This window comes from Bidens hawaiensis, unplaced genomic scaffold, assembly GCF_021521415.1.
Source record: "Bidens hawaiensis isolate Kalapana, Puna unplaced genomic scaffold, B.hawaiensis_p1.1 tig00011729_1, whole genome shotgun sequence".
Taxonomy (NCBI): domain Eukaryota; kingdom Viridiplantae; phylum Streptophyta; class Magnoliopsida; order Asterales; family Asteraceae; genus Bidens; species Bidens hawaiensis.
This window is the reverse complement of record NW_027491927.1, coordinates 60,862-132,950: the sequence shown is the minus strand read 5'-3', so window position 1 is coordinate 132,950 and position 72,089 is coordinate 60,862. Positions and strand designations below refer to the sequence as shown.

The window sequence follows — 72,089 nt, the reverse complement described above, 5'->3', positions numbered from 1 at the left end:
CATTCGTTTGGTTTCTTTACGTTCGTTACATGCTGAAACTAAAACAAAAAAAAACGTCTTGCACCAATAACGTGTAGCCAAGTGATTCAATGGTGTACTTGTGGCAGCAAAAACCCTTAATTATGTTAACATATTCAAACAAAAAAAACACATATCAAATAAATAAAAAACAAAAAAAAAACCAAAAAAATGTTTTCAAAGAAAGAAGTTCTCACAACAAAAAAGTAAATAAATACCAACAAATTTTTTGGCTTTGGATGGGGCTTGAACTTGCATGATTTTTTTTTAATTTCCATTCCTAAGCATTAAGAATCCTTACAACAACCAACACACCAAGACATCACAATTCGATAAGCATCAAAATAATTTACATAAAAACAAAACAAAACAAATAAAATAATCCAAAAAAACTTTTGTGGCACCAAAGTTCTTAATTATACTATATAGATAATAAATTAGTTCCCAACACAGAAGCTTCTCTTTGGGAAGAAAATGAGCAACGCACTATAATTATCTTAAACTCATCGCTCACAAGAGAAGCTGCAACCGAAGCTCTTGGTCTCAAGAGTGCACATCAAATCTGGTCCGCACTCGAATATGCTTATAGTAAAGATTCTGTTGAACACGTTCACTCGTTGCGATACTCACTTCATCAACTCACCAAAGGCACATCCATGGTAACCGAGTTTGGAAGAAGGTTCAAGACTATATGCGACCAACTTGCTGCTATAGGTCAACTAGTACTTGTGTTTGAGAAGATGGATTGTTTTCTTTGTGGTATAGGACCCTCTTTCGAGACCTTTTCAACCTCCATTCGAGCAGTCAAACCCGCGCCGCCTTTCTGTGATCTCCTTTCACAAGCGGATAGCCATGAATCATTATTTCATTCTCTTCATGGTACAAATTCACACCAAGCGACTTTTCATGGTCAGAACCATTGTGATTCTTCCGGTCGTGGCAGATCTTCAACTCATCATGGTGAAACAATCGTGGTCATGCAGGTCTCAAGATGATAGACCACCCAGATGCCAGTTGTGTAGCACAAATGGGCATTATGCAACCAAATGTCCCTCTTATCTGACTCAAGCTTGTGCAACCGTTAATCTTGATGAGTCCTTAGAGAAGGCTTTCCATGCTCAATGTCATGTGACCACCAATTCTCCTGATTGGAATTGATTCAGAAGTTACTGCTCATATGGCTGAATCCCTTGATCATGTTGCACCCTATAAAGTTAACTCACATGTTTTATTTGGCAATGGAAAAGCATTATCTATTCATCATAAGGGTACATCCATGGTGTCCAACAACATACATTATGGAGTGTTCTTTTCATTCCTAATCTCACCAAATAATTATTATCTGTAAGCTAACCATGGATCATCCGGTTGATATTTTTTTTCTCAACCGTTCATTCATATTCAGAACCGGAAAACAAAAAGAGTACTCGATAAAGGTGTAACACTCGGAAAATATTTTCACTAATGTAATAATCATGTTTACCATCCTAATATCGTTATATTAATAAAATCTCTCTTTATTAAAGTTCAATATCTTGCAAAGTCAACAAAAAGTCCATATTTCGGCACGAAACGAGTAAAACCGTGAAAAAACCTCGGGCAACGAGTCAGAAAGTAAATAAATCACTAGATGGATAAAATAACCCCAAAAATTCAAAAAAAAATACAAAATCATGTGAGACAATATAAAAACAGAATTTAGGAAGGCTCGAATCGCGAAAACTGGAAAATAAGTAAGTACGAGCCAGTACAGGACCCGGAAAAGACCCCACACAAACTATTTCCAAGAAAATGGTTTTTATGGTCCATACTGTCAGCAATTTGATTTCGTTCAAAGTATGACAAAAATGATTGAAAACGGGATCCGTTTGGATATTTAAATCACCCAACACATTAAACGATTAACCAGAATCAACTAGTTATTAATCAAAACTCCTCACATACCCCCCGGACCGGCTCCCTTGACACCTCATCAAAACCACCTCCCATCTCCTCCAATGTGCAACTTCCAACTCCTTATGCTAATGATTGGCCTTCTAGAAGAAAGATGAGTTAGTGAACACTCAAGCTTCCACCCAATCAACCTACTAGCTTACTCACCGCCCTACTCCACTCCTCCCTCTCCCTTCATAAGCTCTCGGCCGACCCCCTCTCTCCCACCCACATTCAAATCAAATTTCAAACATAAACACATACACACACACATATATATATATTAATCAAAATCAAGAAACATGAAGTTTAGATCAAGAAGTTAGAAGATTAAGCTATTAGGAAGCTAGGAGGCACACCATTCTCATACACTCTTAACATCATCTTTCAATTCCCTAAAGAACAAGTAAGTTTTAAATTAGGATTGATTATTAGATATAGATGCATAAGATTTGTTGTTATTGAGATTGTTTAAAGCTTGAAAGTTTGAAATTATGGATGAGTATGTATGTGTGTGGGTGCCGTATGTATGTATGTATGTATGTATGTATGTATGTATGTATGTATGTATGTGTAAAAGGGAGGATCAAACTCATTTAAACATGCATACATTCATCCTAATGACCCTACAATGGTTGTTAAGTTTGATATTAGGTGACCGTTAATCTCTTGAAAGCTTGAGATAAACTTGAATAAAATTGATGTTAGGGTTTGTTGTTAGAATGAAGTTTGGATTGATTATTGATCATTAACTTGTTAGAAAGGACTTAGATTATTGAAAAATTGTTGTTAGAGATGAACAAAACAAGAATATGTTCATAATTGAAATTTGGGGATTTTTTGTTTTGGGATTAATTAAGGGGTTTTGGATGAATTGTTGAATCAAAAAGTGTTATGGAATAACTTAATTGAAAGTAAGATAGGATATATGCTAGAATCAATCGTTGAAACTTGAAGATTAACAAAGATTGTTAAAGTTGCTAAACAGGAAAACTTTAATTTAGGAAAAGTTGAAATTTTGATTTTTATGTGGATACTTGAGATGAATATGATCAATATGTGATTAATAGCAACTTTAAACTAAAATAGGATGCATGATTAAAGGATAGATTAGTTAACACATTAATTGAATTAGCAAACAACTTACTAGATAAGAAACTTTGTTGAATGGTGAATTAAAAAAACAAAATTGAAATAGATAACTTAGGATGCATAAACCCCTATCAAATTGAATGAATTGAAAACCAAAGTGGAAAGATTAAATTGGTTAGGATTACCAAATATTAAAAGTTGCTATAATAGAAAACTTTGTTAAAACAACACTTAAAAAATTCATAAAAATCCATGAACTTGAGATTTGAGTGATTGATTAGAGATTGATAAAGATAGGAATTATGTAAAGTGATTGATTATAAAGAATATAATCATCTAAAAGTTCATACTTGACTTGTTTGAAAAAGGACAATACTTGAATAATGAAATTAGATTCTTCTAAAATGGAATAAGAACCCTTTATTGAAAAGTAAAATTTTGGCTTATTATTAACTTATAAATTATTTTTAAGATCTGGACTCATAGGATATATAATAATATTTGCAAATATAAAAATAACAAGCTTAATTAGTAACATTGTTAATAAACTTAGAATATGAACTAGGAACTTAAAACTCGATTAAACGTGTCTTGTGAAATTATATGATCAAAACTGGAATTTATGGTGAATTATGTGTTATTATATGCGTAATTAGTTCATAAGATGATTAGTGTAGACTTGTTCAACTTATTTGACTTGTCGGTAATGTTCACGGTCAAAAAATCGGTTTTTTAAACGAAACCGACACGGCTATTAGGGACTGTTTTAGAACATCCACTAAAGTTGTAAAATACTTATATATAACATAAGTTAATATATGGGAAAAGGACAAGATGATAAAACTTAGTCCTAAACAGTTCGTGTCACTAAAACCAACACGAAAACGTTTAAAAGTTGCTATTTTAAGAAAATATTAACAAGAATGAAAATAATATATTTTTACAATTTAACTTATAAAACTTGACTAATATATATGGAACAAGTATTTACAAGATTTAAAAGTTACATTTTACACGAAAAACGAAAACGAGTCGTTTTTAAACACAAAACCGACAAGAATTATGAAAAATAAAAGATTAATATTTTCTTAAAGCTTTCCAGCAACTGAAACTTAAAATATTTTATTATATTTATATATTTTAATTGTTTATTAATTGATTTAGTTATTTAAATAATAAGTTAACGGAAAACCGAACTATGCATATAGTTAACTTAATAGGAACTTAATTGCTTATATGCTTATATGGACACTAGCTTAGGATTAATAAACTAAAGGATTGTTATAAACTAAAACTAAGTTTTTATTAAACAAAACGTGTACTAATACATGACACGAGATTTTGGAACGAAAGGCTACAAACCGTGAGTTTCTCTATCGACCCCTCGTTCTTTAATCGATTTTTATTGTGTTTTGGGGGAAAGGCATATTCTTTGTATTGATATTTATATTTTATATTGAAGTTTTATAAAAAGAGTTTTATTTTAAAAACCGTGTCAAATACGGGATGAGTCTAGTTGGCTAAATAACTGTGAACCCTAGAAATGGGCACATAAATATTGATAGATCTATCGGGGTGACGCCCCCCACTTCCAATCGCGTTGGGCTAAAAGTGTGTGTATTTTGAGTATGGAATGTATCAGGGTATCAACTATGATAGTCATACGCATGTTGTATTCTTTGTTCGTCTATAACGGCACGGTTTGTTTAAAAAAATAAAATGTTTCGCTTTTATGGTAAGTTTGATTGTTGAATTATTATTATTACCATGTTAAAAGAACGGTAGGAAAGGCCGCCACCGTTGCTTATGGTAATAGAGATTGAATGATAAAAGAATGGTCGTTGAACCATGGTATGGAATTATATATATGGTATAGTATTGTCCTTATGTTACTTGATATATTGCCTTTTCATGATGAATTATATGAACATTTCGTTTGCACTATTTTCATTCTATTATGATATATGTACTTATATATATATATATATATGATACTTTCTATAAAGAGAACTCACCAACATTCGTGTTGATCGTTAGTTTAATATGCTTTTCAGGTAAGTGAAGGTTTCGAGGACGCATGGAAAGAGGGCGGTTCGTGTTTGAATAAGTTGAGATAAGAATTTAATAAACCGTGCAATGGCACGTGTATGAAACTCTGATAATGTAAATATATATATTTTCTTTAATAAAAGTTAAGTCTTTTATTATTTGTTCTATTGTTATTGGCTATCGGCATCTGTCATAACACGAACGACTTTAGTTAAGTCTTCCACTGTTTTAAGTTAAGATTTTTTGGGTGTGACAGAAGAGATGGTATCAGAGCCAGGGCCGGACCGGTGGTTCCAGGTCTCGCGAGGACGCTGGACCCCTAAGGGGGGTGGATTGTAACATCCCACATCGGTTGGAAAGGAGAACTAAGCCTTCTTTATAAGGAGGTGGATACCTTCCCCATCATAACGTGTTTTGGAAGCTTAATGGCAATGGATGAGAGGAAAACTCCACAATTAAGCGTGCTTAGGTGGGAGTAGTATGAGGATGGGTGACCACCTGGGCAACCAAAAGCAAATCCGTGAGGCGATGGTGGTACGTCCCGGCCAAAGCGGACAATATTATGGTGCGGTGGTATCTGAGATGTTACAAAAGACATTTGTGAGAATTGACATTATGTACTAAAAGATGATCCTCAACATTTTATTGCTAATTTCGGTGTCTCAACACGGGCCTCTTATGAGTTATGGCATGCTCGTTAAGGCCACGTGTCATTTGATGTTATTTACATTTTGAATAAGTTGGGTGTATTGTATGTTACTTTAGTTTTACACAAACCTAATGTTTGCACTCCTTGTCAGTCATCGTTTATCCTTTGAACCTAATTTGAAACGTGCATCTCGCACTTTAGACTTAATTCATTGTGATTCATGGAGTCCGACTCCCATTTGTTCTAAATATGGTTATAGATATTATGTAGCTTTTGTCGATAATTATTCCAGGTTCACATGGCTCTACCCGCTAAAAACTAAAACTGGATTTTATACGGTTTTATCCATTTTTATGAATTTTGTTCAAACACAATGCCCGCGCAAAATAAAGGTTTCTCAAAGTGACGGGAACATGAAATCTGTGAATCAAACAGTTCAAAATATATTTGAAGATATTGGTACTTTTCATCGTTTTTTGTGCCCGCACACGCATCAACACAATGGGCCTTCCGAAAGGAAACATAGTTACTGTTTTGGACAAAAATATGCTAAGGATAATTTATCCAAATCTGTTATGTGAGGTTTAGTGCTAAAATAATAACAATGATTATATGAACGAAATGGAGATGAACACCGTGATTTGTTGCGAGGAAAAACCCCTTGATCTTGTTCAGATCAAAGGAAAAAAAACCCGGGTGATGACAAGTCGTCGATCACCACTTTATTAATGTAAAAATCGGGTTACAAATGGTTGGAGTTGTTGATCAACGATTACAATCGAGCTAGGTGTGTGTGAGATTACAAAGAATTTGTGAGCTAGAATCTGCATTAGTAAAGCTAGTGAACCGTATGTGTCCTAGGGTTGATCACAACTCAATGTTTATAAAGAAAACAAAAATAATTAACTAACCACTAGATCCTAAAAACTTCCTAGTCTTCCACTCTCTTCCATCGTGTTGTTTGACCACGTGTTTATTGAAGTTCCATAGCGAAATAAGTGGAAGAAAAAGTCTAGGAGCCGTTGCAGCTAATATCATCAGTCTTCATGCAAAAACTATCCGTTAATAGCAACAAATACCGAGGATCCATGATCCTGACATAGCTCTGGAACTCTTCAGAAGGATAATTGATCCAGATACGTCTTCAAGAATAACTTATCCTCAGTACTCAATTATTTGTGAGTCAACAAGAAGTCCTATAAATCTGCTATTATCCCCACTAAACGTGTTACAGCCATTTGACCACGTTCTGAAGGTGCCTTGTAGCGGAATATTAGGTAGACCACGTCCTATAGCCGTTATACCTATCAAATATTAACCTACACATGAGAAACAATCGTTAGTAACACTAATTGCTGAGGATCCTTGATCCTGATAGAAACTGGAACACATTCTAAGGATACCTGATCCAGAAATATGCCAAGATAACGTATCCTCAGTGTCAAATTTCCGTGCCCTAACAATTGCCCCCAAAATGGCGGTTGTGATAAGATCACAGCTGTCATTTTGCCTTTGAATTCAAACTTCCTGCAAAACCACATGAGTTTTACAAGCTAGATATAATTATCATATATCTATAGATTTTCTTTGAGAACTTCCCTTCAAGCTATATATCCAAAGCCTGTTATTCTTCCTGCAAATCATGAACAGCTAGTAATACTTGTTTAACCCGGGTAAATGGTCCATATTTAAATGGTGAAGTCCGGGTTAACTTTTGGATAAATCCTGGTGACTTATGTTAATAATAATCTAAATCTTTTGACTATTTGCTTGGTTATTTATTATTTTGAAAGCTTGTTTGATATAGCTTTAGTCTTGTTGAAAGTTTTAAGAAATAATCTTGAGTAAAAAATTTAAGGATAGAATATCCTTATAGAAACAATTCAAAGATATTATATCTTTAAACAAAAGAATTTATAAAGATCCTATTTAAACCAATATAACTTCATAAGTAGAAATCATACCATAAGGTCTAATTAGACCTAGGTTACCATAAGTAATCCTCTCGTGATCCTTGTTGAAGTAAGTTATGGATTTTGGATCCATAACTGTTGATCCTCGTAATTGAACTTAGAACATCTATTGCAAACAACTTATAATATTGATCGGGATTAGACCCAACAAGCTGGGGACAAGCCCATAAAATATATTGGGGACAAGCCCGTGCAATTGGGGACTAGCCCGTGTAACTGGGGACAAGCCCGTGAACTGGGGACAAGCCAAAAACTGGTGTTAAACTGGGGACAAGCCCAAAACTGGGGACAAGCCCTAACTGGGGACTGGCCCAACGATACGGATGTAAACTGGGGACTCGCCCAAACCGGGATTTAGCCCAAACGTGAGATAACGTGAAAACGTTATAAACCAGTGGTATGGTATATCTACCATAAATCGTAGGATCCTCCATATAGCCGAAAGCAATGAAATTGTCAGCCACAAAGCGTGTACTGGTCCTGCTGCCCCGGACTATACGTTGGATAGCGTGCTCTCCAGGCGAGAGTGTAGAAACTCTTAAAGATGAAGGAGAGGTGGCCAACCTCTTTAGACATTTAAACATCTTACTAACATCCTGCATTGTTACTTAAAATTGGAAGATACAAAATGTTAAGAATATGTTATCCTTAAATAAGTAATAAGAAATTTAAAAGGATAAGTAATCAGATAGATATTACCAATTTTGGGAATCCTTGATCCTTTAAGGATACTTGATCCTTAGAGCATACTTGATCCTGATCAGAAAAAGTATTTCATGAGGTGGATAGCATTCCATGCTCTTGGTAACCTGTTGCCTTCCATTGTGAGCAGATGATATACCCCTTTTCCTGCTTCCGACTCGATCAAATATGGGCCTTCCCACTTGGGTGCTAGCTTTCCATCGGCCGGATTGCTTGTATTTTGGAAGGCTTTTCTCAAGACTAAATCCCCTTCTTGAAATCTTCTGATCCTGATGTTCTATGCTCCAGCTACCCTTTGTTGATAAGCTGCCATTCTGATTTTTGCTAGGTCTTTGAGTTCTTCAACAGTATCCAAGTCTTCAAGCAGGATCTCTACATTGGCCTCAGAATCACAGATTGTTTTTCTGGCTGTGGGAACCACCATTTATGTAGGAAGAACTGCTTCTGACCCAAACACCAGTGAGAAGGGTGTTTGGCCCGTTGTATTCTTGGGTGTTGTCCTGACGGCCCAAAGGACATATGGCAGTTCTTTAGCCTATTTACCCTTCTTGGTTCCTAAATTCCTCTTTAAATTGTTGATGATGATTTTGTTGCTAGTCTCCGCTTGACCATTAGCTTGAGGATGCACTGGAGTTGAAGTAATCATCTTTATGCCCCAGATGTCACAAAAGTTAGTTGTTCTTTTCACAATAAATTTGGAACCATTATCACAAATAATTTCAGAAGGAATACCAAATCTAGTTATAATATTCCTTTTAATAAAATATATAACTTCCCTTTCTCGGACTTGTACGAATGCTTCTGCCTCAATCCATTTAGAGAAGTAGTCTGTCATGGCAAGCATACAGACCTTTCCATCTGGTGCCTTTGGTAGCTTACCAACAATGTCCATTCCCCACTTAATGAAAGGCCATGAAGAGGATATAGGATACATCAGTTCTGCTGGCTGATGAAGGATATTTGCATGCCTTTGACAAGCATCACACTTTTTCGAATATTCTACCACATCCTTCTTCATTGTCGGCCAGAAGTACCCAGTCCTAAGTATCCTGGATATAATGCTCTACCCCCCTGTGTGGTTGCCACAGTCACCTTCGTGAAAGTCTTTAAGTACTTCTTGGCTTTCAGGATCTTCTATGCACCTTAAGTATGGTCCTGCAAGAGATTTTCTGTATAACATATCATCTAATAAAATATATTGTGATACCTTGAGTTTGAAGGATTTCGGATTCTCCGTAGCTAGGATCTCTCCAGTCTGAATGTACTTCTTGATTGGGAGGATCTAGGATCCTTGGCTGTTTGAGGATAATGGATCCCAAAGTACAATCTGTTTGTCACTTGTTATTTCCCCAACTTCTTGCTCTCCTATTGCTGGCGAGAGTATGTGGATAATTGGGACCTTCGTATCTTCTGGAATTTTCAAGGATGAGGCTAAATTCTCTAAGGCGTCTACCCCAACATTTTCCTCTCTTGGTACTTGTACTATATTAATCATTTCGAAGGATTTTGCCAATTCCTTCACAATTTCTAAATACTTGATCATATTCTCACCTTTTACGGTATAAGAACCGTTAAAGTGGTTAGTTATAAGTAAAGAATCCATATAAACTTGAAGATACCTGATCCTCATGCTTTTGGCTAAATGTAAACCTGCGATGAGTGCTTCGTACTCTGCCTCATTGTTGGTAGCTTGGAACGCACATGCAATGGACTGGGGTATTATGTCCCCTTGTGGCGATTTCAGTAGTATGCCTAATCCCTTTCCTCTTACGTTGGATGATCCATCTGTGAAGAGGATCCAAGGTTCCTTGGTTGCATCTAGTTGCTGAACTTCCAAGTCGGCTTGTTTCTGCATGTCTCTGCTGAAATCAACCACAAAGTCTGCGAGTGCATGCGATTTGATAGCTGTTCTAGGCTCATTCTGAATGTCGTATGCACTCAGCTTTACAGCCCACTTAGCCATCCAACCTGACAATTCTGGCTTTCTAATAACATTCTTAACAAGATAATTAGTTTTCAAAATAATAGTATGAGTCTCAAAATAATGTCTTAATTTAGTAGAAGCCATAATTAAAGCAAAAATTAATTTTTCAAGGTGAGAGTACCTGGCTTCTGCATCTAACAGACTCTTACTTACATAATATACGGGGTGTTGTTCACCGTCATGATCCTTGACTAGAACAACACTCACTGCATTTACCTGAAATTGCTAGATATAAATATAAGGATTCTCCATCCACAGGCTTCATCAGGGATGGAGCTGAGGATAAGTAATTCTTCAAGGATTTGAGCGCAGCCTCATGCTTTTCTGTCCATTCAAACTTCTTATTCTTTCTAAGAATATCATAGAAGTCTTTGCATTTCTCGGAGGATCTTGAGATGAACGGTTGAGAGCAGCTATTCTTCCTGTTAGTCTTTGGACGTCCTTGGCGTTTGCAGGCGACTTTAGGTTGATGATGGCTTCAATCTGTTCTGGGCTTGCTTCAATTCCTCTTTTAGTCACCATATATCCCAGAAACTTTCCAGCCTTAACACCAAAGTGGCATTTTGACGGATTCAGTTTCATGTTATATTGGTCAAGGATATTGAAAGCTTCTTCAAGATCCCTGAGGTGATCCTCAGCCTTCTTTGATTTCACCACCATGTCGTCTATGTAGACTTCCATGGTTTTGCCTAGCTGATCCTTGAACATCATGTTGACCAGTCTTTGGTATGTTGCCCCTCTTTTGAAATACCTGTCATGTCTGAATGTTTGAAGGCAAAGGTAGATTTTCTTCGTCCTAGGAAGGATACCAAATCCTCCTCGATCTTACTGGGGATACTGGATCCTAGGAACACCTTTATATCTGGATCCTCGGGGTCCAACGATACTTCCTTTAATTCTTTCTCCGGGGCTTCCAGCAGGTCCCTAGGGTGTTGCTGTGGTTGCTATGCTATAGTCTGCTTGGCTGCTGGCTTCATTGATGAGGAATAATAGTTCCTGGCCTCTGCCTGATCACCAACTTTCTTCACAACTCCCCATGGGGTAGGTAGTTTGATGCATTGGTGCTAAGTTAAGGCCACCGCCTTCATCCCATGCAGCCAAGGCCTACCTAAATTGACATTGCAACAAGAAAGGTTATCAATAACACAAAATTTTTTATATAAATTTAACCCTTCTATATAAATTGGGAGGTTGATGTCCCCCAATGTCTTCTTGGTTTCTCCGCTGAATACGACTAGCACTGATGTTCTAGGGACGATCTCGGAATCTGGAATGTTCATCTTCTTAAGGACATCATGCTGGATAATGTTGACCGAGCTTCCACCGTCGACTAAGATCCTTTTGTCTGTCGTTAAAGTGGTGGATACTATTAGTCGGTCTCCGTTATCCAACTTGATCTCTTTGGCGAGCCTTTTTGCTGCGGAGAAGGAAGTTCCACATATGTCGGATCCTCCAGAGATGAAATTGACCATTCGTACATTCAATTCATCCTGGTGAGGATCCTGGATGCTCGAATCGAAGAATATCCTTTCATCAGTTATTCGAGTAGTGGGTATGAGTGGCCTTCTTTCATCGTCCAGCTTGAACTCTTCTTTAGGACAAGAAGTTTGAAATATGTCGTAATCTCTGGAGACGAAGTTGATCACATGAGCATCTGGTGGTGGTGGTGGTGTTGCCTTTTGTGGAAGATCTTCAGGATCCTGGATCTTGGATTTCTTCCTTCCCAAGAGCTCTTTGAAGTGGCCCTTTCTCAGGAGGTATCCGATCTCCCTCCTTAAGCCAATGCACTCATCTGTTATGTGGCCAAAATCTTCGTGGAAAGCACACCACTTAGACTTGTCTTTGAAGGTGGTGGTCTTCTCGTTCTTTCGAGGCCACCTTGCTTTTTCCCCTAGATCCTTCATGGCACATATTAAGTCATGGGTATCTACGGAGAAACAATATTCTGAAATGTTGGGGTAATCCTCATCATCATCCTCCTCTTCAACAGCTCTGACGTTTTGGTTGTTGAATTTGGAGTAGGGCTTCGAGTTGTTGTTCTTGAACGAGAATCCTTGCTTCTTGTCAGAGGATTCTTGCTTTGTTTGATTCCCCAGACGATCTTGGATCCTCTTGTCATCTTCCAAACGTATAATCTGAGTGCCCTGTTTCTTACTTCATCTAGGGACCCGCAAGGAGTCATCACAAGATCATCATAAAAGGGGGAACCCCTCTGAAGTCCCATCTTGAATGCTTCAACAGAAGTAGCCATGTCAAGATTAGGGATTTCTAGAGCTTCCCTGCCGAACCTTGTAACAAAATCCCTAAGGGACTCATCACTAGGTTGGATAACTCGGTATAAATCACTAGTTAACTTCTCAAATTTCCTACTACAGGAAAATTGGCTGTTGAACAAGTTAATTAAATGTGAAAAAGAAGTAACTGAGAAAGGAGGAAGACTTAGTAGCCATTTTAACGCTGATCCTGTGAGTGTAGATCCGAAGCCTTTGCACAAGCAAGCTTACTTGAGTCTCTCCGGGATAGGGTTGATTTCCATCCTTTCTCTGTATTGTGCCACATGTTCTTCAGGATCAGTGGTTCCATCGTAAGTCTTCATGTTGGTGGTTTGTAATCACTTCGAGATTTCAGCATCATAGATAGGTGGAGCAAATCTGGTAACTTGTGACTTCCCTCAGGTATCTCAGGGATTGGATGTATCACCCCGGGAACACTGGATATCATATCCTTGAGCTTCAGTAGCCCCTTGGCCATAGCTTGGTTGATACCTGCATCCTGCACAGGACCACAATTAGCATTAAAGGATATAGGATCATACGAGTTACCTCTTTGCTGGGTGAAGGTCGGCATCCTGGATGAGTAGCTAGGATAAGAGGAGTCTGCAATAGGAGTTGGTCCTCCAGAAGCTATGGTCTGCATGGGGATTATATCTCCTTCATGGACTTTGGAGGATCGCTGATGTTGAACTCCTGAGGATCCTTGGTTCTGAAAGAATGATCCTTGAGGTTGGGAATTATAGGATCCTTGGTGATACAACCCAGAGGATCCTGGTTGAAGGATGGATCATCCTTGTGGGAAGATTAAGGATCCTTGAGCTAGTTGACCCATGAACCCCGGTTGAAGGATAGATGATCCTTGCTGGAAGTATGAGGATCCTTGAGTTTGCTGACCCATGGACCCTTGTTGAAGGATAGATGATCCTGGCTGAAAAAGTGAGGATCCTTGAGTCTGTTGACCCATGGAACCTTGTTAAAGGATAGATGATCCTTAAGTGAACTGAGCCATGGATCCTGGACTGGTGAAATCCAGCATCCTAGGTATCAGGGGAGTGTGATCCTCCGCTTGCCGCTTAGTCTTCTTGAGATCTTCTATCTCACGAAGGATCCTCTGGTTGGTCTTGTCCTACTGCTCCATGTATGCTTTAACCTGCGAAAACATAGATGAAACATCATTGTTAGTACTAACCACCATGGTGGCAGCAGTGGTTCTCGAGCTCTGGAAGACTGGCAGCTGTGTCTTGCTTCCAGTAGCAGTAGGCTGAGGTGCTCCCGTGATTGGCGGAGGCATCGGCGGCAACGTCCTTGATGAGAGATGAACCGTAGACGGCATAGTCGATGAAGCAGAGGTTGATTGAGAGGCCATTGATAGTGATATGGGTATGAAAAGGTTGAAAATGATAGGAATAATATAGATTATAGCACCAATTGCCCCACGGTGGGCGCCAGATTGTTTTGGAAAATCTGCTAAGGATAATGTATCCAAATCTGTTATGTGAGGTTCAGTGCTAAAATAATAACAACGATTATATGAACGAAATGGAGATGAGCACCGTGATTTGTTGCGAGGAAAAACCCCTTGATCTTGTTCAGATCAAAGGAAAAAAAACCCCTGGTGATGACAAGTCGTCGATCACCACTTTATTAATGTTAAAATCGGGTTACAAATGGTTGGAGTTGTTGATCAACGATTACAATCGAGCTAGGTGTGTGTGAGATTACAAATAATTTGTGAGCTAGAATCTGCATTAGTGATTCAACAAGAAGTCCTATAAATCTCACTAAACGTGTTACATCCACTTAACAACATTCTGAAGGTGCCTTGTAGCGGAATATTAGGTAGACCATGTCTTATAGCCGTTATACCTATCAAATATTAACCTACACATGAGAAACAATTGTTAGTAATACCAATTGCTGAGGATCCTTGATCCTGACAGAAACTGGAACACATTCTAAGGATAACTGATCCAGAAATATGCCAAGATAACGTAGCCACAGTGTCAAATTTCCGTGCCCTAACAGGTACATTGTTGAAAACGGTCTTGCAATGTTATTCAACATGCATGTTCTAGCATTCTATCGGATCGACGCATTTACCTCGACAGTTTTATCATTAATCGTTTGCCCTCTCCTTTATTAGATAAGAAGTCACCATTTGAACTAATATTCTCTCAACGACCACAATACACAAATCTGAGTACCTATGGTTGACAAGTTTTCCCGTATTTACGGGATTATTCATTACATAAATTTGAACCCCGAAGTATTTCATGTATCTTCATTGAGTATAGCACACATTATAAGGGCTATCAGTGTCTTGATCCAACCACTTCTCGTATATATATATTACCCGGCATACTCGGTTTAATGAGGCTATATTTCCTTTTAATTCTTTGCAAACCTGAACAGATCTTACGATTCTGGAACATGCAAATTTTTTAAAAGATCCAACTGGGCCACAATCCTTTTCTAAAAGTCCACATGAACCTAGTGTTCCATCATTGTCACCTGTAGCCAAATCACCATCTATTCCCTCATGTTCCACATGTCCACATCTAACCAAATCACGCACTCAGCTCTCCACCGAACCATCTACTACAAACAACTCAACAGTTCATACGAACCTCCACCCTCAACCCACCAGCCCACATCCTAACAACCCACTTTCCAACAGCTCACTCCCTCACAACCCATTTCCCACTAGCCTACTCCCTCACAACCCACAGCTACCAGTATCCTATAAGCATCTCACACCCACATCGCAACCCACAAACACAATACAATTCCCTAACAACCCATTGCACACCACTACCTCCTCTACCCATCCAATGATAACCCAATCCAAATATGGAATTTTGAAACCCAAATACCCTGCCGATCTTGCTTCTCTAACATCTCATCATTTCCATGTTGCCCTCACCTCAATTACCAAACCACATGGATATAAATCAGCAGCCAAAAATACAAAATGGATGGCTTCCATGCATGTAGAAATAAAAGCTTTAAAACATAACGAGACATGGACTTTGGTAACTCGTCCATCCGCCACCAATGTTGTCGGCTCAAAATGGGTTTATCACATTAAATTTCACTTGGATGGGTCCATTGAATGTTACAAGGCCCGTTTAGTGGCATACGGGTACACTCAAATTCCCGGGCTTGACTATTCTCACACGTTTATTCCGATTATAAGCCTCAACCGTTTGCATTGTTTTATGTCTTGCAGTTTTACATAATTGGAAATCGCATCAGTTGGATGTCAAAAATGCTTTCTTGAATGGCAACTTGACTGAGACGGTCACCGGAGTTTAGCCATATGCAGTTTCCTAATCATGTATGCCGTTTAACCAAGGCTCTATATGGTTTAAAGCAGGCTCCACGTGCATGGTTTTATCGTGTAAGCACATTTCTTGTTTCATATGGGTTTTCATGTAGCCATGCAAATACCTCACTCTTTGTCTTCTCTCGGGATTCGTGCATAATGTATTTACTCAATTACGTTGATCATTTAATCCTTACAGGTAACAATGAGTCGACCGTTACTTCTTTCATATCTTCGCTCAATCATGAGTTTGCGATAAACGACCTTGGTGATCTCAATAATTTTCTTGGCCTTGAAGTTGCCTATACCGACAATGGTTATTCTTTCACCTGTCAAAGTATGCTACGGACATTCTTCGCCGAGCTGATCTCTTTGACTCTCAACCTATTGCTACCCCACTGGCACCTCATAAGTCTTTCATTACACATGGTGAACCGTACTCTGATTTTACCCACGATCGCACTCTAGTTGGTGCTCTTCAGTATTTAACAATCACAAGACCATATTTGTCCAATGCTATCAGTCAAATTTGCCAATTTCTTCATGCTCCTAATATAGATCACTTTCAATATATGAAAAAAAAATTCTAAGATATGATAAAGGTACATTGTCATTCGGTCTTATATTCAATTGGCATCACTAATCCTCGTTGGTCGGATTATCTAACGCAGAATGGGCATGGTGTATTGAAAAAAGCCGATCCACCTATGGCTACTCTATTTTTCTTGGGGTAATCTTGTGTCATGCAGAGATAAGAAACAGCCTACTATCTATTGGTCAAGTTGTGAATCTGTATACCGCGCAATGGCAAACATAGCTGCAGAAATAGTTTTGATTACCCATCTTCTTCAAGAGTTACGAGCTTTACCACTTAAATGTCCAATTCTTTTATATGACAACAAAGTGCTCTCTTCATGACTCAAAATCCTATTTCTCACAAGCGAGCAAAACAGATCGATCTTGATTATCACTTCCTAAGAGAACTTGTTACATTCGACAAGTTATACACAAAGTTTGTTCCAACCAATATTCAGGCGGCATATATTTTACCAAAAGTCTTTCGCGTGCTCTTTTTGAGACTTTTCGTGCTATGCTTCGTTTCGGTCCGCCACCATTCTAATTGAAGGGTGTATCAGATAATAATCTGTTGTAACTAGTCAATCATTGTAATCAATTGCAATATATTTTTCTTTTTATCAACTCCTTAATTATAGGAGCAATTCTTGAATGTATCTCTTTATATAATGTATTACAGAATCCTCAATATTTTGAGGTTGATTGACCATATCTCGACATTACTGATTCAGAATTAACAGATCTTGGCCATCAATGATTGAGCCATAACTTATTAATAACAAATTAAAATGGTACAAGACCATAGCCTATGAATAGATTCACTGAGTTGTGGTTCTAATGATGTTTTATTTGAATTCTAATATTTTTGTTTGACTTCATAGTGGTAAAATTTAAATTTGTGCGCATATATGTACCATTGTAGAAGAATGGTTGTTTTAGCCAATCCCATGTCCGAATTTGACCAAACTTTTTAAATGAATGATGTTCCGAATTTGACCAAACTTTATAATTATTCAAAATTGTTTTATATTTTTTAAATAATTTTTCTATTCTCTGAAAGCAAGGTTTCCAATTATGTTTTCATCTTTCATTTCCCTTTTCAAGTACAAGTTATGATACCATTATAATCCTTAGTTATTATTCGTTAAACAAAAACTAGCTTTATTACTTTTATTTAGGCCTTACACTTTAGGACATTCACACACTTAACCAAGATATTAATCTTTCAACCCATCAAATTTAAGGTGAGTTTACATACCCCCTTTTTATGTTTTACATATTTTGAGGTAGCATATATACCTTATTCACATTACTTATGTTTTTGACCACATCTATTCAAACAATTCAATTTATGTTTATGAGTGATTATTGCATGTTTCTTTGACTATGATCTATGTGCTTAAGTGTTTAATTTATTTTTTGGAGGTTTGCCTCATCTTCATCTAGTATGATCATATATTTACCCAAGTAAGTTGATTTTGTATCAATAGGAACGGGTCTACATCTATTTAATGGTTTATATAATCATAAGATTTGTAATGCTCATCATTTACACATGAATTGTGATTTTATCTATCTATATATTTAAACCTAAAATTATGTATGCTCACCAACATTCGTGTTGATAAACTATATTTTTATACATGCTACATGTTCAAGTATTAGATGTTATCAAGATCAAAGATAGTCAATTTGGCCTTAGGATATTTACTCAAAATGTAAATGTATGATGTATTTGATTAGGTTATTGTAATTATGTACTTGTTTTAATCTTGATGAATTAAATAATTATAGTCACTTTAATTAGTGTCTTTTGAGCTAATGTCATATCAATACGTTACGCCATGGCATGTTTCGCCACATTGGTCGGGGTGTGACAAATTGTGTGTTTTATCACTTCCCTTGTTTCCTCTCAAATATCACTTATATTGTCAATTATTAGAGTCGATCTTGACGAGTAATACATAAAGGTCCGGTGATGTGCTAAAAGTAGTTATATAATTATTAACTAAATTATGCTAAATTATACACTAAGTAATATTCTAGTCTCCCTAAAATTCGACTAAACTACTGATCGACAAGTGAACCGATCGAATCTAGTAAAGTTAAGTAAGTTCGGATATCGAACCCACGAGACTCTTTTTTTTACATAAATTAACTAATTAGGCTCGACAAACCGACACGACTATTTAGTTGTATAATTGTTTAAAGGTGGTTTTGAATTACTAATATTAAACTTATAAAATAATCTAATTTAGAAAATACAAGTAACAAAACACTAGACAATTAATTTGACTGACTCAGATGATGATGAAAATCCACATAGGCTTGAATCCCCTAAGTTGAAGTTATCAATTAATTGGAAAATACTTGTTATGGAACTGAGATCATAAAATAGACACTTAAAAGAAAACCCGAACATGACCCCTTACCCTTCTTAAGAAGACACCTATGGGTTTCTAATAAGTTTTGAGACACACCAGTTTCATATATTAGACTCTCTTACGGTTATCTAAATAATTATAAACGAGTACCTTTATAATGAAATCCTACCTTACAGCGCGGAAATCAAAGGTAATTTGATAAATTCAATTGACTCGATAGACAATGTTAACCAATCAAACCTAGATGACTCCTTACGAAGAACTAAATCTAGCAATCTTAATCAACAAAGATCTAACAAATAACCTATCACTTTTCACCTCTTTAGGTGACCAGCACACTCTTATTCGTTTGACTAATAATATTGTTCCTATGATCTTATTGCAAATCAGTCATAAACTAATCAAGAACACACAGTAAATGACCTAACAAAATCCTATTATATGAAACAATCACCAAGGATGATGTGGAACAATAAAACTAATCAATCAAAACCAAGCACACATATGTATCAATTAAATAAAACCAAACATTTTACTGATTCATAAAACCATAACGAAAAGCATAATCCAAGTAAAATCAAACATTAACAAAGGTTAATCGTTAGCCTAGGCAGTCTATAATGTTTAGTCTAGCATCGGAAAATCAAACAAAATAATAATAAAGGAAAACATGGTAAAAAATAATAGAAACAAAAGAATAAAGGTGATAAAACTCGTACTCTTCGATCTCGATCAAGTAGCACTTCACAAGATGGTTCTTTGCCTTCAGAACCACCAAATAGTGAAATCCTAAGCTCCAAGAAACTCGAAATTCGGCTGGTAATTGTAGGGTTTGTTTAGGTAAAGGTTAAGGGTGTTTATATAGTGAAACTGAGCCTTTTACCTGACGAATACGGGGAAATTCTGGAAAATACCCTCTAGGTGTCACGTGACCAGGAAGGCTAGGCTGGCCGTGCGGCGCGACATGCTCCAAAGGGCTGGCCTTCGGCCGGCTATCTATCAGGTTCCTTCCGGTCTAGTTCTGACTTCTCGTTTAAGTTTATTTTGACTCGTTTTTCTCCCTTTACAACCACGTTCAACTTCCGAAATCTATAAAACACAAATATTTTAGTAGTATACAAATCTTAACTAAAAACGAACAAAAACTAATAAAATATCATAATAAAATACAAGGGAATACATATTTAAAGCATTGCTCAAATACTTATCATTCATTCGATTGCGCAAATCCGTCTTGATAAGTTTCATTTTAGAAAAAAACAGCTTTAAATGATTGCGGTTGCAACCAGTAAATACAACGCTAGCTTCAGAATTCGATAAACCAAAGGAAAAGTGGCGTGCTTTCCGATTTCCACCATTCCATGAGTAAGGTCATACATTCCACTCAATTTAGCAAAGTTACCATCTTTCTTTAAAGTGTGATAAAAGTCATATGATCACCCGAAATACACCCTCTTTCATCATATTAAAATCATCTGGATACATCTTAGAAAATGTCATTATCTTAAATATGTCAAACTTAGAAAACAAATCACTAGTGGAGACCTCACTGAATCTATTACCAAGTTCTTGAACTTTCATATCCAAAAGCGTGTTTTGGACAAAAATCTGCTAAGGATAATGTATCTAATCTGTTATGTGAGGTTTAGTGCTAAAATGATAACAATGATTATATGAACGAAATGGAGATGAACACCGTGATGTGATTACGAGGGAAAAAACCCTTGATTATGATAATCTTACTTCGGTCAAAAATTAGCAAGGTAATCTTTGGTCGAATTGCTTCGGTCAAAGATTAACAATGTAATCCTTGATCAGATGGTACGTGATTATTATAATCTCTGGCACAAAAAAACCCCGGACGGTGAAAACTATCACCGTCAACTTTATTAATGACAGAAATGAATGTTACAAGGGTTGGAGAATATGATCAGAAGTACAATAGTTGCTATGTGTGTGTGTATGTTGCTAGAGAGAATTATGAGAGCTGCTAAAGTGTGTGAGGTGATAAGTGTGTAACCCTAGCTGATCACAATCTCGTTATATACAAAAAAATAACAATAACTAATGTCCTATTTTTAAGGCACTACTCCCACTAGCTTTGTCTTCACTATTGACCACGTGCTTGAGGTGCCTTGTAGCGAAATATTTGGTAGACCACGTCTTGGAGCTGTTGCACTTGATAAATATCAACATTCATATAAGAAACAACCGTTAACAGCACCAAATACCGAGGATCCATGATCCTGACATAACTCTGGAACTCTTCAGAAGGATAATTGATCCAGACACTTCTTCAAGAATAACATATCCTCAGCACTCAGTTATTCGTGACTCAACAAGAAGTCCTATAAATCTGCCATTATCCCCACTAAACGTGTTACAGCCATTTGACCATGTGCCATATCTTCTTGACTGCAAGTTAATGGATAGACTAAGTCTTCTAACTGTTACACCTACTAAATACAAGACTACACATGAGAACAACCGTTAATTAATAATAGATACTGAGGATCCTTGATCCTGATATGATCTGGAATACATGCTAAGGATAACTGATCCAGACATATGCCAGGATAACGTATCCCCAGTGTCAAATTTCTGTACCCTAACAATTGCCCCCCAAAATGGCGGTTGTGATAAGATCACATCTGTCATTTTGCCTTTGAATTCAAACTTCCTGCAAAAACATATGAGATTTGACAAGCTAGATATAATTATCAAATATCTATAGAGTTTCCTTGGGAACTTCCCTTCCGGCTATATATCTAACTCCTCTTAGTCTCCCTGCAAATCATGAACAGCTAATAACACTTGTTTAACCCGGGTGGATGGTCCATCTTTTGAAATGGTGAAGTCCGGGTTAAGGATTTTGGGTAAGTCCAGGTGACTTATGTTAATAATAATCTAAATCTTTTGACTATTTGCTTTGTTATTTATTATTTTGAAAATTTGTTTGATATAGCTTTAGTCTTGTTGAAAGTTTTAAGAAATAATCTTAAATAAAAATTTTAGGATAGAATATCCTTGTAAAAGTAATTTGAAGATTTCAAATCCTTAAACAAAAAGAAAATTTATAAGGATCCTAGACAAATAAATGTAAAAAATGAAAAATAGAAACCATACCAATGGGTCTGATTAGACCTAGGTTACCATAAGTAATGATCCTTTTACGATCCTTGTAGAAGTAAGCTAAGGATTTTGAATCCATAAGTCTTGATTCCTGTTATTGGACTTAGAAAATCTGTTGCAAATAAATTATGATATTATCTGGGATTAAACCCAATAAACTGGGGAAAAGCCCATAAAATAAACTGGGGACCAACCCGTGTAATCTGGGGACAAGCCCGTGAACTGGGGACAAGCCCGTGTAATCTGGGGAAAAGCCCGTGAACTGGTGTTAAACTGGGGACAAGCCCAAAAACTGGGGACAAGCCCAAACTGTGGACTGGCCCAATATACGGATGTTAACTGGGGACTCGCCCAAACCGGGATTTAGCCCAAACGTGAGATAACGTGAAAACGTTATAAACCTTGGCTAACATGAAAATGTTAGAAACCTTTGTCTTGAGATAACGTGAAAACGTTATAAACCGGTGGTATGGTACGTCTACCATAAATCGTAGGATCCTCCATATAGCCGAAGACAACGAAATTGTCAGCCACTAAGCGTGTACTAGTCCCGCTACCCCGAACTATACGTTGGATAGCGTGCGCTACAGGCGAGAGTGTAGAAACTCTAATTCGTAAGAAAGTTGAAAACCTTTAAACCTTAGGGGATATGACCATCGGGGGTCATACCCAATCGTGGGCTAGGCCAAGGGAAAAAGTTTAGTACCTTAAATATGAAGGAGAGGTGGCCAACCTCTTTAGAAATTTGAACATCTTACTAACATCCTGCATTGTTACTTAAAACTTGGAAGATACAAAATGTTAAGAATATGTTATCCTTAAATAAGTAATAAGAAATTTAAAAGGATAAGTGATCAGATAGTTATTACCAATTTTGTGATCCTTGATCCTCTAAGGATAATAGATCCTGATCAGAAAAAGTACTTCTTGAGGTGGATAGCATTCCATGCTCTTGGTAACAAATGTTATGTAACATTCTAAATATTCTAATAATAAATAGAGAATGTTGCGTTAAATTTTCGTGCGTTTAATATTACTAATTAACGTCTAATGAGGAAAAGATCATGGACTTGGACTAATTAAGATGGATTAAAGGGAATGGGCCTTAGGTCCATGGGCTTTAAGGGATATAAATATCCCCTTAAACCATCCTAAAACCCTAACTATCATTTCCATCTTTCATAAATCTCTACACACTCAAAACACACACATCCTACACCACCTCTTATACGGCCGAGAGAGAGAGAGAGAGACGTCCGAGGCTAAAATCAAGCCAACCATTATTAGACCTTCAATATACGAGCTAGCTACGAGATAACTGAGCAAACCGAACACATAAAGGTATGATTTCGATCTTAAAGTTCACGTCTTTATAAATGATTAGTCACGAAACTTGAACCTAGAGTAGATCGGGTATAAACAATTATTAAAGTTGGAAACTTGATGATAAAATGAGTATAACGAACCCGAGGTTAGAACCGCTTGTTTAAAGGAAAACCATAGATCTATTCTCTAAACGATCACCATAAAGGTTTGTGCTTTATGTTACAAACGGGTCAAGATTTGACCGCTAATTGTCAAGGGAACGTTTAAGGCTAAGGCCAAATCATAAAATGTGTATCGAAGTTGTGAAATGTGCGACGAAACAAACCTGCAAACAGCAGACCACGAACTTCGCCTGTGTTATAAGTTCGCTGCTGTAAGAACTTCGCTGAGTATATAAGTTCGCTAATGCTAAGTCAGTCTGTTGTTAACTTCGTTACCTGCAAGTTCGCCTGATGTCAAGTTCGCCCTTGTTAAGTTCGCATGATGCTAAGTTCGCTTACTGATAAGTCCGCTTATTGTTATGTTCGCTTAACATAAGTTCGCTTAATGTTAAGTTCGCTTAAGTTAAGTTCGCTTGCATTTAAGGTAACGAATCGGACTTATCAGCTTAACCCCAGCCAGGGGCTGTGCCCCTTGGACCCAGCTAGGGGCTGCCGCCCCTAGAACCCCGCTGCCAGGGGCGCTGCCCCCGGACCCCTATTCGTTGTGGGTTATATAAAGATAGAAATACAATGTGAGTAGTAATAGTAATTGATACGTGTAATTGTTATATAGTTAGTCATGCATAGCTCAAGAAAGGGATTACCATAAACGGTGAACGTAACCGCATTCAGGTGAGTTTCTAGCCCCACTTTCTCGTTATGTTTCCGGGGCTGTGTGCATACTCGATGTGATAGTTAATACACTTACCTTAAATGGTAAGTGTATGCCATATATGATTTATGTGATAAATATTATGTTATGATTGTGAATGAAAGCTTGTCGATACGTGAACGATCGTCGGATATTGCACGTATTGACAAGGGAGGTATGTATATGAAAGATGAATGTGTATGATATATATATATATATGAACGATATATGAGTATGTAATAATGATTAAAGAAAGTATATGTATGAGTATGTAAAGATAGTATGAACGAAGATGAAGAAAGAGGGATCAGACCCTAATAATATCTGAGATAGAGAAGGCGGAATTAGACCCGTAATAATATCTGAGATAGAGAAGTAAAAAGGGATCAGACCCTAATAATATCTGAGATAGACAAGAAAGGGATCAGACCCTAATAATATCTGAGATAGACAAAGGAAAGAGGGATCAGACCCTAATAATATCTGAGATAGGAAAGGAAGGGATGAGACCCTAATAATATCTGAGATAGAATGGACAGTAAATATATAAAGTATGAACTTAATAAAGTATGTATGTATGTATGAAAGTATGATATAAAAGTAAATTAGTAAAGTAATTATTATGTATCTTCGGATGCATGATTGAAGGTAAGTGAATGTATTGTATGATGTATGATTAACTAGAACTCACTCAGCGTAGCTGACTTTTAGTATGCACGCAGGTGAGTAGGATGCGACAGCTGGCGTGAGCGGGACACATGGCAGAAGAATAAGAGCCTGGCATCTGAAGATCTTTTATGTTTTATAAGTTATGTTTTGATTTCGTAAGACATGAAGAATGTTTTAAGACATGTTTATGATTTGAGATGTGATGTTTATGAAAGTTTTATATTCCGCGTAAAGTTTTAATTAACTATGATATTTAGAACTGCGTTTATGAGTAAATCCAACGTCCAATGTGAGGCGCCGGTAACAGGGCCTTACAAGTTAGTTGTTCTTTTCCCAATAAATTGGAAACCATTATCACAAATAATTTCATAAGGAATACCAAATCTAGTTATAATATTCCTTTTAATAAAAGATATAACTTCCCTTTCTCGGACTTGCACGATTGCTTCTGCCTCAATCCATTTAGAGAAGTAGTCCGTCATGGCAAGCATAATGACCTTTCCACCTGGTGCCTTTAGTAGCTTCCCAACAATGTCCATTCCCCATTTCATGAAAGGCCATGAAGAGGATATAGGATACATTGGTTCTGCTGGTTGATGAAGGATATTTTCATGCTTTTGGCAGGCATCACACTTCTTCTAATACTCTACTGCATCCTTCTTCATTGTCGGCCAGAAGTACCCAGTTCTATGTATCCTGGAGAATAATGCTCTTCCGTCTGTGTGGTTGCCGCAATCTCCTTCGTGAAAATCTTTAAGTACTTCTTGGATTTCAGGATCCTCAATGCACCTCAAGTATGGACCTGCAAGAGATTTTCTGTATAGCATATCATCTAATAAAATATATTGTGATACCTTGAGTTTGAAGGATTTCGGATTCTCCGTAGCTGGGATCTCTCCAGTGTGAATGTACTTTTTGATTGGGAGGATCCAGGATCCTTGGCTGGCTGAGGATAATGGATCCCAAAGTACAATCTTCTTATCACTTGTTATTTTCCCAACTTCTTGCTCTCCTATTGCTGGCGAGAGTATGTGGATAATTTGGATCTTCGTATCTTCTGGAATTTTCAAGGATGAGGCTAAATTTGCTAAGGCGTTTTCCCCAGCATTTTCCTCTCTTGGTACATGTACTATACTAAACATTTCGAAGGATTTTTCTAATTCCTTCACAATTTCTAAATAATTGATCATATTTTCGCCTTTGATGGTATAAGAACCGTTAAAGTGGTTAGTAATAGGTAAAGAATCCATATAAACTTGAAGATACCTGATCCTCATACTTTTGGCTAAAAGTAAACCTGCTATGAGTGCTTCGTATTCTGCCTCATTGTTGGTAGCTTGAAATGCACATGCAATGGACTGGGGTATTATGTACCCCTGTGGCGATTTCAGTAGTATGCCCAATTCCGTTCCTCTTACGTTGGATGCTCCAACTGTGAAGAGGGTCCAAGGATCCTTGGTTTATTCTAGTTGTTAAACCTCCAAGTCGGCTTCTTTCTGCATGTCACTGCTGAAATCAGCCACAAAGTCTACGAGTGCCTGCAATTTGATAGCTGTTCTAGGCTCATACTGAATGTCATATGCACTCAGCTTCACAGCCCACTTAACCATCCTACCTGACAATTCTGGCTTTCTAAGAACATTTCTTAACAGGATAGTTAGTTCTCAAAATAATAGTATGAGTCTCAAAATAATGTCTTAATTTAGTAGAAGCCATAATAAGTGCAAGAATTAACTTTTCTAAATGAGAATACATGGCTTCCGCGTCTAAAAGACTCTTACTTACATAATAAACGGGATGTTGTTCACCTTCATAGTCCTTCACAAGGACAGCACTTACAACATTTTTTGAAACCGCTAGGTAGAGATATAAGGATTCTCCATCCACATGCTTCATTAGAGCAGGAGCTGTCATGTCTGAATGTTTGAAGGCAAATGTGGATTTTCTTCGCTTTAGGAAGGATATCATATCCTCCTTGATCTCACTAGTGATACCGGATCCTAGGAACACCTTTACATCTGGATCCTCGGGATCCAAGAATACTTCTTTAATGTCTTTCTCCCGAGCTTCCAGTACGTTCCTAGGATGTTGCTGTGGTTGCTATGCTATAGTTTGCTTGGTTGTTGGCTTCATTGATGAGGAATAATAGTTCCTAGCCTTTGCCTGATCACCAACTATCTTCACAACTCCACATGGGGTAGGTTGTTTGATGCATTGGTGGTAAGTTGAGGCCACCGCCTTCATCCCGTGGAGCCAGGGCCTGCCTAAAATGACAATGCAACAAGAAAGGTTATCAATAACACAGAATTTTTGATATGAATTTAACCCTTCTATATAAATTGGGAGGTTAATGTCCCCCAATGTCTTCTTGGTTTCTCCACTGAAACCAACTAGCACTGATGTCCTTGGGATGATCTCGGATTTTGGTATGTTCATCTTCTGAAGAACATCATGTCGGAGGATTCTTGCTTTGTTTGATTCCCTAGACGATCCTGGATCCTCTTATCATCTTCCAAACGTATGAATTTGAGTGCCCTGTTTCTTGCTTCATCTAGAGACCTGCAAGGAGTCATCATAAAAGGGGGAGCCCCTCTGAAGTCCCATCTTGAATGCTTCAACAGCAGTAGCCATGTCAAGATTAGGGATTTCTTGAGCTTCCCTGCTGAACCTTGTAACAAAATCCCTAAGGGACTCATCACTAGGTTGGATAACTCGGTATAAATCACTAGTTAACTTCTCAAATGTCCTACTACAGGAAATTTGGCTGTTGAACAAGTTAACTAAATGTGAAAAAAAAGTAACTGAAAAAGGAGGAAGACTTAGCAGCCATTTTAGCGCGGATCCTGTCAGTGTGGATCCAAAATCCTTTCATAAACAAGCTTCCTTAAGTCTTTCAGGAATAGGATTGATCTCCATCCTTTCTCTGTATTGAGCTACATGCTCCTCATGATCAGTGGTCCCATCATAAGTCTTCATGTTGGGGGTCTAGAATCACTTTCGGATTTCAGCATCACAAATAGGTGGAGCAAATCTGGATAACTTGTGACTCCCTTCTGGTATTTCAGGGATTGGACGGATCACCCCCGGTACACTGGATATCATATCCTTCATCCTTTGTAGTTCCTTAACCATAGCTTGGTTGATACCTGCATCCTGCATGGAACCACGGTTAGCATCTAAGGATATAGGATCATAGAAATTACCTCTTTGCTAGTTAAAGGTTGGCATTCCCGATGAGTAGTTGGGATAAGAGGAGTCTGCAATAGGAGTTGGTCCTCCAGAAGCTATGATTTGCATGGGGATTATCTCCTTCATGGACTTCGAAGGATCGCTGATGTTGAACTCCTGAGGATCCTGGATTATGAAAGAAAGATCCTTAAGGTTGGGAATTATAGGATCCTTGGTGATACAACCCAGAGGATCCTGGTTGAAGGATGGATGATCCTTGTGGGAAGGTTAAGGATCCTTGAGCTAGTTGACCCATGGACCCCGGTTGAAGGATAGATGATCCTTGCTGGAAGTATGAGGATCCTTGAGTTTGTTGACCCGTGGATCCCTGTTGAATGATAGATGATCCTGGCTGAAACAGTGAGGATCCTTGAGTCTGTTGACCCATGGATCCCTGTTGAAGGATAGATGATCCTTGTGTGAATTGAGTCATGGATCCTGGACTGGTGAAATCCAACATCCTGGGCATCAGGGGAGTGTGACCCTCCACTGGTCTCTTAGTCTTCTTGAGATCTACTATCTCACGAAGGATCCTCTGGTTGGTCTTGTTCTGCTGCTCCATGTATGCTTTAACCTGCGAAAACATATATGAAACATGATTGTTAGTACTAACCACCGGGGTGGCAGCAGTGGTTCTCGAGATCTGGAAGATTGGCAGCTGTGTCTTGCTTCCAGCAACAGCACGACGTGGTGCTCCCGTGATTGACGGAGGCATTGGCGGCAAAGTCCTTGATGAGAGAGGAACCGTAGACGACATGATTGATGAAGCAGAGGTTGATTGAGAGGCCATTGATAGTGATATGGGTATAAAAAGGTTGAAAATGATAGGAATAATATGGATTATAGCACCAATTACCCCACGGTGGGCGCCAAATTATTTTGGATAAAAATCTGCTAAGGATAATGTATCCAAATTCGTAATTGTGAGGTCTAGTGCTATGATGATGAAAACAAGTATGTATCGATTGCAAACACAAACACACGGATTTGATACGGGGAAAAGCCCTTGATCTGGTTCGGATCGCTGGCACAAAAACCCCGGGTGATGACAATTGTCTATCACCATTTTATTAATATCAAAAATGAGGATACAAGATTTGGAGAATATGATCAGTGTTTACAATAATTCTAAGTGTGTGTGTGTGTATGCTACTGAATTCGTAGTGAATAGTGTGTGTTGTTGTGTATTGGGTGTGTTTTCCTAGCTATTCATAGCCTCTATTCATACATAAAACATAATAACTCAATGGAGTTATGAATAATAAAGACTATTAATTAATAATCCCTAAAAATCCGCCATTTCATTCAATATAATCGTAACTGCCACTTTGACCACGTGCTCCATCACTCAGGCTGCGAAATAGGGGGTAGACCAGGTCTTGGAGCCGTTACACTTGATAAATATCAGCCTTCATATAAGAAATAACCGTTAATAGCACCAAATACCGAGGATCCATGATCCTGACATAGCTCTGGAACTCTTCAGAAGGATAATTGATCCAGACACGTCAATATCTTCTTGACTGCAAGTTAGTGGATAGACTGAGTCTTCTAACCGTTATACCTGCTAAATATTAGACTACACATGAGAACAACCGTTAGTTAGTAATAAGTATTGAGGATCCTTGATCCTGATACTATCTGGAATACATGCTAAGGATAACTGATCCAGACATATGCCAGGATAACATATCCACAGTGTCAAATTTCTGTGCACTAACAAAGCGTATTAAAACTTTAACCTCAAAATGATGTCCATTAGTAATGACATTCTTTTGGGAACTTTGATTAGAATAATTTTCCGTCGTATCTAACATCTTAATTTTGTTTTTTTTTTCACAAAAAGATGTCTCCATTGCCAACTCTTGTCAAACCTGTATTGTTTTAAATTATTCAATGGTCGGTTTGTTTCGTTTATCTACTTTGAAGGTGCTCGTTGTATTCAATTTTGTGTGTCTGATTTAAACAATACAAAGAACAAATGGATTTGGGTTTTAATTAGTGTGGGCTTTTAATCAGTGTAGGTGTAGGCTTTGACTAGTTTAGGCTTTTAACTTGGTTGAGCTAATTAAACTTTGAGAGTATAAGGTATTGGAATTTTGATGAGGGGTAACAGAACACAAAAAACGAAGACTTTTTTTGGCACTAGCATTTATATGTTTGGTTCGGTACCAATATGGTAGGAAAAATTCGGTAAATATCGGTACCAATATCGATATCGAATTTTCCGATCCCGATTTTCTTAAAAAACTTGGTACATGTACCATAATTCCCCTTTGACTAACGATATAGATATTGTTCTGGTTCGGTACCGGTATTCAGTACCATTTACTCATCACTAACCCAACCCACTTCTAATAAACCACGTCCCAGTGTCCGTTATGTCCATATCTCAAATTTAAAGATAAATTTTATAAAATTTGGGTCGTGATTAACTAAGAATACACTTTGTATAAGCTTTTGTAAAATTTAGCGTTATATCCATAGAAAAATATGCTTAAAGATATCCAAGTTACAAAGTTGTTAAAAGCTAATAGCATTCATAGTGAAATTCTTATACCCATCCATATAATTCAACTAAAATGAATATTTATTCATAAAATTTGTTTGCTTTTATTAAATCATCAACATTCAATTCCCCATCTATAATATATATAAACGAAAACATAAAAATCATACGTGTCTCTATATGGTTGTTCCCCTTTTTTTGGAGTCACTAGATTTGCTTGATTTTTAAATGAAGGCTTCTCATGCATTTGACCCGAATTCAAGGGTATGGGTCTAATCAAACCCAGATATTTCTTAAACGGGTTATAACATCTAATTAAATTAAAAACTAATCTCACCAAATATTTGATATAAAATCCTATAATTTAGGGATATATAAAAAATTAAAATCTGATTTATTTAAAAAAAGATATATATAATTTATAATTAAGAAACCAATTTTATAGTAAAAAAAAAATAAACGGGTCTTGGGTCTCATCAAACCCATATAACTTTTAAACCAGGTTATAACATCTCATTTATTTGTGAAACAATTTATCATCAAACCATATGTATATTAGTAACTTTCATACAATAAAAAAATAAAATTTCAAAAAATAAATAAATATTAAAAACAAATAATATAAAACATCCACCGTAAAATATATATAAACGAAAACGTATAAAGCGCTGCGGTCGCTCCCTCATTTTATGAAAGCCACCAAATTGCTCGATATCTTAATGGTGACATCTCCTTGATTTGCCTTATAAAATTCGCGGGTATGGGTATGTCTGATGGGTCTGGATCACGTAAAATGGATTATATCACATTACCTAATCGCCCCTGCAAATACTAACTCCACCACCGCACCTCCGCTCCAAAAACCCTAATCAGCCCCTGCTTTTCAAGATCGTTCAATGCTTTGTTGTCATCAGTTCCAATCTTCCATCATCTAAGGCTTTCTTGCAATCGTTTCAATAGTCATGTACTCTATTATTTGGTTAGATTCTTATTCATCCAGTTCTTCAGTTCTCATTCTTTTGGATTTGTTAATAATATACAATATGTCTTGATTCGGTTTTGATACAATCGCTTTCTATTTCTGAATTGATATTCTAAATTCACCTGTGTTGATATTCAGTTACTTTGAAAGATATTATTATTGATCTTTGATAGTATGTTGGTGATTCTGTTGCAAACATTCTTGAAGATGTGGTTGATAGTCTTTCTTTGAGTGTTTGTGAGAGTGTAGATAAGTAGATTACATGTCCTAAAGAAAATGAACCGTTTAACCCTTACACGGGTCATAACACCTCAAAAATCTATATCCTAACCATCTCTCAAGCTCACGGGTTTTCTCCATCTCTCTCCGGCGGTAAACCGCCACCATCGTATTCTTCGTCCGTTGCTGTTCGCGTTTGTGGCATATGAGTAATATGAGAGAGCGTAATCGTTGACAATTTGATATGAGCATGATGACCATGAACACCTCGTCTCTCCCCAATCCTCTTCGCTGATAACCGTGGGCACCATTTTGCTACCGAATAAAATGAAGCTTTTATAATAAAGACAACAAGCGTTGATCGCTGATGTCATGAGTTTGATTTTTTGATCTGATCAAATTAGGTTTTTTATGATGAAACTGAAACCCAGAAAGCCTTAATTAATATGTATCCACCCATTACAGTTTCTTTCATTATCTTAATTGAAGGAGTGTGTTTTAGATTAAAGTAACAACACTACTCTGTGTTGCACTGATTTGTTACAATTACTTTGTAGTGTCTACTAAAAACAAAAATAGGAGTTTTAGAATTCGTACATCATTCTAAATTTCATAATATTCTTCCAAAGTTCATACAAACTGATTGCTTAACATTCATGAAATTAGGGTGTTTACTATAGCTATCCATTTTTTAGATATTGTTGATAATGTATATGAGTTTGTGATTACTAATGGTTATATTTATACAGATTCAATAATTTTGAAGATCAAAATAGGGGAAGCAAGTATGTGGACTGTTTTATCTTTTCCACTTGATTAAATAATTTTAAGGATGCAAGTCTATGTTTTTGCATAGGGGCGACAATTTCTTTTAACAAGCTATGAATTTTTTTATTGTTAACAAGCTATGATAATTTCTTTAAATAATCTAAAGGATTCAAGTCAGAGGTCTTTTATATTGTTAACAGGTTTTGAGTTTTTACTACAGATAAGATCGAGAATTGAGCGAGTTACATGTAACATCACGAAAGTATCGGGTCAAAAATATCAAGTTCAAAAGATAAATGACCAAAAAATGACAAGTTTTAAACTTAAAAGTCAAAAAATAAAAAAATCTGTCACTAGGCCTGATCGCGATACGCGACGGCCATAGACCAAACGTCATCGCGTATCGCGATGACGAGGCAGGCCACGTGTCACCACGTGGCATGAAGCCACGACAAGGTGACACGTGTCACCACGTGGCATAAAGTCACGACAAGGTGACACATGTCCTGCCACGTGTCACCATGTGGCATAAAGTCTGGCCACGTGTCACCACGTGGTGCCACGTGACAAGCAAAGGGCGCGACTCATGATAGCTATGTCGCGTTACGTGACGGCTATGTCTAGGCCCATCGCGTATCGCGACGGGTCTCCAGAATTCTCTATAAATAGCAAGCTAAACTCTCATTTTTCACACACCAACTTTCACAACTCTCTCTCTCTCTAGAATGTACTTTCTCACTCTAAAAATCACCTCGATAAACGTGTACTGACCACCTCGTTTTCCGTGACCATAAAACCTCGACATCTTACCTCGTAATCCGTTCCATTAAACCGACAATACCCCGAAATACCGACGACAATATCTCGAAGTACGTTTCGTCCTGAAATTAAAATAAACTAAAAAAATAATTACTAACGAATATTGCTTTTAGTAAAATAATTGTATGAACAAAATTTTTTTCTTTTTATGAAAGAATAACGTCAAATCTTTGCATAACTCGAAAAAACGTCACAAATGAGGAACATAATAAAGGCACTTATATATAGGAAGTACCAGTGGCGTATCCATCGTGCCCTTATCATAACTGGCATTTCTACCGTTTTTCCGCTATCATCCTCGGGTCTGAGTTATCGCACACAAGTGTACTTACTATGGCTTCCATACGGAGATTTCGATATGTAACATCCTAAAATTTTTATATGATAAATAAAAGAAAGTTATGTTTAGTAATTTCACGTTTTAGTTATTTAATGTCGAGAAAGGAACGGGTCATGGGCTTAGATTACGTAAGATGGGTTAAATGAGAATGGGCCTTGGGTCCGTGGGCTCGAGAGATATAAATACCCATCCCGAGCCCAAAATACCATTTCACTAACTCCCTTTCACTCCCGCACCCAAACACTCTCAATTCTAGAGAGAGAAACTAGAGAGAGAAAGTTCTCAAATCACAAATCCGAGTTCACAATCTTGTTCCTAGTCGTTTTTGGTAAGTCCCTCTCGAAAATCATCCGTTTTCATAACCATTTCGGCCTCAAATCGAGCAAAAACGTAACTTGAGTTTTCGGGTCAAAAACCGCCTTGTTTTGGTGTCAAAATGCAAGCTTTTGTGTTTAAAAGTACTAGGAATCGATAGCCCTTTCAATCCCGAGCATTTCCATGTCAAAAACTTCGATTTTGGGTCAAAAATCTGGAAAACCTGGAAAACCCGTAGTTTTCTCCGTCGCCCAGCTTGAAGGAGTCGAATCAGACTCATTCGATCGAACCAGTCGATCGAATCAGTCCATTCGATCGAATGTGTAGATCGAACAAGTCCAGTCGACCGAATAGGGAAGCAACCGAATGGTCTCCAACTCATTCGATCGAATGAGTTTTGTATTCGATCGAATGAGTGTTGTATTCGATCGAACGTGTTCCTATTCGATCGAACGTGTTCCTATTCGATCGAACGTGTTCCTATTCGATCGAATCAAGCCAGAACCAAGTTGTTTCCAATATTCGCCTGAAGTGAAGTTCGTTTATGAAATAAATTAAAAACCTAATGGAAAATGTGTTAAGGCGGTTATCGAAAATGAGTAGTAGTAATAGTAGTAGTAGTAATTGATATGTGTAAATATTATACAGTTAGCCGAGCCCAGTTAAAGAAAGGAATTACGATCAACGGCAAGCGTAACAGGATCCAGGTGAGTTTCTAGCCCCATTCCTTGTTATGTTTTCGGGGCTGTGTGCATACTTGATGTATTGTTAATACATTTATCCAAAGTGATAAGTGTATGCCATAGGTGATATATGTGATAGGTATGAATGATTGCTTGATGGTTCGTGAACGATCTTCGGATATTGCACGTACTGTCAGGTTGTAACGTTATAAATATGGCAAGTATGATATGTATGTTTATGTGTATGAACGTAAGAAAGTTAATAAAAGAAGGAAATGACGGTTGTATGGTTGTATGGTTACGAAAGGGGTACCGAGCCCTAATAATACTCGAGGTATGATGTATGGTTGTATGGTAACGAAGAGGGAATCGAACCCTACTAATATTCGAAAACATGGGACCAGACCCTAATAATATCTGTGATGTTAGGGACCAGACCCTAATAATATCTGTGATGTTAGGGACCAGACCCTCATAATATCTGTGATGATAGGGACCAGACCCTTATAATATCTGTGATGTTAGGGACCAGACCCTTATAATATCTGTGATGTTAGGGACCAGACCCTTATAATATCTGTGAGGTTATAGGGCGAAAGGCTCTTTAAAACGTATGATTATGAATGTAAAGAAAGTATGTAAGTAAGAAAGAAAGTATGTAAGTAAGAAAGAAAGTATGTAAGTAAGAATGAAGGTATGAGTACTTATGTGTGTATGAAAGGAAGTTATGAGGTTAAGTACGTATGTATGTAACAAGGTATTGTATGGTAGTGTATGTTTAACTAGAACTCACTCAGCGTAGCTGACTTTTAGTATGCACGCAGGTGAGTAGGATGAGACAGCTGGCTTGAGTGGAGGACACATGGCAGAAGACTAAAGCCTGGCATCTGAAGATCCGATATGTTTTATAAGTTACGTTTTGATTTTGAAAGACAAGAGGAATGTTTAAAGACATGATTATGAATTGATATGTAATGTTTTATGAAAGTTTTATATTCCGCGTAAAGTTTTTAATTAACTCTGATATTTAGAACTGTGTTTATGAGTAAATCCAACACGAAAGTAGGGTTACCGGTAACGGGGCCTTACAAGTTGGTATCAGAGCAAAGTTCGAGAGATTTAAGCATCCTACATGCTTAGACTCGAACAGAGTATGAGATTTAAGTAAGAAAGGAAAGAAGATGCCAGTCCAAGAATGCCATGTGTCGCTCAAGCAAGATCAGTGAAGGTAAGGTGTATGATTAAATGATATATATTAATGAGAAAGGAAAGATATGTGAACGTCAGGGATAGGAATAATTGATTGTTTGATTTGACAAACTGCTTAAGTAGAACCAGCACAAATAGACTCATAAAGGGAAGTGTATAGGACACGGAAAGTAACGTGATCAGCTAATCACAACTGGCCACTGTTATTACCTGTTAGCCTTACTATCCTTGTACTAAATAGTTCCTTGAGTGATGATGTTTGTGTTTTCTCATATAGGATACTGATGGCTGGAGCTGGAGAATTTGTTGAAGCTGGGGGTCGCACTGGACGTCGTGGCAGGCCTCGTCATGTCCGGCAACCCTCGGTAGAAGAAGCTTCCCACACTGAAGATGAAGGAAGCGCAGCTGGAGGAGACCAGAACAACAACGAGGAAGTTCAACTTAGCCCTGCAGTTCAAGCAGCCATTGTTCAGGCTGTAGTTGCTGCTGTGAAGAACCTGAATCCCGAAGGATCTGCTGGAAGCCGTGAACGAACTGCTGAAGGAGCGGGTGGTGATGGTAGAAGGGTTGGGGAAGGTGAAAGAGGGGCCTCGAGTGGGGATAAGTCTGTGAAAGTCGATGATAGGAGAGGAGGACAAGGTGGGTGCAGCTATAAGTCCTTCAAAGGTTGTGACCCGCCTAAGCTGACTGGTTTAGGAGACGCAATCGCTACTCTCCAGTGGATAACCGCTATGGACAAGGTTATCCGCATTAGCGAATGCCGTCCCGACCAAGCCGTGGGCTATGCTACTCAGTCATTCATAGATGAGGCTATGTATTGGTGGGAGAGTGTGGAGCAGAGGAAGACCCGTGAAGAGATCAAAGGGATGAAGTGGGAAGATTTGAAAGAGTTGGTAATGAAGAAGTTCTGTGCAGATGCCGAGGTTGAAAGAACGGAGATGAAGTTCCAGAATTTAAAAGCCGGTATGATGACGCATCGTGAGTATACCACGGAGTTCAACCGACTATCTAGGTTGGTGCCTGACATGGTTGACACTGAGGTCAAGAGAATCAAGTGTTATGTGAGGGGGTTGCCACAAAAGGTCCGCATGTTAGTCAGGGCGATTCAACCTGCTACTTTTGATTCGGCTGTTGGACTCGCGGAAATGGTCTATGCTGACGTGGCCGCGGATGATAGGGTGGAAAGGGACGAAGAGAAAGAGAAGAAAGGGGTCACTCCTGCTAAACGACCCGGTACTCAGTTATGGAACTCCAGGGATAAGAAACAGAAAGTGTGGGAGAAGAGATCGTGTAAGACCTGCGGAAAGAGGCATGGTGGTGAGTGCAAGTGGGGTAAAAGTTCTAATGTTTGTCTCAAATGTGGAAAGGCTCATGGTGGAGAATGCAGAATGGGGTCGAATGCCTGTTATAAGTGTGGGAAGGTAGGGCATTATGCCAATGAGTGCAGTGCGAAGCCAGCATGTTACAAATGTGGCAAGACAGGCCATATGTCAAGGGAGTGCACTGAAGGTGTAGCTGGAGGTAGTGGAAAGAAGGATGCCGATCAAGCTAGGCCCAGAACTAGAGCCTACATGCTGACCCAGGAACAAGCCAGGCAGATTCCGGATGTCGTCACAGGTACGTTTCTAGTGAACGATGTTTCCGCTTCTGTATTATTTGATTCTGGTGCGAATAGAAGTTTTGTAGCTACGACGTTTAGTAAACTAGCTAAAATGAAAGGCTGCCGAGTGTCTGAAACTTTTGTAGTAGAAACCGCAAGTGACACTTCGGTGAAAATAACAAAAATGGTGAAGAATTGTAAGATAGAGTTAGAGGGACATGAGTTCCCTGTTACTTTGTATGTTATGGCCTTAGGAGGGTTCGATGTAGTCTTGGGTATGGATTGGTTGTCTGAGTTTGAGGCTCAGATAGTATGTAAAAGTAAGATGATAAGGTTAAAGTCATTGGATGGTAGTGCGGTGACGGTTTATGGTGATAAGGAGAGTTATGGACTTAATGTCATTTCGATGATAAAAGCCGAGGGTTTGTTAAGGCGAGGGTGCGGTGCCTACCTGGCGTATGTTGTCAACGCTACGGCCGAGACGAAAGAAATGAAGGATGTTCCTATTGTGCGCGACTACCCAGAAGTATTCCCTGAGGATCTTCCGGGGCTGCCACCGGAGCGAGAAATAGAATTTCAGATAGATTTAATACCAGGAGCCCAGCCCGTCGCGAAAGCGCCTTACCGTCTAGCACCGTCCGAAATGAAGGAATTAATGTCCCAACTGCAAGAACTCCTCGACAAGGGTTTTATCAGACCGAGTGTTTCTCCATGGGGCGCACCGGTTTTGTTTGTGAAGAAAAAGGATGGAAGTATGAGAATGTGCATAGACTATCGTGAGTTGAATAAGCTTACGGTAAAGAATAGATACCCCTTGCCTAGGATTGACGATCTGTTTGACCAACTGCAAGGTTCGAGTTGGTTCTCACGAATAGATCTCAGATCAGGCTATCATCAGCTGAAGGTGAAAGAGGTAGACATCCCTAAAACAGCGTTCCGAACGCGGTATGGACACTACGAGTTCCTTGTAATGTCATTCGGTCTAACAAATGCTCCTGCAGCATTTATGGACATGATGAATAGGGTGTGTCGACCGATGTTGGATAAGTCGGTTATCGTCTTCATCGATGACATATTGATTTATTCAAAGAGTGAGTCTGACCATGCCGAGCATCTGAGAGAGGTATTGGAAGTTCTGAAGAAAGAAAGGTTGTACGCCAAGTTTTCGAAGTGCGCGTTCTGGTTAAGAGAAGTGCAATTTTTAGGTCATGTGGTTAATCCGGAGGGGATTACCGTGGACCCAGCTAAGATTGAAGCGATAACGAATTGGAAGACTCCGCAGAATCCGACTGATATACGAAGCTTCCTAGGGTTAGCTGGCTACTATAGGAGATTCATCGAAGGTTTCTCCAAGATAGCCGCACCGCTGACCGGTATGACCCGAAAGTCGATAGTATTCAGTTGGGGAAAATTTCAAGAAGAAGCCTTTGAAGAGTTAAAGAGAAGACTCACGCAAGCTCCAATCCTTACTTTACCCGATGGTGATGAGGATTTTGTTGTTTGTGCTGATGCCTCGCATCAAGGGTTAGGTTGCGTGTTGATGCAACGAGGGAAGGTGATAGCCTACGCGTCTAGACAGTTGAAGGTCCATGAGAGTACTTATCCGACGCATGATTTGGAGTTAGCAGCTGTAGTGCATGCTCTTAAGATATGGAGGCATTATCTGTACGGCACTAAGTGTACTATCTATACCGATCATAAGAGTTTAAAGTACTTCTTCGAGCAGAAAGAACTGAACATGAGGCAGAGAAGATGGTTAGAATTGATAAAGGATTACGACTGTGAGATTAAGTATTACCCCGGTAAAGCTAACGTGGTCGCTGATGCGTTAAGTCGGAAGAATGAGGAAGTCCTTGCAACAGTGAAGTCATACAAGTTGATCATGAACCCGAGTCTTTTTGAAGAAATCATCAAGGTGCAGTCAGAAGTGTTAATAGATGAAGGGTTAGTAAAGAAGGAAAGGATTTATAGCCAGCAAGATGAGTTGATGGAAAACACTCATGGAGTTAAGACTAGGTTCGACCGTATGTGGATCCCACGCCATGGTGATCTTAGAAGTCGAATCTTAGATGAAGCTCATAAGTCAAGGTACTCAATCCATCCTGGAGCTACAAAGATGTACCAAGACTTGAAAAGAGATTACTGGTGGCCAGGATTGAAGAGCGATGTAGTGGATTATGTTGGTAAGTGCTTAACTTGCTTACAAGTCAAAGCCGAACACCAAAAGCCTTGTGGGAAGATGCAACCGCTAGAGATACCTGAGTGGAAATGGGAACACATCACCATGGATTTCATAACTAAGCTACCTCGTACAGCTAAGCAACATGATACCATCTGGGTGATTGTGGACCGTTTGACCAAGAGTGCTCACTTTCTGCCCATACGAGAGGCCATCTCGTCAGAAACGTTAGCAAGCTTGTTCATTAAAGAAATTGTAACCAAGCATGGAGTACCGTTATCGATCGTGTCTGATAGGGATACACGGTTTACTTCGAGGTTCTGGAAGAAATTTCATGAAGCTATGGGGACGAGGTTGAACATCAGTACGGCGTATCATCCTCAAACCGATGGACAGTCTGAAAGGACGATCCAAACCCTTGAGGATATGCTACGTGCTTGCGTTTTAGATTTTGGTGGAAGTTGGGATGATCATCTGCATCTGGCAGAGTTCTCCTATAACAACAGTTACCATTCGAGTATTGGTATGCCACCGTTTGAGATGCTGTACGGTAGACGATGTAGAACCCCGGTGTGTTGGGGTGAGATTGGTCAGAAGGAAATGGGAAGTATAGAAGTGGTTCAAGAAACGTCTTCAAAGTTCGATCAGATCAAAGCAAGAATGAAAGCCGCTCAAGACAGACAAAAGTCTTATGCGGATAAGCGGCGACGACCAATTGAGTTTAACGTTGGCGACTATGTGATGCTTAAGGTCTCGCCTTGGAAGGGGATTATCCGTTTTAGGAAAAGAGGAAAGTTGAGTCCGAGGTACATTGGACCGTTCAAGATTGTAAAACGTGTGGGTGAAGTAGCTTACAAACTGGATTTACCCGATGAGTTAGAAGGAATTCATTCAACCTTCCATGTTTCTCATCTGAGGAAGTGTCTAGCTGATGACACGTCTCACGTGCCCTTAATGGACATCGAGGTTGATGAACAATTGAACTACATCGAGCAACCGATAAAGATCGTTGATCGCAAGGAGAAGCAGCTTCGTCGCAAGATTATACCCTTGGTCAAAGTGATATGGAAACACCGCAAGGGATCAGATGCTACTTGGGAAGTCGAGGATGAGATGCGCAAGTTTTACCCTAGTTTGTTTATGTAATAGTTAGGTTTCGGGGATGAAACCTCTTTAAGGGAGGAAGACTTGTAACATCCTAAAATTTTTATATGATAAATAAAAGAAAGTTATGTTTAGTAATTTCACGTTTTAGTTATTTAATGTCGAGAAAGGAACGGGTCATGGGCTTAGATTACGTAAGATGGGTTAAATGAGAATGGGCCTTGGGTCCGTGGGCTCGAGAGATATAAATACCCATCCCGAGCCCAAAATACCATTTCACTAACTCCCTTTCACTCCCGCACCCAAACACTCTCAATTCTAGAGAGAGAAACTAGAGAGAGAAAGTTCTCAAATCACAAATCCGAGTTCACAATCTTGTTCCTAGTCGTTTTTGGTAAGTCGCTCTCGAAAATCATCCGTTTTCATAACCATTTCGGCCTCAAATCGAGCAAAAACGTAACTTGAGTTTTCGGGTCAAAAACCGCCTTGTTTTGGTGTCAAAATGCAAGCTTTTGTGTTTAAAAGTACTAGGAATCGATAGCCCTTTCAATCCCGAGCATTTCCATGTCAAAAACTTCGATTTTGGGTCAAAAATCTGGAAAACCTGGAAAACCCGTAGTTTTCTCCGTCGCCCAGCTTGAAGGAGTCGAATCAGACTCATTCGATCGAACCAGTCGATCGAATCAGTCCATTCGATCGAATGTGTAGATCGAACAAGTCCAGTCGACCGAATAGGGAAGCAACCGAATGGTCTCCAACTCATTCGATCGAATGAGTTTTGTATTCGATCGAATGAGTGTTGTATTCGATCGAACGTGTTCCTATTCGATCGAACGTGTTCCTATTCGATCGAACGTGTTCCTATTCGATCGAATCAAGCCAGAACCAAGTTGTTTCCAAGATTCGCCTGAAGTGAAGTTCGTTTATGAAATAAATTAAAAACCTAATGGAAAATGTGTTAAGGCGGTTATCGAAAATGAGTAGTAGTAATAGTAGTAGTAGTAATTGATATGTGTAAATATTATACAGTTAGCCGAGCCCAGTTAAAGAAAGGAATTACGATCAACGGCGAGCGTAACAGGATCCAGGTGAGTTTCTAGCCCCATTCCTTGTTATGTTTTCGGGGCTGTGTGCATACTTGATGTATTGTTAATACATTTATCCAAAGTGATAAGTGTATGCCATAGGTGATATATGTGATAGGTATGAATGATTGCTTGATGGTTCGTGAACGATCTTCGGATATTGCACGTACTGTCAGGTTGTAACGTTATAAATATGGCAAGTATGATATGTATGTTTATGTGTATGAACGTAAGAAAGTTAATAAAAGAAGGAAATGACGGTTGTATGGTTGTATGGTTACGAAAGGGGTACCGAGCCCTAATAATACTCGAGGTATGATGTATGGTTGTATGGTAACGAAGAGGGAATCGAACCCTACTAATATTCGAAAACATGGGACCAGACCCTAATAATATCTGTGATGTTAGGGACCAGACCCTAATAATATCTGTGATGTTAGGGACCAGACCCTCATAATATCTGTGATGATAGGGACCAGACCCTTATAATATCTGTGATGTTAGGGACCAGACCCTTATAATATCTGTGATGTTAGGGACCAGACCCTTATAATATCTGTGAGGTTATAGGGCGAAAGGCTCTTTAAAACGTATGATTATGAATGTAAAGAAAGTATGTAAGTAAGAAAGAAAGTATGTAAGTAAGAATGAAGGTATGAGTACTTATGTGTGTATGAAAGAAAGTTATGAGGTTAAGTACGTATGTATGTAACAAGGTATTGTATGGTAGTGTATGTTTAACTAGAACTCACTCAGCGTAGCTGACTTTTAGTATGCACGCAGGTGAGTAGGATGAGACAGCTGGCTTGAGTGGAGGACACATGGCAGAAGACTAAAGCCTGGCATCTGAAGATCCGATATGTTTTATAAGTTACGTTTTGATTTTGAAAGACAAGAGGAATGTTTAAAGACATGATTATGAATTGATATGTAATGTTTTATGAAAGTTTTATATTCCGCGTAAAGTTTTTAATTAACTCTGATATTTAGAACTGTGTTTATGAGTAAATCCAACACGAAAGTAGGGTTACCGGTAACGGGGCCTTACACGATAATTAAATGTGCACCCATAATTATTTAGATCGTCGTATGGTCCACATGGTTCGTTCCATTGTGTGGTTTAAGAGACATATTTATTTTGAAATCTTTGAATAACAGACGTGTAAATAAATTTATTGAATTTTACCAATGTGGACAAGCCAATACCAGCGATTGATTTTTTTTTGGGTGGACTTTTAAATAAGTAGGAAAATGGGGTACATAATTGAAGCAACAAAAATCCGAAGGTATAAATCAAGGTGAAAACAACAATTCGGTGAAAATAAGTAAAGACGATCTAATAAATAGAAAAAAAATATTTCAGGGTAAGCAATATGAAATAAGATTTGAAGTTGAAGTCATCAAGACAAAATGTCAATGTCTATAAATCGAGGTACTAAATAAAATCGATAAATGAAACCCGCTAATGAGGACTCCGATAAATGGAAATGAAAAATATAATAAATTAAAACGAAAATTCGATAAGTGAAAACTGAGAAGTCCAATAAATGAACACATAAGGATAGAATAACTATACAATTAACAATAACAAGGTACGACGAGTTTCATTCGTGAACAAACTCGAGGTTATAAGTAGTTGAGGATATGATTGCGTGAAATGTAACAACATGAGAAATGAGGTGAGTTTCTTGGGGTGACGCGCATATGTGTATCAACATAAATAAAATAGTATTTGATTAACAACCAAAACAATCGATGAAATGTGATAAAACGTGAATACGGCCACTATTGTAAAACTATTTATATAATCGTCATTATAATAACGGTTTCTAATAGCGCCAAAACTTGAGGACAACCACAAATGAAATGATGTAGAATAATGCATAGAATCGTGTTTCGCTTTGCAATGCATAAATGCTCAAATATGAATAACATATTCATGAAAATATCATTCAAAAGCTAAACGAAATTTCAGCGAAATTGAGGTTTTGAAAGTATTACACAAATTGTTATTGAATAACTTGAATTTGGTCATGAAAAATTAAACACCAAAATAAAATCTCATGTGCATAATATTGTCATAAAAAATCTCATCAAATGAAAGGGAATCGTAAAAAATCAGTGGGACTCGAATAAATGACGAACTATATAAGTCACGTGTCATATAGAATAAAATTGAAAAATGAAGTCTTTAAATAAAGTCGTTCATTTGTTTCCAGTAAAAATGAATATAATAATAACATAGCCTCGCGGTAGCGCGTAGCTAGAGAAACGTGTTGCTCATTATCGAATGTAAATCTTGTAAGCCAAATTGTTACAGGAATTTGTATACATAAGGTTGTTGTGATGAAAATAACTTATAAAAAGTAATGATGATTGCGATAATAAGAGGTAATAGTTCGCATAAATCGTTATTGAACAAAATTTATGTCACAATATGAAGTATAAAGCATTTATAAATGCGTCCCAAAAAGATTTGCAAAGCCATAGTCATTGAGTATATCCAATATGGTGAAAGTTGTAATTAGTTATTGAATCAACCTCGCGTTCAACATTCAAAATGAAACCTCGTATTTATAAAGTTATTAAGAAATTTATCACCTTAGGTGACAATATTTAAAACCTTGGAAACACGCATATTATCGTTTAATAATTATCTTTGAAAACAAATCATCAGAATATAGTTTTGTTGTCATGACAATCTTAGATTTTTCAAAGATGATTTATAAGATTTGGACATAATATGTGAATCGTTAATCTTGAAAGAGTTTATAATTTAAAAGTGATTATTTGAACACATAAGGTTGTTATAAGTATATTAGTTGTATATATATATAGTAATAAAAAAATTTCAGGAAAAATAAAACTCGCGTACGTAGGGAGGGGTTTTAGACTTCGAACGATGAATGGCTTGAAAATTTGGTGAAAAGTGAGTGCGTTTCGGTTGGCTTGCGTAGTTGGGTTTTCTTGAGTTGGATTGATGAGGTTTGTCGAGTTTAGGTCGTTTGAGTGGGTTAGGCTTAGATGATTTGTGTCAGTATTGGTTGGGCTATTTAGGTGAGGTTCTGCTTATTTGAGCTCGTGTTAAGTTGATGGGTTGGATAATTTGATCTTGGCTAGTTTGGGTTGAGATTCAGTTTATACATGTATTTTTTAAAGAGTGTTCGGGCTTGCTACTTTTGATATCAAACCCTATGGTTGGATCGGAACGGTGTGGCGACATAGTTTGTGATTTGACCTAGCATCGATCGAAGGATTGAGTCAATGTTGGGTAAGCTTTGGTTTGTTTATGTCCAAGGAATTTGGTGAATGTGTTTGTCGGTGTCTTTGAAGCATTTGGATGGTAAGTTTGATAGGTTTTCGTGGCGTAAAAGTGTCGGTATTTAAGGCTTTTTGTTGGGTTGATGTTGTACATCTTGGATTTTGCATGGGGCTGGAGTTGGTGAGGGTATATTTTTGGATGTTTAGGTTTCGTTCATACTGAGGAAAGACTTGAGTACGTGGGAAAGCTTTTGTAGTGGAAGGATGGTTTGATTTGAGACGGTAGTTTGAGAGGGAATACGGGTGTTTGGAAACTTGGGGTTGTGCTTAGGGGAGTTTTGACTAATGATAAGTTTTAAATTGAGAATATCATAATTTATAAATAATGTTTGAAACATCCATGAAAATTTTGATAATTAAAATTACAAGTTATTATGTATAAAATAAAATATTAAGATTCAAGCTTGTGAATCACAACATTTTTTATTGCTAAAAGTTTTCCATTAAAATGAGAGTTGTTACGATACGTCGGGTCGGCTTAAGTTGTAAAATAATTTATGAGAAAATTTTTGAAATAAACCAATTTGCGTAACGTAAATCGTTCTCGAAATGCTTAAAATCAAGTTGTGAGGAAATATCATGAGAAACTATAATCATAAGGTTTGATAAATTTGAAGTTTATTGTAAAACAAATGCAGATTGTCAAGAGGAAGCAAAATAAATTTTTTTTATAAAGATTAAATAAAATTTTGCTTATGAGGAAATTTAAAATAAGTAAATTGAATGTCAAAAGTTGTTATGAGGTATCAACATTGAATGATGAGTGTCGTTTTGGGAATATAAAGTTGCGAAACGAAAACTTTTACCAAGTTCGTTATTTAATATCGTATAACGAAAAAATATCATGGTAAGTTAAAATGATCGTCATTGTAAATCGAGAAATCACAGGTAAACAACTTTTGTCTTTAAAATATAATTTCTATGAAGTTTGCATGAGGATTTCAAGAAAAATTACAAGCAATAAGTTTTTGGATTTCTTGAAAAATCATGGCAAAACTATCATAAGAATTTTTAAACGTGGAAAATCGTATGATATAAATTTTTATTTGTGAAAATTTATAATGAATTGAAAACTTCGTAATGAAAGTTGTATGAGAATAAATTTGGATCATGAAAATCCTACCACGTGTATTATATAATGTAGTGTAATTAAAAATGTCGTGAGAAGTTTAAATAATTAAAATTTTGATATGATCGTCCAAAATAAACTAAATAGTTATAAAAATAAAATTTTATAAATTTTTTGTACAATGACTTTAAAGAAAATTTAAATTTTATACAATAAGAAATTTACTTGAAAAGTTGAGGTGGAATTTATCATAAAACTTTCTTAATATGATGAAATTCATATAATAAGATTTTTGTTTGTAAATAGTCTTAATGAAAATAAATGGCTTATTAAAAATCATTATGAATAGATCAAACTATATATGTACATATATATATATATATATTAACTTATATCGAAGAGATTTTAATGAACGAAATTTGCAATAAAAATCCTTGTAAAATCAAAATAAGAAAATTGGTGTAAAACTTTACCATATAAAATCGAGATATAAAAGAATTATTAACAATAAAAAAATATAACATTTATAAATGAAGACTTGTGATAAGAATTTATAAAAAAATAAAGGAAAACTGGTTTGAATTCTTGAAACGTAATAATAATGTTTTAAGATTTAAAGGTGGAAAAATCGTGCATGAACCACCATGACTTGATATTCCGACACTAAAAACTTTTTACAAAACTACCATGTTGGAGTCTAAAAATGTGCACGTACCACCGCGTCTTTTTCATGTTTTCGACTCAAATAACGATTGTAACAAATATAATAAATTGGAATACAACGTCATGTCAAAACACTAGGCCATGAACCACCATGGTTCTATTTCTTTAACACCGAAAATTAGGTTAGCGACCGGAACGCTCGCATTCGACAACTTAAAGTGGTCATCTCGTATGAGACAATCTTTAAGGAGATTTGAAACAACGGAATCCAAGTTAAGCTCGTGATCCATAAAACACAATATAAACTAATGTTTTGTGGTAAGGTAAGGATACCTTAGATTATTATGAAAATGCATGTATGTGTATGTATAAAGTTAAACAAAAGTAAGGTAAGGATACCTTAGGATGTTTCGAGTGTTTGTGTATGTTTACGATTTGATGAAATAAATAAGTATGTAAATAAACAAGTGTATTGAACAATCAAGTAGAGTGAACACGTATAGGCAACATGTATAAGGACCCTAAAGCAAAAACTATACTAGGTCGTTACGTCTAACCACCTATCTTATAGTCTTTTGGCTCTGATACCAATCTGTCACACCCCGGCCAAAGGCGGCGGAACATGCCGGGATGCAACTGATTGCCCAAAACACAAGACGCTATTAAAGTGACAATGTTTAATTAACTCATTTATTTCATAAATCAATAAACAACACATCTTGTTCATACAAACAAATTGAATACAAGTAAACAAATATATTGTTCGTTTTACTAATATCCTAATAGTCTTGATAACTTTTTTCGTCATGTTCTCGAGTCAACCAAAGTCAAACCTGTAACATTTCATAAAATAAAGTTTATTAACACAAAGTTTGGTGAGCAATTCATAAGTTTTAGCATATAGTATATAGTGATAAAAAGCCACAAAACTTGTATACGAAACAATAAATAAAAAAAATAACTTGGATAAATAGATATCGCTAATAGAATTACGTTAGCGAAACCTAGCTATAAGGGGATGCCAGATAGTCTAGGATATTATAGTTATCGTTAATTGCATTACGTTAACGACACCTTGCTACAAGGGGATGCCAAGTAGTCTATTAACACAAAGTTTGGTGAGCAATTCATAAGTTTTAGCATATAGTATATAGTGATAAAAAGCCACAAAACTTGTATACGAAACAATAAATAAAAAAAATAACTTGGATAAATAGATATCGCTAATAGAATTACGTTAGCGAAACCTAGCTATAAGGGATGCCAGATAGTCTAGGATATTATAGTTATCGTTAATTGCATTACGTTAACGACACCTTGCTACAAGGGGATGCCAAGTACTCTAGGATTTATAGATCAACCACCAAAAACGATAAACACATAGGCATAGAATCATAGAACACCAAATCGAGCAATTATTCAAGTAAAGTATACAATAACGTTTGTGGTTTAAGATTCAAGTAAATAAAGCATTTAGTTTGATAAGTATAAAATGTCACCCCCCAAAACAAAAGATGGAAAACAGAGTTTGAAAGTACTCACATTCAAGTTATAAACTTGATTGGTAAAATAACGGGTAACCGGAAGGATGAGATTTAACGGGCAAAGTTTAGGTGAAAGGAAGTCTTGTATATGAAAGGTTGTCTAAGAAATATTAAAATAAAATAAATGAAAATAAATGCAAACAATTTAAAGTTTAAGGTTTAAAAATGTAAATATTTAAGTACTTATAATAATAATCTTTTAAAAATGTAAGTTTGCTCGAAACCGGGTTAAAGTATCTAACCTTAATATTTACTCAACCTATGTTAAGTAATAAGGTGGGTAAAAATGCAAGAATGCAAGTCCCTTTGGAATAAAGATACTAAAACGGGTTTAAACGAGTGTTTCATGTTGTTGGTTCGGGTCTAGATAATTGGTCAAACCCAAAGTCAACTTTCCACAATAATGAATGTTATGAGATAACTCAATAAAATTTAATAATACTTAACCAAGTATGCAGTTCTATCGTTTTAGAACTAATAATGTTCGCTAAACGAGTGTTCGGTTTTGCCGGTCCAAACTTTGTTATAAGATCAAGTTGGATCCAACATTTCCAAGTACTTAAGAAAATAATTAAAATCAGTTTGTAAAGTATTTTTGAATATTTATACAAGTCTTGATAGCTAAAAACAAACTTGTGTGTCTTAAGCAAGAGAAAATCGGTTTAGTTCGGTTTGGTTCGGTTTCTGTCACACCACCATCTTAGGGCCTAGGCGTGTGACCAATAGTTGGTAACTGTTTTGTAAATATATCAGAGTTTTACCGGAAGTCTTTATTTTATAATAAAACATTAATATATATTTTGAAACTTTTATTTTATAATAAAATATTGATTTAAATTAAAAAGCTTCTCGGATAATAAATATCCGAGCGTTTGATTTATAAACCTTGTTTGATTATATAAAACTTGTTTAAATATTGTTTGTAATATTTTAATGATTTAAAACTGAGTCATCTCTACCTTGCGAGCATCTATCTTCTTCGATGGCTATAATTTCTTGCTACCTGTGCTAACTTTATTTCCTGAAATATTGGGGGAAAAATACATCAGCGATATGCTGGTGTATCGTTGACTCTAAAAACTTTTTATAAATCTTTCTTTGACTAACAAGATAGTTTTCGTGAAACAATCTCAGCGAAAACGTCTTTTATTTCTGGGATTTGTACCACTTGCCATACACACACAATTACGGTTCTCTGGGAACTGACGCCTACTGGGAACTGATGCCCATTGAATAACTTTTATTATAATCTCTAGTCTGCGGCCACGTAGCCTTGACTGATAGACTAGATTAATTATGTTTGAATCCAGACACATGTGTACTCGTTCTAAGTTGCTTTTATTTTCTCTCTTGTATTTTAAATAGGGATCACGTAATCCTATAAATCTTTATTTGACTGACTTTGTTAATATAAACAACCCGTTTATCTTGATTGTTTAAAAAGGGTTAACTATTCACCTGTGACTGTCTGTTCTGAATGATGTGGTGATCTCGTTTGAAAACCTTTGTGAATGAATGAATGATTGACCTTGCTTAGCTTAATAATTACCTAGATTTTCGGCAGCACTTTCGTACTTGCACGAATATCGTGGTATTCTTGATCTACTTTTTCTTGGCACAAAAATTGAGGCAATGTTCGGGGTTGCCAAGTCGTGCACATACTTTGAGGCTCAGGACTCGACGGCTTGTCGGACGTGGGGGGGGATGCAAACCAAAGCAAAGCGGGAAGTTGTGATGGTGAATCCGACCACCATGGCTAGCTTGATATTTATAGATAAGCCTCGACATACCTGGCGGACCATCAAAAAATCGACAGCGGTTTCTCCTAAAACGGCTCGTTAATTATTGTGATCCGAACACCAACATTTCGATCGTTACTTAACCATACGCTTGGTTGGTCACCACTAATATCTTTCTTTTAGTTTACTCTTGCGGCTCACAGTAACAAAACACACTATTCGTATTAGATTTAGAGATCTTGTATGTGTGTATATATATATATCAATTATGGTGGGTCGTTTTAGTGTAATAGTTACTCTACCAAAATTATAGCATATATATATATATATACATACACACACATATATATACAGCGATGTTTCAGGAGAGAAATGAGTTTAGTGCGAAATGTGTAAGAAATTAATCTGATTCATTGATCATCTTCAATCTATGGTCATTAACTAAAATGACAATATTGTAAATTTTAAGTCTTCATTTTATTTATATTTAATGATTCAAGGGTAGTTTTGTATTATCCTTGAAGAATTAAATAAGGAAACTGTCTTTAATTTTAATTCATCATATGATTGATTTTATTACTTATTTTTTTGAACGGTGATTGACTTTATTACTTATAATTGTGTTTTTTTTTAATTTTTGTAGAAAAAAAAAGAAAACAATTTTCTCTTCACTCTTTTAAAGACTTTTGTTTTCATTATTTTGATTTCATAAACTTTGTTATTTGATATGCCTACATAATTTGATATTAATCCTACACACATTGATAAACATGTTTGGGTTCGTATTGCATATGGATATTATCCTACACAAATTGAATAAATTCTTACATAACCGCTAGTTATACACATATTATAAAATCTTACGCAGTTTAAAAAAAAACTAATTCGGATTTAACAAACAAACTATGTAGAAAAAAATTTAGTTGTATAGGCTATTAAAGGTTTGTGTAGGTATATCTTGTAGGCTATTAAAATTCTGTGTAGGTATATGTTAATTTGGCTCTTCGTATACATATAAATTGTGTAGGATGTTAAAAAATTGTGTAGGTATATGTTGGTTGTGTAGTGATATGTTATTTAATGGTTGTGTGTGAATAGTTTTACGTGTAGGTTGTTTTTTGTTAAATGCAGGTGGATATTTTTATGTCGATTGTTTGTAGTAATTATTACTTTGTCAATCTTGTAATCACGTACACCATGAAATTCATATTTATTACTTGGTACCTTAATCGTAAAATTACATAAAAAAATTCTTCAAAAGCGTGTATAATTTGGATGTGAATTTTAATAGCATGGAAACGATTTTAGAGGTTCATAGTTAAAAAAATCTTCAAAAGCATGCATAATTTGGATGTTGAGAATTTATAAGTTTATTTTAACATTTAATTGGCAAATGAAAAAGTACCTACTAATGTTGAGAATCTGAATTAATTTTTGGCTTTAAAACTGTAGTAGAAATATGTAAACTTATTTCATAAAATAATTATACATCTGAATGTAGAATGAAAATGTCTTGATGAGTATGTACGTTTTTTGATCAAAATCATAAATAATCAAGATTTATTAAAAAACAACTAACCTGATCCATCTAGTATATTCTATCATTGTATATGTATGAATGGAAAATAATTTTAATGTATATTTACGAAAATTAAGACATAAACTAATAAAATAGTTAAATTGAAACTTTCAATAAAATTAATACTTACCAAATATTAAAATTACAATGTTACCATTACCCTTGGATTTAAATAGAAGGAAAAACAAAATAAAAAAACTTGATTGGTTGGAATAACTTCTTACACTTCTCGCAATAACTTGACTTCTCTCTTGAACATAAACCTATATATATATATATAGTATAATTTGTTTGATGAATCACTCAATAATGAAACGTGGCTCATTCCAAATATGTATCTTCAACATAAGAATTTACATATAATGCTTATTTATAAGTGTGAATTATCCTTTCTTTCAAATGATAGAAAAGATTGGCGCACACATGGTTAGAATTTGGAATAATTTACAACTTTAAAGTTATCATTAGGATATCTTAATAATATATATAATAGTTAAGGTTAATAGGTTATTTATTTATCTTAAATCATGAACGATGTTTGATAAATTTTACATTTGTTTAAGCAAATCACAATTAAAACAATCATTACGCTTGATCAAAAACATTTCGAGTATGAACTTTTATATTTTAAAATAGTCATAACGTGTGCTTACACCTTTCTTTTTGCTGGTTATTACTTTTTAGCTTTACAACGTTTATAAATTTACAATTTTGAAACGGAATTTTAATGGGTGTTACATCATCCCCACCTTTATTTAAATCTCGTCCTCGAAATTTGTTATGTAAGAAAGTTTTATCTATTACGATACTAATGACTTTCTCATTGATTTTGGCTATGGTATAATTCTTATCCTTTTGTTTTGAATTCGTGTCTTTAAGTGATCATTGTCCTTTGTTTCAATATTTAGTATCATTTATTCTTTGAATGGAGTATGTTATTTTAACTTGTCTATATGATCATGAAACTCTTCGGATTAGTTGGATTGTAGAGTGATTTGAACGGAAGTAGAATATTCTAAAGGACTTGGAATTAATTCCTAAAAAAGAAATTGAATGGGTTTGGTAATACTTGATAAGAATTGTTAAAAGCCAACAAAATTAGCCTTCTTTTTCTTTTTCTTTTTGCATTTCTTCAATTCAAATTTATTTATTATTATTATTATTATTATTATTATTATTATTATTATTATTATTATTATTTTAATTGATACAGACTAACAAATAAGACTAAATTGATGTTTCTCATAAAAACACCCTTTTCAACATTACAACGAAGAGGCGTCAAATTTGATTGAACTTTTATTTTTTGTTTATATATATATACTAGTTTTTATCTCCCGTATTACAGAGGTTACGTTTCTTTTTCGTGTATAATATTCATATTTTTTTGCATTTTAATTTTATTTATTATAAAAAAAAGTTAATAATATACTTAGGGTTTGATGATAAATAGTTTAAAAAATAACTGACATGTTATAACCCGTTTAAAAACTATGGGTTTGATGAGACCCATGACCCGCTTATTTTTTTTACTGTAAAATTGTTTCTTCTTATAAATAATATATTTTTCTTAAAATATTGAATATTAATATTTAGTATATCTCTACTTTAAAGGATTTGCATATCAAATAATTGGTGAGATTTATTTTTAGAATAATGAGATGTTATAACCCGTTTAAGGTTATCTAGGTATGGTGAGACCCATACCGTGAATTCAAGTAAAATGCATGAGAAGTCTTCATTTACAAATAAAACAATATGATGGCTTGAGTAAATTTAAGAAACAAACATAGAGCTTTTAAATGTTTTGTTTATTTACGGGGTTGTTTTATATTATTTGTTTCTAATATTTATTTATTTTTTGAATTTTTATTTTTTTATTGTATGAAAGTTAATATATATATATATATATATATATATAGGGGTGGGATCTAGAGAGAACTCCTTTTAAAGTGAGAACTACTAAAGAATTATTTTTAACTGTTTTTAAAAAAATATTTTGTGATTTTTTTTCTTTCCTCATTCTAATAAGATGATATTGATACTAAAAAAAAAACTTGTCGGTGTAGTACTGTAGTGCATATTTGCACTAATGCATATTTCATATATACAATAGTGTTTTATTGCATATAATACAACACAATTGCATTATCCAATACACACTATTGAATATATGCAAATACGACAATAATTGTATGCAAAACACATTATCGCATATATGTAATACAACACTAATGCACATATGCACTATATCGATATTTTTTTAATTTTTGTATATAATATAACACTATTACAAATAAACAATACAAACAACTATATATATGCTATTCAACACTATTTCAAATATCAAAATTCACACTATTGCACATATGCATTATAAAAAAGTCGGTGTATTGCATATATGCATTACTCGTTAATTTTTTTATTTTATTTTTTAATTTTTTTTATATTTTTTTGTGATGAAGAATAACAACTTATAAGAAGGATGAAAGAAAAAAATTTTAAAAATATTTTTTTTAATTAAATTAAAAATACTTCATTATTAGTTCTTTAGTTCTCTCCATAAAATGGAGTTCTTTCTGATCATCTCCCTATATATATATATATATATATATATATATATATATGATTTGATGATAAATTGTTTCAAGAATAAATGAGATGTTATAACCCAATTTAAAAGCTATATGAGTTTGATGAGACCCAAGACCCGTTTATTTTTTTACTATAAAATTGGTTTTTTAATTATAAATAATATATATCTTTTTTAAATGAATCATATATTAATTTTTAGTATATCCCTACTTTTTAGGATTTTTATATCAAATATTTGGTGAGATTAGTTTTAATTAAATGAGATGTTATAACTCGTTTAAGAAATATATGGGTTTGATTAGATCCATACCCATGAATTCGGGTCAAATGCATGAGAAGCCTCCATTTAAAAATCAAGGAAATCTGGTGACTCCAAAAAAGGGGGGAGCAACCACATCGCGACACGTAGGATTTTTATGTTTTCGTTTATATATATATATTATATATATATATACTATATTAAAATACATATAGGAAGGGCAAACTTGTCATTTAACAAAAACTCTTTATTTTAAGAGTGTCCAAATATATATGCATATCATACAACAGGTCAAAGCATAATTGATGATCATGTACTTGAAAATTTGAGTTCCCGATCAAACCCCACTGAGCGAATCTCATAAAGGTAAAAGGTTATACACCCGATCTTCTATCTGGCTATCTCTCTTCCTTTCACCTACTCAAAACCATCACCCATTCACCACTAATTCTTCTCTCCCAAGAACCCTAGCCACCATCGCCATCCAGTAGTCTTCCATACCCAGGTATGATACCAAAATCTCAATGGATTCATGATTTTTTTAGTTTTCCATGATTAAAGATGCGAAAACATGATTTCCATCATTACTTGTATCTATCTATCTATCTATCTATCTAACAAACTAACAACCAATTCCATGTTTTTTTTATATATTATTTATGAAGAATGGTGATCCAAAGCTGATGTGGCACAGGAAGTTTCTAGCATGCATGCATCACATGGGCATTTCCTAATTTGTTTTTTAGTAATATGTTTTTGATTTAAATAAATTGTAACGGTTACCTCTAACTGACTTTACCAAGTCTTTAGGGTATACCAATTCCTTTCAGTTTGTTGAGTTATTCTCTCTTCTTTATGGCTATAAATAAGCCCTCTAGCTGTGCATGTAATCGATCACAAAAAATTCAATCAATAGAAAACTTCCTGCAATCTTCTTATTTTTGAGTTTGTGTTGTGTTCTTTATCATTTTGGCTCTTATTACCAACATTCTTGGTATCAAAGCACAGTAATCTGATCCACTCCCAACACCCTCAGAAACCCTATTCATTCACCTTCAAAACTTAATGGCCGAAAACCCTAAACTACCCATTGCGTCTGGTGCATCTGTGGTACCCGTCTTTAAAGGCGATTGGTACGAACACTGAAGCCTACGTATGAAAACGATCCTTAGATCAAAAGAGATGTGGGAAGTCGTTAACCAGGGAATCACTGTTGTCGCTCAAGGTCAAGACGACCTAAGAGAAACTCTAAAGAAGGATGCACAAGCAATGGCTATCATTCAACAAGGTGTCCATGATAGTTTGTTCTCCAGAATCGCTGCTGTAGAAACCTCCAAAGAAATCTGGGAGCTCCTTCAAGCAGAATTTCAAGGAGACTCCCAGGTCCAATCTGTGAAACTCCAAGGATTACGTCGTGCCTTTGAAAACCTAAGTATGAAGGAAAATGAAGGGGTAGGGGATTACTTCTCACGTGTGATGAACAATGTGGGAAAACAAAGAGCATTTGGTGAAGAACTCACGGATCAGAAGATTGTTGAGAAAATCCTGAGAAGTCTTACCCCAAAGTTCGATTACGTGATACCTTCAATTGAAGTCACGTTTGAACTTTCTACGGTATCTCCTGTCAAACTCATGGGGATACTTCAATCTCAGGAAGAAAGATTCAACATCCGGACCTCCCTGGATGTCTCCAGCAAGATGGTTGAAAGACCTGATGAACAGGCCCTGTATGTTGCACATGATCAGAACAAAAAAAATTCTTGGAGAGGTCGTGGTCGTGGACCACCTAGAGGAAGGGGTATTGGACGAGGCAGAGGAACCCTTGACAAGAGTAAGGTTCCACAGTGCTTCGTATGCAAAAAAATTTGTCACTTGAAAAAGGACTGTTGGTACAATGATGAGCCCCAAGTAAACGTAGCTGATGTCGAACATAAAGAGGAACAAGTTGAGACAGAAGAACAACATCTTCTAATGGTAAGCACCAATCACGATGATGCTAAAGTCCAGCATTGGTTCATGGACTCGGGTGCTTCAAATCATATGACAGGTAACCTTGAGTACTTTATTTAAATTAATAACTCCTTTAAGTTGACTGTGAAAATGGGAGACAAGAAAGAGCTAAAAGTTGAAGGGAAGGGAACTGTAATCATGCACATGGAAAATGATAAGTTCAAGATACTAGAAAATGTGTATTATGCACCAGCTCTTGAGTACAACCTCCTCAGTGTTGGGCAATTTATGAGGAGGGGGTACTCCCTCTTATTTGATGATGGGTATTGCTCAGTTCGAAACAAGGCAACCAGGAAGGTAGTTATCCGAGTGCCAATAGCCACCAACAATATGTTTGTGGTTGACACATCATGTATGGTGTCTGTTCAAGACACCTCCTCCAACAAAGACGATGTAGAAGCACTCAAGTGGCACTATCGATTTGATCACCTGCACTTTGGGGGACTAAAACAGTTGTACGATCACAATATGGTGGAAGGGATTGCAAAGGTGACTCATAATGTCACTTGTGAATCCTGTATTGCATGCAAGCAGGCCAGATTTCCCTTTAATGGTTTAAACACATGAGCAAGTACAAAGTTGGAGCTCATACACACAGACCTCTGTGGACCTATGCAAGTACCGAGCCTAGGTAATAATATTTACTATTTGCTCTTTATTGATGGTCTTACTCGTATGTGTTGGGTATACTTTATCTCAAATAAAAATGAAGCATTTGAGAAATTCAAATTGTTTAAAGCAATGGTTGAACGAGAAAGTGAGAACTCCATTAAAGTGCTAAGATCTGATCGAGGTGGGGAATTTTGCTCCACAAAATTTAATCAGTTATGTGAGCAGGCAGGCATCAAACGAGAACTTACTGTTGCCTACACACCCCAACACAATGGGGTTGTAGAAAGAAAAAATAGAACCATTATGAATCTGGTTCTAAGCATGTTGCATGAACGAGAACTTCCCAACTTTCTGTGGGCTGAAGCAGTGGCCACAACAGTGTATACCCTAAACCAATCACCAACAAAAGCCTTGGTTAATCAAACCCCCTTCGAAGCATGGTCTACAAAGAAGCCCTCAGTCTTGCACATGAGGGTGTTTGGGTGTGTGGCATACGGCTTGGTCCCTGGGCAGTTAAGAAGAAAGCTTGACAACAAAGCTGAAAGGTGTATCTTCATTGGTTATTCAAGCCAAACAAAGGGGTACAGGCTATATAATCCTAAAACCAAAAAGTTCTCTATCAAAAGAGATGTTGTCTTTCTGGAAGAGACAAAGTGGGGTTGGCCTGATGAAAGTAATAGTACCATGTCCCATGACCCTTTCCCCTCTGATGTAACAAGACAAACATTACATGAAAACCCTCAAACCTATACTATGACCTATGATGAGCATGTGACCTCCACTGCTCCATCTAATGAGAGCTCACCTAACATTGTACCACCTAGTACTCACACTACACCTAATTCCTCTATACCTTCACCACTCCAAATACCCAATACTTCCCAAACTAATCATCCCACTGTTCAAACACCACCTACCACACCTATAGCCATAGCTGGTCCCTCAAGAAGAAAAACCAAGAAACCTACATGGCTTAGTGACAATGTGGCTGGAGATGAACTTTCTGATGTAGATGAAGAATTTGAAGCATGTCAATTTGCCCTTAATACTTCAGGCCCTATCACGTTTAAAGAAGCTTCAGAATCACATGAATGGAAGAAAGTAATGGAAGCTGAGCTGGAAGCAATTTCCAGAAACAACACCTGGGAACTAGTCTCACTTCCTCCTGGAAAAAATCTTGTGGGTGTAAAATGGTTGTTCAAAGTCAAACCAGCTGTTGATGGGAAGGGTATAAAACACAAAGCCAGACTGGTAGCAAAGGGTTACTCACAACAACCCGGGGTAGATTATCATGAAACCTTTGCACCAGTAGCAAGATTTGAAACCATCAGGTTGATAATCAATGTAGCTGCTTATATGGGCTGGGCTATCCATCAAATGGATGTTAAGTATGCCTTTCTGAACGGAGAGCTAAGTGAAGACATCTATCTTGAGCAACCCGAAGGATACACTGTGCCTGGAGAGGAAGATAAGGTGTATAAACTCCATAAGGCCTTGTACGGCCTTAAACAAGCCCCTAGAGCATGGTATGCTAAAGTTGATAGCTACTTTCTGGAACACAGTTATGTGAGGAGTTACTATGAGCCAACTCTGTACACAAAAAGGGATGTATCAGGTAATGTCATCTATGTTAGCCTGTATGTTGATGATATCATTTGTACATCCTCTTGTGATCGGTTGATCTCTGAATTCAAGGAAGGTATGAAGTCAAGGTTCGAAATGACTGATATGGGGTTACTATGTTACTTCCTGGGTCTAGAAGTTAAACATACCAAAGAAGGGATTTTCTTGTCACAAGAGAGGTATGCAAAATATCTGCTGGTAAAATTTGGAATGGAAAGGTGCACGTCTGAAATCACTCCCCTTAACACCAGTGAAAAATTGTCAATGAATGATGGGGCTGATAAAGTTGATGGGGAGTTATATCGAAGTTTGGTAGGTGACCTTATTTATCTAACTCACTCCATGCCAGACTTGGCTCATGCAGTGAGTTTGGTTTCAAGGTTCATGCAAAGCCCCTCAAAAACTCATCTTGGTTCTGCTCGAAGGATTCTCAGGTATGTTGCAAACACTATGGAGTATGGGATATGGTACAAGAAAACTCAATATTTCAAGTTAGTTGGCTTCAGTGACAGTGATTGGGCAGGTTGCTTAGATGATAGAAAAAACATATATGCCTATGTGTTCAGTTTGGGAAGTGGTGCTATTGCTTGGAGCTCAAAGAAACAAAGTACGGTGGCTTTATCTAGCACTGAGGCAGAATAAATTGCTGCCACAGGTGCCACATGCGAAGCCATCTGGTTGAGAAGAATTATGGAGGATCATGGGTTCAAACAGCAGGAACCTACTGTGATTCACTGTGATAACAAGTCAACAATCCATTTGTCCAAGAATCCTGTACTTCACAGCAGGTCCAAGCATATTGAGCTAATGTATCATTTTATTCGTGAGATGGTCATAAACAAGCAAGTTCAGCTTGAGTATTGCAGCACTCATAGTCAACTAGCAGATGTTCTTATCAAAGGTTTGTCAATGGAAAAGTTTCTTTTTATCGCAAGAAGTTGGGAGTTGTGAGCTTTGAATCAAGGAAGGGTGAAGAATGATGATCCAAAGCTGATGTGGCACAGGAAGTTTCTAGCATGCATGCATCACGTGGGCATTTCCTAATTTGTTTTTTATTATTATGTTTTTGATTTAAATAAATTGTAACGGTTACCTATAACTGGCTTTACCAAGTCTTTAGGGTATACCAATTCCTTTCAGTTTGTTGAGTTATTCTCTCTTCTTTATGGCTATAAATAAGCCCTCTAGCTGTGCATGTAATCGATCACAAAAACTTCAATCAATAGAAAACTTCCTGCAATCTTCTTATTTTTGAGTTTGTGTTGTGTTCTTTATCATTTTGGCTCTTATTACCAACAATTTATTAATTTTAACATATTTTTTTTTGGTTATTTGTAGCTCTGTAACAACTACTCTTTCATCATCTGGGATCATATTACCTAATTGTTTTGATGTTGGTTCATTGGTTATAACAGTTGCTTCAATAATTGAACCATTTTTTGCATCAAAACACAGGGATATTATTAACATCTCTTCTCAGGTTACAATTCACTTTGTTACTTTGTTATTATGCTATAGAGTTAGTTATTACTGGTGTGTAACTATGTTTTGTTTCTTATAAGATTGACCTGGTCAAACCCGAGTTGATTCCTGGTGCACAGATTGATATAATGACAGAGGTGAAACTAATCACTTTCCTTTTTATTTTATTTAGTCTATGCAGTTAATAACTTAATATCGGTGATATATCGGTCACCAAGTAAAATATCGGTCAGAATATTGGTACCGAGATATCGACCTATATTTTGGATGCCTTGGTTGATGTGGACTCGGAGGAAGATTTGATGGCTTATGATTAAACCATGTTTCAAATATTGACACTTTTGAGTATTGACTTTCGATATTACTATTAATAATTATATATATGTATTTTTATACATGTACATATATAAATTCGGCATGATACTAAAACTACCGATATCCCAACGCAATAACCGATATCTCAATATCTGTCCTTGACCGATATTCGATTTTTTCCCGCATTAACTTCATAGTTATTTAGTTACAAGTTATGTTTTATCGTGGTAACGTCAAACAGGTAAAACAAGATAACGGGTTGAATGAGTTGAGTGTGTACCGAGATTCGTCTAACGTATATTTAGTTTATAAACCTCCCAAATCATTTTATTCGATAACAGGTTTTTTTTTTATCAAGGTAACCCAAACTAACCGCTCCGTTTGAACAAGTTTAAAACTTTTTACCCCTTTTTGGCGGAACCCATTTGACCCGTTACCCTACGGCCCATCTTGACCCATTTACCACCTCTATTTATTTCATTTTTGTTTATTCTTGCAGGGGAATGTTACGAAGTCTGACAGTGAAACTCATCACTGGCTTCCTGCTGAACTTATGGCTTTGGTATATACATTTTGCTTCTACAGCATTTTTTTTCTAATAAATTACTTGTTGGTGCTAAATTACTGCTAATAAAATATGCACTCTGTGACTTAAAGATCAAAGTGAAATTATAAACAAGTCCAAGTGTGATATGAATGCTCAAAAGTTAGGATGTAATATACCCTTCATCATGAAAATTGTATCATTTTTTAGGTTTACCTACATTGGTTGATATTTATCTCTGCATGTTAAATATGTAAGATGAAAAGAAAACATGCCAAAGTCTTCCAAAGTGTACACGGAACTCATATCTTTCTAAATCATTTTGTTAAGATAATTATTTACCATTGGAATATTATATCTTTTGTAATCATATTTGTATAAGAAAGTTTTAAAAAAATGCGAACTTTTTGGATAATGACAAATAAAGGTCGACATCCGTGCTTCGTCTGCGGCTCTCCAATCTTTAATGGGTGCTTCATCTGGATCGTTGGATCATTGATGGGAAGTTGGTTGGACTCCGGCTTTTTACAATGATGGTCATCAACCATATTTTGATTCTACACAAAAGGAGGTAAACATTCCACTAATTCTCGAATAGTATAGTTCTTTCAATCATACTTAAATATCTATTTAGTTGCAGGGCTGTCAATTAGGCACCTGTCTAAAACACGTTAAGACCTGTTAATAAAAAAGTGTGCTGTGTGATTTTTAAAAAAAATTGAAATTAGTATGCTAGGCTCCATCATTTCTCCTTATTGGTACATGAAATGTATAACTGTTTTATACCCTTGACATATAAAGTAGTTAAACGAGTTGTATTCATGTTTGATACTTGTGTTAAGCGCTTCGTTTCTAACGCGTTAAACACAACAAGACCCGAGTTGACATCCCTATTTAGTTGTAGGAATACTTATGTTTTAAGTGATTATATCAGGCTTCACGGTCTACATTCAAAAGTCAACTTGAACCGATTGAACAGAGCCTAACTGGAAAACTGACAACTCGAGTTGCTATACTGAAACTTTCGTCTAGAAGCTTTGAGGTATTTTTTCTGTTTTTGTAAGCCTTAAGTTTTGTGTGTAAAGAAACAATGATATCAATCAAGAGCCCATTAAATCTGGTTTTGCTGCTTTTTATTTGTTTTGTTTCAGTTGCATAATTCACAGGAATGAGTGGAAAATAATTTTGTGTAGGATCTGCCAAATTTGAACACATTACCCTCAAATAAACGGAGCAAGCTTCTTTTAGCGATGGGTGCTCCATTTGGTGTATTGTCTCCTGCTCACTTCTGTAACAGGTAATGTGGATTATCAAGTTTCTGCACATTTTTGTTGTTTTTATCCTTAAATAAAAGCACAGCTTAATGTTTCCAATCAAAATCCTTCTTTTTGAACAACATACTTGTAGGCATGTAAACGATTCAAACGCTTAGTGAAACATTTGTGAACTGTTCACAGGAAGTTCGTCAGTTTATGCCTTCACTTTCTGTCATTTTTTATCTTAAAAAGCTTTTTGTTATTTTTTTTTCTTTTTCACATTTTTACTTTATTAATTTTTCCAGAATTTGAATTCTGAGCCATTGTTTTCTAGCTTGTTGGTGTTATATATTGATCTGTAACCTTTTTCAAAAGTAATAGTTATTGAAAATGATAATTCTAATAAGCTTTTAGCTGGTACTAAGGTTTCTGAATGCCCTGTAGCAGCAAAAAGGTCCCCATTTCGATCAAGATTCCAACATTATCATTTTTTATTTGATTTTATTATTTGTTTATTTTGTGTAAATATACAGTCGATATGAGTTGACTGTGGAAGAAGAAGTCATCGGATAAGGCGGGGTCTGAGAAAACAGAATCTGTTATTGTAACCGCTTCAGTTGGTTCACAAGGTGACAAGGTTCGTTTCTTTACCTTTCTATATGTGAAAATAATATTTAGGTATGTTTCAGTTTATTGACCAAAAAATTTCAGGTCTAACGAGTCGGCTTTGGGTCAACCTGTGAATATGCGAGTTGTGTTCGGGTTCGTTTCAAATTTTTGGGTTCATGTCTGGTTGGCCCCGCCAACCTGCAAACACGGCCCGTTCACTTTGTAGGGTTCATGTCAAACTCTTTTGCATGCTAAATAAAGATTTGAATGAAGTTAAGGATCTGGAATTTGATTTTGTTCATGATTTTATGTGGGATTGGCAAGATGAAGACTACAGTTTGCAAACAAGTAAGATTCGGTTCAACATACGATTGTTTATCGTTTCTCTCTCATTAACATGATCAACATATGATAGTTTTTTTTTAAATATGAATCGGTTAAAATGGTTGTAAGCAGATGTTTCTAATAGCCTATTGAACAATGTAACCGAGAATCAAGATGATCTTTCGTGCATGTTTAACTAAACGACTCCAACAAAGGCCTTAGAGGAGTTGGAAATGGTAGCATTTTAACTTTTTTGTTCTAACATAGGTATAAACTTGTGACATTAATAATTTAATACAAGGAATAAAAAATGCAGATAACATATAAATGAGCTGGGCTAAATGTTTGAGTCAAGTTCGGAACATATTACATGTGTTGTTTAGTTTGTAAAGATTTCTGACAAATTGATTGCAGTTATATTTATGATAGTTCATCATTTAATTTGGGGTTGAACGAAACTTTATTTTGGGTTGCAGTTTGTTTATTTTTTTTTATCTTCATCTTGATATAAATTGTGTAACATTTTGAGTTCAAGGAATATATTATGTTTTTAAGCGTAGAATGGTTTGTTTATTGTACATGGCTTATGTTTACTTAATCTCTTAAATGATTCGATACTTTACAAGTGTATACAACTATACATCAATAGTTGTTTACTTGCACATTCAACTTCATTTTAGTCTAGGCTAATTTGATCTTATTAAATATGCTTTTGGTAACTAATCAGGATTATGTGTTGCAAGTTGTTTTCGGATCCCGCTGCATCGCGCGGGTACCTACTAGTATATATATATATATTTATATATATAGATAAAGGATAGAATACGAAAATCCTTTATCGTACAATAGGTACGCGACATTCTGGAACGTCCATCTTCAATAACCATCCTAATCCTAAAATCACAATTACGCGAGCCGCCCTCTGTCAACCTCTTCTCTCGTCGATTCCGTCCACCTTCACCATCGTCGTTCAACGATTCCGTCCACCATCCACCTTCGCGACCACCATGTTATTCCGACACAACCATCAATCGTTGCTCGCATGCTAGTTGATAGAATTGCCCAATTGAAATTGAATTTGTTGAACTAATTGATCAATTAAACTTTGAAATTGGTCCAATTAATCATAAATTTGAAGTTTCAATTAATCAATTTTGAGTTTTGCAGAAACCCGGTTGCAGACGCTCCATATTTTGTTCATATGATCGAATCAATGATCAAATTAACGGTCGATTGACGATTGTTTGATGATTATGAGATTATATGAAGTGATTTCAGTGTTCAATTTCATGTTTACAGGTGTTTAATTTTTTTTGTTAGTTTTAGAAGTTCTGAACACCCAGAACTTCTTAGAACTTCTAAACTTTATCAGAACTTCTAAATTTTTTTAACAACCTGAACTCTTAGAACGTATTAGAATGTTTAAAGATGTTCATTTTTTTTGAACACCCAGATCTTCTTTAAATGTATTAGAACGTTTAAATATGTTCTTTTTTGGTCAGATAGTTTAAAGGTATTCAGTTTTGTTTCAGAACGTTTAAACATAATATTTGTACTGAACTTATAAACAACATTATTTAAAAACGTATAAACAGAACGTAAAAACTTTTTGTACTGAACTTTTTAAAGTTTACTTGATTTTGTTCTGAACGTTTAAACAGAACGTATAATACGTTTAAACAGAACATTTAAACAGAACGTATAAACTTAATGTTAATACGTTCAATGTCAAAACCCAGAACTCAAAACTCAAAATTGATCGACGGAAGCTTCAAATTGATTATTAATTGGATCAATTTCAAGGTTAATTGATCAATTAGGCTCATCAACAATTTCAATTGGAAATTGCTTAACTGACCTGTGACCAACGATCGATGGTGGTGACGCACGATGACGGTGCTCATGACAGTAGACGATGGTCGCGATGGTGGACTTTGATGGGTATGCGTTAAGTATTTTTAGGTTAGTTACAATTATGCCACCAAGCAGTTTTAATTTCAATTAGAATCGGTGGTGCAGGAAGTCGCCTATGTAATGTACGATAAGCGATTATTGTTCGTTAACTCACCCCTATATATTGTATATATTTATTTACTTTTGTTACTTTTTTTTTAATTTTTCTACTTAAGAATTAGAAGTCCTAATTAAGATAGTTGCTTATACACTTGTTTATGTAATTTAACCATTCATCACATTCTCCTCATTCTCTTATATGAGGTCATTAGTTAACAACATTTGCTAAGTGTAGTAAACCATTTATCTTACACATGATTCTTAGTTATCTTTTGTTGTGCACTTTTCTTTTAACAACTACTAAAGTTTTATTTTATTTTTATTTTTATTTTATGTTTTTAATACGGTAATATTTTTTACATGATTTAATTTTTTTTAATAGAAAGAATAATTATTTAAAGTTACTTTCATTAGATGTCGTTGGTACAACCATGAATTTTTATCTTTTGATAAAGATTTTTCACACAATAACATTTTATTATAAATTTTGACCTTCGTCCTTTTCGAGACACTTTTCTTGAATTTCATTTTTTTACAGCTAGATGACGTTTCTTTCAAATCGGTATTGTCAAAAACATGGATTTTTCACACCATTAAATAATTGTTTTCTTTCTCTCAAGTTTTACTTTTCTGAATTTTTTTTTTACAAAATATAATTTGTGTATTTTAAAATCGACATAAGTTTTAATTGGTAGATATTTAAACTGAGTATATAGTTCCGATTGTATTTTAACTTCCGATTGTATTTTAACTGAAATATTCAAATACTTTTAACAAAGTTGAATGGTCTGACAATTTTTTTTTTCGTAAGCTTCCTTTTTCATTATAGAGTATCCAACTTATTGAGTGTTCAATTTATTGGCGACTAACGTTGGTTACGTAATTTTAGCCTTTTGGATTTATTTGATTTAGTTCCAAGAGGGGTCTAACTTAACTTTATCTGCATAAGCAGGCTCTTAAATTTTTGACTCAATCTTATAAGTTGATATATTATTACCATGAAATTTATTATGTTGGATAGCGTTTAAAGAACACTTTTGAAAATTTTCCATATGATTTTGTTACGAAGTTTCAAAATTTTATAAAATATTTTATACTGGGCTCTATCCAAGAAATCAATCGTGATTGATAGAAAAATATTTTTTGTAATGGTTACAGACGTGAGGTTTTGAACGTTGTCATGTTAGATTATAATTCAGAATATAATGAGTAAATGTAAACTGTTAATAACAATGGCCAGTTGTAATTAACTATTTATTTTACTACATTGTATTCTAAATATGTCCTTTCAATATTCATACTTATAATAGATTTTGCTATTTAATTTTCCCTTGTAGGCTATTGAGTTATTGATATGAATGGAATTGATAAATACTCATACTTTGGTGGTGAAAATTTTATACTGAGTTATTGAAACGAATTGAATCGATAAATACCTTGAATCGATAAATACCCATACTAGGGTGGCGATAAGTTTATCGTCATGCTAGGATGCACTTGTATACATATAAAGAATGGAATTTTTATTTATTTATTATTATTATAGATTATGACACCATCATGGGAAAAGTGTGTATTCTTATTCGGATTAGATTATCATTGTTTCTAAATATTACACCCGTACCCTAGACGTGTAGGGTCCAACTTTTGTAGAATTGTGCAAGGTTCCATTCTTGTAGGTGCCCTGAGGTACCATCAATTTATCCATGCATGAATCTATTGTATATTTATGTGCATAAGTTTTTTTTTATTATATCGTACACATACATACGTTGACCACTAGCCATTACTTTTCCATTTTCTTCTAATGGATTGTATCACATAATACAAATAGATTTATTTTATTCGATCATTCTATTAGTATATGTGGAAATCACAACAAATATTGTACATGGTTTACATGACTCAGGTGGTCGCAAAGTCGATGAGGAAAATTATGATCGTTATATATCTGGATAAGATTTAACACAAGAATTTGTACTATCCTATCTTATCCCTACAAATCTTAAAGTGAATGTTCCTTTTTAGATAATTGTTTCATCATCGTTTATGTATTGGAAATTACACTCATTTTCTATGCTTCTCAAAGCGACTTGGTCCAGCCTTGGTTCCAATCCTGCAGGGTTCCATTCGTGTGCATGGTATGTCGAATTCCATTCGCGTAAGTGGTTATGTCGAATCGTTAATTATCCAATTTGAATCTATTGTAATATACGGCGCATCGGTCATTCCTTCGGTGTTAGTTTGCTATATGTTTTAACCTTTACATTTAGTTCTAATGGATTCCACAGCGGAATATCACTAGTTTTGTTTTTCAACCGTTCTATCGGTATAAGTTGCAATCTGGGAAAATATCTTACTTGGCTTGCACGGTTAATTATCTAATGGTCGTGTAGTCGATGAGAATAACTATTTATTGTTGATATTTGGTTATGATTTAATATAAGAATTTGAACTATCATATATTATCCGTGCTTTATCAAATACTAGATTGGTTAAAGGCGATATACTTTTTGTCAAATACCTAATTCGCTAGAACCGATGACATTATAATAAGATAGAAACTATTCCCTGATCAAAGCTTAGGTATAATTAAATACCTAATTCGCTAAGATCGATGGATCTGATACCAACCTGTCATCTTATAATAAAATATTGATTTAAATTAAAAAAGCTTCTCGGATAATAAATATCCGAGTGTTTGAATTATAAACCTTGTTTGATTTTATAAAACTTGTTTAAATATTGTTTGCAATATTTTAATGATTTAAAATTGAGCCATCTCTATCTTGCGAGCATATATCTTCTTGGATGGATATAATTCCTTGCAACCTGTGCTAACTTTATTTCCTGAAATATTGGGGGGAAAATACGTCAGCGATATGCTGGTGTATCGTTGACTCTAAAATTTTTTATAAATCTTTCTTTGACTGACAAGATAGTTTTCGTGAAACAATCTGAGCGAAAACATCTTTTATTTCTGGTATTTGTACCACTTGCCATACACACACAATTACGGTTCCCTGGGAACTGACGCCCATCGGGAACTGACGCCCATTGGGAAGTGATGCCCATTAGAGAACTTTTATTATGATCTCTAGTATGCGGCCACGTAGCCTTGACTGATAGACTAGATTAATTATGTTTGAATCTAGACACATGTGTACTCGGTCTGAGTTTCTTTTATTTTCTCTCTTATATTTTTAATAGGGATCACGTAATCCCATAAATCTTTATTTGACTGACTTTGTTAAGATAAACAACCCGTTTATCTTGATTGTTTAAAAAGGTTTAACGTATTCACCTGTGACTGTCTGTTCTGAATGATGTGGTGATCTCGTTTGAAACCTTTGTGAATGAATGAATGATTGACCTTGCTAAGCTTAATAATTACCTAGACTTTCGGCAGCACTTTCGTACTTGCATGAATATCGAGGTATTCTTGATCTACTTTTTCACGGCACACAAATCGATGCGATGTTCGGAGGTTGCCAAGTCGTGCACATACTTCGAGGCTCAGGATTCGACGGCTTGTCGGACGTGGGGGAGGGGGCATGCAAACCAAAGCAAAGAGGGAAGTTGGGATGGTGAATCCGACCACCATGGCTAGCTTGATATTTATAGATAAGCCTCAACATACCTGGCGGACCATCGAAAAATCGACAGCGGTTTCTCCTAAAACGGCTCGTTAATTGTTGTGACCGAACACCACCATTTCGATCGTTACTTAACCATACGCTTGGTTGGTCACCACTAATATCTTTCTTTTAGTTTACTCTCGCGGCTCACAGTAACAAAACACACTATTCGTATTAGATTTAGAGATCTTGAATGTGTATATATATAATCGTGGGTCGTTTTAGTGTAATAGTTACTTTACCAAAATTTGTAAGGCCCCGTTCCCGGTAGCCCTACTTTAGCGTCGGATTTACTCATAAACACAGTTCTACAAATAAGAGTTTATTAAAACTTTCGCGGAATATAAAACTTTAACCGTTTATTACAAAACATTTAATCTTTTCTTTAAAACCATAACATAAAATATCATATTTAAAACATCGTTTCTTCAATCTTCAGATGCCAGCCGTTCAATCCATGCCACGTGCCATCCTCATGCTAACTCTTTGGTTGAATCACCTACGTGCATACTAAAATTCAGCTACGCTGAGTGAGTTCTAGTTAATCAGACGTCATACAATACATACACATACATACATATCTGAAGATACATATCCATACTTAATCCGTTACCCTACTACCATACATACATACATACATACATACATACATATCTACAATGACTAACCTCAGTCTACCGAGAGTACGTTCATAGTCCGCCGTCTATACCTATACTCAAGGTCGTGAACACGTAAAAGGTCCGCAGTCCTTACCTATGTTCACCAGTTATGGTACGTGCAAGGTCCGCAGTACTTCCATGTACCATCCTATATTGACAACACGTACAAGGTCCTCAATCCTTCCCTATGTTGCAACCTAAACCATAGCACGTACGAAGTCCGCAGTCCTCCCCTATGCTAACACAAATATAGCACGTATAAGGTCCACAGTCCTTTCCTGTGCTGACGCCTATCTACATTACGTATAAGGTCCGCAGTCCTTATCTACGTTGGCGTCTATCTCCTATAACACGTATAAGGCCCACTGTCCATATCTACGTCTACATCTATCATCTACATCACGTATAAGGCCCACAGTCCTTAACTACGCCATCACCAGCCGAGTCTAGGTCCAACAGAAGTTAGAGGGATTCACCATCCTAACTTACTATATGGAACGTACATACCATTAGTATACCTGTGTACACATACTTCACATATACAATAATTACATTATAGCATAAGAACCCTCTAGGCGTTTTTTACATCCTTCATTTAACAACCATACCCCTTGTCGATACGTGCAATATCCGAAGATCGTTCACGCCCCGACAAGTGTTCATTTGTAATGTTCATACATCTTCCATATATAATATTCGTACATTTATTTATAACCTGACAGTACGCGCAATATAAGAAGATCGTTCACGTACCGACAAGCAATCATTCATATCTATCACATATATCACATATGGCATACAATTATCACTTAGGATAAATGTATTAACAACACATCGAGTATGCACACAGCCCCGAAAACATAACAAGGAATGGGGCTAGAAACTCACCTGGATCCTGTCTCTTTCTCCGCTTATAGTTAATCCCTTCTTTAACTGAGCTATGCTAACTGTATAATATTTACATGTGTCAATTAACTATTACTACTCCTATCGCTTTTCTATTTTTATATAACCCACAACGAACGGGGGTCCGGGGCAGCGCCCCTGGCAGCGGGGTTCTAGGGGCGGCAGCCCCTAGCGGGGTCCAAGGGGCAGTGCCTGTGGCTGGAGTTAAGCTGACAGGTCAGTTTGGAAAAATATTATTTCCATTAACTATCTTAACACATTTTCCATTAGGATTTTAATATATTATTTTTAACTCTCCTGCGTTCGCAAGTGGTCATACATGTAAGTGAACATACATGTCAAGCGAACTTAACTTAAGCGAACTTAATCTTAAGCGAACTTAATCTTGAGCGAACTTAATCTTTAGCGAACTTGGCATTAGACGAAGTTCACAGTAGGCGAACTTATACATGCGAACTTATGCGAGAGCGAACTTAAGGTGGTGAACTTGTTCAGCGACGAACTTATACCTCGGCGAACTTATGCATAAGCGGAGTTAGTGGTCTGCTGTTCGCAGGTTCGCTTCATCGTACATTTCACAACCTCAAAACACATTTTATGATTTTAGTCCTAAACGTCCCCTTGACCATTTGCGGTCAAATCTTGACCCGTTTGTAACATAAAGCACAAACCTTTATGGTGAACGTTTAGAGATTAGATCTAGGGTTTTCCTTTAAACAAGCTGGTTCTAACTTCGGGTTCGTTACACTCGTTTTATCATCAAGTTTACAACTTTAATACTCGATTATACCCGATCTACTCTAGGTTCAACTTTCGTGGCTAATCGTTTATAAAACCGTAAACTTTAAGAGTCAAGAACATACCTTTAGTGCTCGTTTGGATCTCGTTTAGCTCGTTTATGAACTCTAGATCTTGTATATAGCTCGTGTAATAAAGATCTAATGCAAGCTAACGTCTGTTTGGTCTCAAATCTCTCTCGTCCCCCTCTCGGCCGTATATGGTGTAGTGATATGTGTGTGTAGAGATTATGGAAAGATGGAATGAGGAGTTAGGGTTTTAGGGTGGTTTAAGGGGTATTTATATCCCTTAAAGCCCATGGACCTAAGGCCCATCCCACCATCTTAATCCATATAATTACCCAAGTCCATAATTCTTTCTATATTTAATATTAATTAAATATTAACGCTCGTTTTTAAATCGTAGACCTCTTTTATTTATCATTACAAAATTCGGGATGTTACAAGTCTTCCCTCCTTAAAGAGGTTTCGTCCCCGAAACCTAACTTATTCCTTGTAAAAGGAAAACTTCCTATATTCGCACACTTTATTGAATCACCTTGCTTCATGGGTTGTC

At 36.2% G+C, this 72,089-nt stretch overlaps 3 protein-coding genes across 3 annotated transcripts; all 3 read left to right on the top strand.

The window, feature by feature from the left end:
- Positions 1-55,927: 55,927 nt before the first annotated feature.
- Positions 55,928-56,815, top strand: LOC143538815 (uncharacterized). Its single transcript, XM_077032280.1, has one exon. The coding sequence runs from the start codon at positions 55,928-55,930 to the stop codon at positions 56,813-56,815; it is 888 nt and encodes a 295-aa protein (XP_076888395.1).
- Positions 56,816-56,845: 30 nt separating this feature from the next.
- LOC143538814 (uncharacterized) lies at positions 56,846-57,322 on the top strand. The gene has a single exon (XM_077032279.1). It carries the CDS (start codon positions 56,846-56,848, stop codon positions 57,320-57,322), a length of 477 nt encoding a protein of 158 aa, XP_076888394.1.
- Positions 57,323-59,680: 2,358 nt separating this feature from the next.
- Positions 59,681-62,699, top strand: LOC143538813 (glyoxysomal processing protease, glyoxysomal-like). The gene is made up of 5 exons (XM_077032278.1): positions 59,681-59,937; positions 60,329-60,470; positions 60,553-60,609; positions 61,287-61,349; positions 61,759-62,699. Exons 1-5 carry the CDS (start codon positions 59,681-59,683, stop codon positions 61,828-61,830), a joined length of 591 nt encoding a protein of 196 aa, XP_076888393.1. The 3' UTR covers positions 61,831-62,699.
- Positions 62,700-72,089: the final 9,390 nt, after the last annotated feature.

Bases quoted from the DNA above. Each gene is read 5' to 3' on its own strand.
- LOC143538815 (XM_077032280.1), top strand. From the start codon at position 55,928: ATGTGGGAAGTCGTTAACCAGGGAATCACTGTTGTCGCTCAAGGTCAA.
- LOC143538814 (XM_077032279.1), top strand. From the start codon at position 56,846: ATGGGAGACAAGAAAGAGCTAAAAGTTGAAGGGAAGGGAACTGTAATC.
- LOC143538813 (XM_077032278.1), top strand. From the start codon at position 59,681: ATGGAGGATCATGGGTTCAAACAGCAGGAACCTACTGTGATTCACTGT. The intron at 59,938-60,328 runs GTGAGCTTTGAA...GGTTATTTGTAG, and splicing joins ATCGCAAGAAGTTGGGAGTT to CTCTGTAACAACTACTCTTT. The intron at 60,471-60,552 runs GTTACAATTCAC...GTTTCTTATAAG, and splicing joins TTATTAACATCTCTTCTCAG to ATTGACCTGGTCAAACCCGA.